The sequence below is a fragment of the Leptopilina boulardi genome, unplaced genomic scaffold (genome assembly GCF_019393585.1).
Source record: "Leptopilina boulardi isolate dan_hultmark-lab unplaced genomic scaffold, ZJU_Lbou_2.1 LbouV2_248, whole genome shotgun sequence".
NCBI lineage: Eukaryota > Metazoa > Arthropoda > Insecta > Hymenoptera > Figitidae > Leptopilina > Leptopilina boulardi.
The window spans coordinates 1,513,402-1,585,490 of record NW_026137805.1 but is presented as its reverse complement, the minus strand read 5'-3'; the positions used below and the strand labels follow the sequence as shown (position 1 = coordinate 1,585,490).

At 28.2% G+C, this 72,089-nt stretch overlaps 1 protein-coding gene across 5 annotated transcripts; it reads left to right on the top strand.

Annotated features, from left to right (window-relative positions):
- Nucleotides 1-13,016: 13,016 nt before the first annotated feature.
- On the top strand, nt 13,017-68,695 carry LOC127280460 (potassium voltage-gated channel subfamily KQT member 1-like). 5 transcript variants are annotated; one of them, XM_051303447.1, is made up of 15 exons: nt 13,017-15,547; nt 24,996-25,524; nt 33,124-33,214; nt 37,601-37,727; nt 39,464-39,639; nt 39,821-39,967; nt 42,339-42,449; nt 42,747-42,953; nt 47,581-47,601; nt 50,315-50,559; nt 52,079-52,171; nt 54,646-54,802; nt 57,572-57,694; nt 58,635-58,993; nt 60,227-68,695. In XM_051303447.1, the coding sequence occupies exons 1-14, from the start codon at nt 15,247-15,249 to the stop codon at nt 58,734-58,736; spliced, it is 2,430 nt and encodes an 809-aa protein (XP_051159404.1). In that variant the 5' UTR covers nt 13,017-15,246; the 3' UTR covers nt 58,737-58,993; nt 60,227-68,695. The 5 variants fall into 5 exon arrangements, with proteins under 5 accessions (XP_051159404.1, XP_051159403.1, XP_051159406.1 ...); XM_051303446.1 differs by having other exon boundaries at nt 50,300-50,559; XM_051303450.1 differs by having other exon boundaries at nt 15,411-15,547; nt 25,225-25,524; nt 50,300-50,559.
- The last annotated feature ends 3,394 nt before the right edge of the window (nt 68,696-72,089 follow it).

Below are 72,089 nucleotides of genomic sequence, written 5' to 3'. Positions count from 1 at the left end.
AAAGAAGCTATTAATCTTATTTTAAAATGAAAAAAAAAACACGAATACGAAAAATTTATTTTATTTTCTTTTAGGTCATCATGAGTTGCATTAGGAAAAAAAAAATAGTGACCGCGAAAAGGACAAGCAATGCATCAGTAATGAATCTCAAAGTAGGAGGATAGCGTGTTGAAAAAATTTAAATTACTCAAATTAGTTCTCAGACAATGTCTGTGCAATGTAAACCCCTCGCTCATCTCACGTAATTTGCATATTTTTACCTAGAGCTCATGTCTATGTTCTATCGGACTTTTCTAATAATGATAAGAGCCGCGCGCGCTCTCACTTATAAGAAACTAAATTTAGCTATATACTTAAAACTTGAAATCAGAGCATTTCAAAATTATATACCAAAAAGATTTTTTTTATGTGCCAAAGTGAAAATAAATTCATTTATCTCTCTATCTCTTTGTCTAGTTCTTCGTTGAAGAAGAATCTAATTTTAGCAACAAAAAAATAAAACTAATTATAAATTTAGATTTTGTTTCAATATAGAAATAAAATATTTTTCACATTTCCATTTATCAATTCAATATCTTTACTTATATATATATATATATATATATATATATACACACGAAAATGACAAAGATGTGAAATTTTTTTGTTGTTTGATGAAGTGAGATATCGCAAAAGGCCGATCTTTACTCTCATAGGGTATCAAATCAAGTGTATATATAGGTGTGTGTTAAGAGCCTCAGTGAGATTGAAGTTGACGATGCGCGTACACCTACCTCGTGGCAGCCCCAACGATACAACCTCTCAGCAATGCTTTCAACCTCTTGACACTTGAATCCACCAACACTTACAAATCTCTTCCCCAAAAAAAAACCTTCATTGCATAACACTTACCCCCATTTTTCACACATTTTCTTACAATAAAAAAAGACATTTTTTAAAAAATTCTTCAAATTTTCCATTTAATTTATGATTTATCATCATTTATATATAACCAATTTCAGAGCTAAACTTATATTATATATACATTATATCCCTTTTTGGAAAAGGCCACGAAGAGTCATTAATTGTAGAGCAAGTTTTCGAAATTTAAAAGTTAAGAGTCAGAGTATCTCGTCAAGTTAACAAAACTTATCAACTTAAAGGCGTTTCAAACTCAAGAAGCTTACAAATCTTGTGCTTTTCATGGCATTGCTTTTGTAAATGTGTAGTTTATGACTCGCTTTCGTCAAGTTAGCAATTTTAGTTATGAGACTTCTAACTTCAACGTTAAAAGCAAATTTCAATGTAAAATATCTTCCAATTATTTTAAATACACCCACACTCAATCTATTTACAAGTTTAAGTTATTTTAGATGCATTACTTTAAGTAAATACCCATTTATAGATTGATCCCTAGGAGAAAATTCCCATTATTAGGCGTGGTCTTCAAAATGTAACGCCCATTAGTGGGCGTGGCGTCCAAGGGTAACGCCCATTAGAAGGTGTGATCTAAAAAAGGCAACGCCCTTTAGTAATCTGTTCGTGAAAAGAAAACGCCCATTAGTGGGCGTGGTCCACTAAAGGCAACACCCACTACTGGGTATTGACTATCTATAAAGCAACGCTCAGTCTGATCTCTAAAAGAAAACGCCCATTAGTAGGCCTGGTGTCTAAAAGCCAACGCCCATTTTTATGTTGATATTTAAAGGGAAACGCCCATTAGAAGGCGTGGTCTATAAAAGACAACACCCTATAGTGGGACTGATCTAAAGAGGCAACGCCCTTTAGTAGTTTGATCTCGAAAATAAAACACCCATTAGTAGGCGTGGCTTACAAAAGGTAACGCCCATTTTAGACTGATATATAAAAGGAAACGCCCATTATAAGACGTGGTCTCTAAAAGGCAATGCCCTATAGAGGGCGTGATCTAAAAAAGTAACGCCCTTTAGTAATTTTATTAATAGGTAACGTTTTGTAGTCTTTCAATTGGTAAAATTTAGTTGTAGAATTAAATTTTAAATAAAAATGATCATGATTAAATATATGGCATTAAGAAATGACGTTTACATTCAGAACATTTCTTTTTTCTCAAAATACAATCAATTTACTATATTTTTTTAAAGGAAAACGAAAAATGGAGAAATTAGTTTAGCCAAATGGTTTTCTTTTGGAACATGTCATTTTTATCGTTTCTATAGTGAAACGAAAGATGGGTATTAAAAAGACAAATTCAATTTTTCAGATGGTAGACAGGGGTAGCTTTTAGGATCATGATACGAGGACCTCCCCCTTTTTATTCTGACATTCGTTGAATGTTTAGAGGTGTGGTTATCTTGGAGGGTCTTCAAACTGACATTTCTCTTTCCCCTGCCCTATTCAATTTCTAGAATAAATATAAAAGAAAACGGCGTATCTTTTGCGCTGTCACTAAATTCTTCTTTTTTTTGTTTGTTTGTCTGCTTACTAGCTTCTGCTGACCACAAAACTTATTTTCTGTGATTACGACCCAACCTATAAAAATTTTCTCGAGAACGACGACGACGACGACGATGATAATACGTATATGTTCACAAATTGCTGTACGAATTCACTGAAAAATAGACAGTGCGGTTTACGAGAACTTGCTACATTTTTTTACGAGACTTTCATATCTGTTTTTTTTCTTACTTCTTCGCACGAGACTTTATGACGTTTTTGATTTCACTATTCACTATATGGAATGCGTTTTAAATGGGTTTTTATCGTTCCTAAAATATCCACCACGAAATCCATATTTTTTTTTTTGAAATTCAAGTAAATGTCAGAGTTTTATTGGTCCTCTGCTCTCTTTGCAATCAACAATTTTCAAGAGAGAGAAAAGAGAAACGAAAAGCTTTTTCCAATGCTCGCATCTTGATTATTCTATTTCTGTGAATTGCACGACTGGGATAGAAAAATCTTTTACGTCCATCGAAATCTCCTGGTTTTTCAAAAAGTACTTTTCATTTCACGTACAAGAGATGAGTACTTTTGGGATTTAAAATCCGGCAATATTTTTCCCAAATCAAATCTTATAATAAATTTTAAAACATTACCTCATATACCATTAGTTTCAGTAAATGAATACTTTTTTTTATTTTCTATTGACCGCACTAATCATTATTTGTAAGACAGAAATTTAAAAATGTTTTCAGAAGGTGTGGTTCTAAAAAAAATTATTTATTATGTTGCGTGACATAATAAATCTTATTATCCATTAGTAGACATGACGCTTATTTCGTGAACACAACACAAAAAATAAATTACCAATTAGTACGTGAATCACAAAATGTTACACCTACAATAAATGTGAAGGTTGTTAAAAATAAAATACCACATTTATAGGAGTTTTCAAAATATGAAATTTCTATTTTTGGGCGGGGCTTTATAAAGTAACTGTCCATTAGAGGGCGTTTCATAATTTTAACCGCTTTTTGGTGGGCGGATATTAAAAAAGTAATTACCCAATAGTGGGCGGATCCCGACATGAACCGCCCCTTAGTGGGCTGTCCTTAAGAAAAAACAACCCAATTGTAGGCGTGGCCAAAAGTGAATTGCCTACTGGTAGGCATGTCATTAAAAATGAACTGTCCAAATTGTAGGCGTGGTAAAAAAATGAACCGCCTACCAGTAGGCGTGACATAAGAAAGGAACTGTCCATATTGTAGGCGTGGCCAAAAATGAACCGCCTACTGATATGCGTGACATTAAAAAGAAACTCTCCGTTTGGTAGGCGGGTATTAAAAAAAATCCGACAAATTGTGGGCGGATCCCGAGATGAACCACCCCTTAGTGGGAAGTTTTTAGAAGAGAACAGCCCAATCGTGAGGGAAAAATGAACTACCTATTAGTGGGCGTGGCATTTAAAAGTGAGTTGGGCTTAAAATAAACCACTTATTAATATATTTAATGGAAAAATTAATATTTTTTTTAAATTAAAAAATAATTTAATAACTAATGTTACATTAATTATTATTTAAAATGAAAATTGTAACAATGAAGAAAAAAAATTATTCTTCTATTCTCTACAAAACGACATTGAATAGTCCTTAAAATGAAAATGGTTTTGAAATTTCATTGTGGCTAAATATTCACGTAGCAAAACACAATAAAGCAATTTAATTCCCAAACGAACAATTTTCATTAACCACGGTATATAATATGGAACTTAAAACAGCATTTAACTCTCTTCTCATAATTCTTCAGTATCTTATGGTTAAATTAAAACTTTCATAAATTCTCAGTATTAAGTTTTAATATATATATAATAATAATATTAATAATAAACTTTTAAATTAAATAGGGAAATTCTCGTAACCATTTTGTAAATTGAAAAAGGACAATTTAAACTAAATGGAAAATTTTCTATAATAATATTGTGCTTATTTATTGTATAGAAGTTTTCATTGACTGACAGTATTTGAGAGGAATGAAATAAATAAATATAATAGTTTTCTTCTTTTGAAATGGGTAGATCTTTTTGCATTTATCGTCGAGTACCAATGGCATAAAACTTTTCGCGGTGTGATATTGAGTTTAACGACTTTGCGCGTAAAGACTGACTTCACAAACAGTGACTATTTACTTTAGCAGGTCTTCCTCGATAAAATTGAAATACGAGATTGCTTAGTTTATCGAAACAGCAATCTTTGCACGGTTAATTAAACTTTCCTGGTTACGTTCCTATTAACTACTTTGAAAACAGTGTTTTATTTAGAAAAATAAAATAAAAATTGTCTATTAACAATATTGGCAGAATTTTTAATTATTTTTGTAAAAAAAAAAATATTAATTAACAAAGTTATAAATAAATATTTCTTGAAAGTGTTCGACATGATAAAGTTGATTATATTTTTGAAGATTAAAATGTCAACGATCTTGTGAATTGTTTTTCTTTTCTACTTTTTTTTTTGTCAATTTTCCACGCCACGTGAATAACACGTGACAGGGGATGTAAGATAAAAGCTGTCAAGTTTTGTACGAGACATGTCCAAACACACGAAGGTGTAAAGTTCATGACCCATATATAACGTTCTCGCGAGTTCCGATTATAACGATACAAACAATAAATACGAGAAATCAAAACAAACGATTCGACAATATATTTAAAAAAGGGCTAAATTATAATATAAACAATGACAAGATTAAAATGCGTGTCATAAGTAAAGTGCATTAAAGTGAATATATATATATATATATGTAAGTAAAAAAATGAATTATTTAAAATGCTGCGTTAGGGTTGTGAGTGAATCAATATTTGTATAGGTCGATATCAGTGAGCAAGGCCGACCCACGAACCTTTTACATTATAAATGTCCAATGGACAAAGCACATATACATATATATCACATAATCTCTTTCTCGAGTTAACATTGACCACTGTTGATTTTTTTTATCTATAGTGGACCCTTTATTTTTTTTAACCCTTTTTCAAATTACAAGTTATTTTAATTTTTTTAAATTTTGAGGTTAGGTGTCTTTCATAAGAAAATATTAGGGAGAAGTGTTTTTTTTGCGATGAGGGGAGGGGCGTGGAGTTTGAACAAAGAGAACATGTTTTCTCATAGGGAGAGAAGTCAGGTAGACAAGAAGCATGTTGATACAGAATTATCCTTGTTGAAAGACGCGCCTCTTCGAATACAATAGGCATCTGCCTCGAAATCAGCGAGGTCAGCATTTCTAAGATGAAGTGCCGCAAGGCACTAAGCAAAGTGTGCGCTCGAGTGAACTCAAGTATACAAACAGGTCTCTAATAGGCCCTCCTCTATATATTTCTTTATTTCAGTGTTGCATTCTTGCCACATTACGTACTCACAATTTTTCTTTTTATCCTTTTGTTTCTTTTTTTTCCTTTCTTTTGAAAATCATTTTTTTTATAATCTTGACATGCAGAAACAATTGCTTGACGCAAAATAAAAAAAAATTACAATTTTCTAAAAAAAAATAATTCGAAAATTGTGCTAATTTAAATATTTATTATTATTAATTAATAATAATATAATAAATAATTTTATTATATTAACGTAAGTTAATAACCATCGAATATAAATCTATTTCATTAGGCATACGCCAAAAAATTTGCTGAAATCAGTTTCGGACTTAAACATTTAAATTCTAACCAGAAGAGCAGGTTGGTAAAAAAATTTATAAACTAAATTTTTCATTACAAATAAAATCATTGAAAATACATCTGCTTCATTAGGCATAAAAAAAATTTGCTGAAATCAGTTTCGGACTTAAACATTTAAATTCTAACCAGAAGAGCCGGTTGGTAAAATTTTATAAACTAAATTTTTCATTACAAATAAAATCATTGAAAATACATCTGCTTCATTAGGCATAAAAAAAATTTGCTGAAATCAGTTTCGGACTTAATGACTTAAATTCTAACCAGAAGAGTGCAGGTTGAATAAAAATTTTATAAACCAAATTTTTCATTACAAATAAAATCATTGGAAATACATCTGATTCATTAGGCGTAAGCCAAAAATTTGCTGAAATCAGTTTCGGACTTTCTATTCAAGCAATGCTTTTAAATTTATTATTATTATCAATAAGACTTTTTTTTCTTTTTATTTAAATGAATTAAATAAAATAATTCCATTCTCTCTCTCTCTCTTTGCAAATATCTACTCCCTTGCCAATTTAATTTAAAAGGCATTTTTTTATGTGGAAAAAATATATGTATTACTTGAGTGTTCTCTACAAAATTATTAAAAAAAATATTTACCTCATACTACATACAATATTTTGTTTAATTAAAAAAAATTGAATCGATTGAAGCAATAAAGTGTTTATAAAAGTAAAAATTTTTATTAATACAATTATTATTTGATTTACGCTCAGTGAATTACAAAAAAAAAATTGTTAACTACCAAACAGTGGAAATTATATGTTTTCAATTTATATTTTGCAAATATTGTTGATTTCACATTATATTTGATAAACAATTTTTTTCTCATTGTCGAAAATAAAAAAAAATTGGTACAATGTAGAATATGAAAAAAAATATATAGTAAAAGATAAATTGTTTTTGTATTTTTGTCTTGACAATTGTTATCAGGCTTTTATGAATATATTGAATTTAATTGCTATAGGAATTATTATTATTATTAATTATTATAAAGCTTATTAAATTTTAAGGGCTAATGTTACTTAACAATAACAATATAGACCTTTTGCAATTGCTATGCAAATTTCGTTGTAAATAACTGTGGTGTTCGATTACGGTATTGTAATTCGAGTTTCTCGAGCGAACATACTGTGTGTTTCCAGAATAATAGAGAGGAAAATACGTTTTGAAGATCAAAGTTCATTCGACAATGCATGAGTAAATGCTTTCTATTTTTCCCTTCTCCACCCATCGATATTTGGAAATTTCTCGGTTTTCTATTACAAAATTCACAATATCTAAAACATTTTAACTCAAAATTTAAAATAACGTCAAAAACCATATCTGACGAAAAAAATTTCTTTTATAATTTTCTATTATTCACAAATTGTATAAAAAATTGATAATAAAGTAAGAGAGAAAATATTTTTTTTCTCCTTAAGTAATATCACATGTTCCTAAATCGAAAAATTTCTATATTCTTTTGTTAAATGAATAAAAATACTTTTCTTTAGAAGAAGAAAAAAAAACAATTTCCTACATGATGAAAGAATAATATTAATTTTTAACGTAGAACAATCATTTCTCTAATTTATTTAATTTAAAAATTTATTTCTTATAAAATTAAAATAATTTTTATAAATATTTAAAAATAATTCTTTGAAATAATTTTTTATAAATAAATTTATAAGGATTAATTTTTTATTAATATAATTATAACATTTACATTATTGTCGTTGGAGTATTATAATTTTTATTGTAATATTTCAATAAATTAATTTTAATTCAGATCGATAACTATAATAACGATTCATATATACGTCTCTTTTATACGTGTTCACTGAATATGCAAATGTTTTATCTCATCAACATCATATCGAGAGAATAACTCGGTACGTGTCTTTTCTTCTCCTATCATACGCATTAAAATCGCTCTTTTCTCTCGCGTCGTCATATTATATGATCGATGAATTGCAATACAGAATCGTAAATTTTTCTATATATATATATATATATTATTGATTTTGCATTTTCATGTATGATTCTCGTTTAAAATACGTTTCAATACTTTTATTACTTTGACGCATACAATTACGTTGCAGGTAAAATTGCCCCTGTGTAGAAATAAAAAAAGATTTTCCAAATTATCAAATTACGATAGAAAAAAAAAATTTTTTATTAAAAACAATTTAAAGGAATTTTTACACCCATTTTTTATGAGTTTATTAAAAATATTTAATTTTATTGTTTTTAAATAGGGGGAAAAAATTGTCTTTTCAGATTTTCAAAAACCCTTTTTTTTACAATATATTATTTTGACAGTTTTATCCTTTAATGTTTTCTGCTATTTGAATCCGGGTATATGACCTAGAAAGGAAACTTAATGCACGAATTGGATCACAATCTTTGTATATATAATCGATACTGCTCTCTAATTGGTCGCGTTGATTCTGTCCCTCTACCGCACGAATGGCGCGCTTTTTATTTAAATTTGAATTTTCCATTTCTCAATATTTCCAAGATTATTTTTTTCTAAAATTCTCAAATCAAATAATTTTTTTCTAATTAATTAAAAAAATTATATATAAAAAAAATTCTTTTTTTTGCATAATTATAAAATTTGATTACTGGATTTAATGTCTTATTTTGTTGGAGCTAAACAAGAAAAAATAGAAAAGAATAGGATAGCGTCCGCGAGCTTAGTGAAAATGAAAATGTCAGAGTAATCTCTTGAATGAGAATGGGTAAAAGGACGGCAAAAAGGGGGGGTGTAAGAGGAGGGGAGGGGTGATGGGAAATCCTCAAGTCGGACAGTGGTAGACGAAGTGGCAGGATGAAATTGGTGCGGGCAGCGATGCATAAGAGGCGCATGATCGTCTATATAAACTGAGGCGGTCATCGATCGTTTCTTCCTATAAATAGAATGCGCACGGGACGTCTCGGTGATATTTAGAATTTTACGGCGAATTCTTTCCACGCCTCTCCCACTCTTACAATTGTTCTCATAAGTAGGCATCATTGGGGGGGAAACATCGTTCGCCGCAAAACAATTGTTTTACTGCATTTTACCCCCTTTCTCCTCATTCTTCTCTTTTACCTACCCATCAAACTCTTTTCTTTCTCTTCTACTATTTCACTACTACTAAAATGCTACAACTCCCTTTAAGCCATTAAAAATTATATTTCCATTTTATGTTACACTTTTAACAGATTTATTAATAGTAGGAAAAAATTTTTTTTGTGTTTCTGCAACGTTATACCTTCTTTTTAGTGCTAATCCACAAACATTGAAAATGTGATTTTTGCAAAAAAGTACGATTTTTGTGTCAGATGATACAGTACAGATTGAATTAGAAAAATTGTACAAACTTCGAAATCTAATAGAAAAATGGTTTTTAAACAATGGAGACTTATGTTAAATATATCAAAGTCTATTCATTTTAAAATCACAATTCGTGGAGTTTTGTTTAATAAAAACTGGTTTACAATTTCTTAATGGCAAAATTTATCTGAAATCGGTTTCGGACTTTATGATACAAATTCTGCTTATGACAGATTATGTCAAATATCTTTGAATATTACTTGATATACTATTTACCTGGTAAAAGCACATCTGGAATAAATGGAAGCAACTTGGATTGAAACTAACAAACTTCTACTAGATGCTGAGAAACAAGATCTACAACTTCCTTTTGAAAGTAAAGTAGTATTGTTCAAATTATTGCACAGTATACAAATATATTAGAATCAATCTAGACTTATGGAATTCAATTATGATGAACTATCAGCAATTCTAACGTCGAAAGTATTTAACGATTTCGCTATCATTAAGAATTCACTATATCAGGACATAGAAGAAATTGAAAAATTTGAAATTCTTTATTCAGGACATAAGGAAAAAATTTTGATCTTGCAAAAATTGGATAAGCACTTTTACAAGGGATGTGTTTGAATAGAAAAAGCAGATCAGAACCATGTGAACGACTTCAGGCAAGGGTGATCAGAAACGTTATTCTGGAATCGCAAAAGGAGAATTGAAGTCCTGCAGTTCAGACGCAACGAAAGGAATGTAAAATGAGAAAAAGAAACTTCCTTTTTTGAAGCGCTTTCAATAAAGCCGGGTCCCAAGGCAAAGGAAGTTTTTCAACCGACACGAGCTGAACAGAATGAGATGACGAGAGGAACCATATGCTGATCGAAATCACCGAAGGGACAACGTCCTAGCTAAACTTTGTAAGGAGGTAAAACCAAAACGTCAGCCACATGAAGGTGAGTGAGAACAAAACCCACTAAACAAGGAGACCTCCCGATAAGGTTTAGAGGTAACTCAAAGGATATTTCCATAGCAGATGTCACCAAAGCGGTTAGGAGTATTGAAAAAGTGCAGGTCGATAGATCGAGATTTGACATTTAAGATCCAAGACTCAGATTGCATTACCCAGAATCTTAAGAAGAAGAGGAAGAAGGAAAATAAATTTGAAGAAGAACTCTGGAAACCAGGTTAGTAAAAAGTTTTATAAGCCAAATTTTTCATTGCAAATAAAACCATAGAATATAAATCTATTTTATTAGGCATATGCCAAAAAATTTGCTGAAATCAGTTTCGGACTTATTGAAAATACATCTGATTCATTAGAGGTAAGCAAAAAATTTTCTGAAATCAGTTTCGGACTTTAATATTTAAATTCTACCCATAGTAGGATATAAGCACTGCAAATCCTTGTTGCCGGATTCCTAAAAACTTGTAAACAATAAAAGAGAAGTATTTTAAAAGTTAAAAAAATGCTAATCAATAAAAATAATTGATATTTTCACTGGTTATTAAAATCATTATTAAAAAAGTTAAAAATTTCTCTCATTCTTAAAATAAAATGTTTGAAATTCTTCTCTTTTAAATTCTAGTGTAAAAAATGCCAAGGAAAATTATTATTCCCCTCTTTTTTTGCTCTACAATAAAAATACATATAGAAGAACGATACAAATTAACTACATTGTCGTGATTTTCAAATAGAATGCGATTTCAATTATGAGAAAAATTCTTCCTTTAAATTCATGCGAAGTGGGAAAAAATAATTAAAAATACTTGGTGTTGAGCTAATGAAATTCTTATCACGCCTGGAAGCATGTGAAAATTAGCTTACAGAAATTCCATACATTAAATTCAGATCTAAATGTTCAATTTATGAAACCTTTTTTTTTGACAAAAATCGAGAAATAGATTTGTTGATATTTAAAATTTTTGTTCACCCTTGTAAGTAAAAATAGTCTTTTTTCTTTTAATATTATTCCAATGACATAAAATGCAGTAAAAGGAAATTTCACCCTCACTTTCTGAAAAAAACAACTCTAATTAAAATGTGTGTATATTACAAACAAAAGTTTTTGATAATGAAAATAATTTCAAATATCAACAATCTCCAAGTGCTGTAACAACTTTCAAAATCAACACTCAATTAAGTATAACTTTTCCCCTTTGGGATAACAATTTCCAAACAGCAATATATATATATATGTTTCTAAGGAGAATGTTTGAAGATGACATAAATTCGATGAAAAAAAGTAAAGCAAAATATTTTAAGGTATTAACGAGACACGATAAATATTTTATAAACATTATAATAATGACTCTTTAGAAATGGTACAAGAAATTAATAAAAGCAGATATAAAACAATTTTTAAAAAAATTTATGGCATGTCACTTAAAAAAAATTATTTAAAGGATAATAATTCTGAAATATGCGAATAGAAATTAAAAAAGAAACTCTTTTATATACATAGATATATATGTATATAGGCGTATAACAGTGACCCGTTGAACGCGGAGAATTGCCGCGGCTATTCTAAAAAGTTGGTCGTATCGATCGCCATAGACGTACTTGTTAATATATCCATCTTTCTCTTTCTATACCTATATATGAGCTTATAACTCGTTTATTACGAAAGTCTGAATGATAAGCCTAAAACAATGTAACGACTCTAAAAGCTGTTATCATTTCACAAAACTTGTGCCAGTAAATTACAAACTTAAAGATAATAATAATCAAGGAAGAAACTCAAAAATGAGGGAGAGACATTTATTCTAAATAAAAATTTCAATTAATCGTTTTAACAAATTTTTATTTAAATTATACCAAACTGCAGTCGGAGGCATACAAATAGAATTATACAATTAATAATATCCTTTGTCTAATTTTCGTACAATAACATTAAAAATTGCCTGGCACAAGAGATTAGAAAATTATTGACAGAATTGCAAATGTTTAAAGGGAATTTTTTTACCTTTCCTTTTAGAAAAAGATATTTTCGAAAATTTTTAAATCTAAAAATTAGGCTAAAAAATTTGCTGAAATCAGTTTCGGACTTAATGACTCAAATTTTGACTATGGTAACAGGTTGGTTTAAAATTCTATAAACAAAAATTTTCATTACAAATAAAATCATGGAACGTTAATTAAATTCATTAGACATAAGCCAAAAATTTGCTGAAATCAGTTTCGGACTTTATGATTCAAATTTTGACCATGGTAACAGGTTGGTTTAAAATTTTTATTACAAATAAAATCATGGAACGTTAATTAAATTCATTAGACATAAGCCAAAAAATTTTCTGGAATCAGTTTCGGACTTTATGATTCAAATTCTAAGAATATTAGCATTGACATAATTGTTTATTATTAAAAGGAATGTAAATTTAGTTTTCGTCAAAAAATTTTAAAACCGTGATTGTTAAATAGACGCTTGGAAAAGCGCACGAGTGTGGTGAAAAGTCGAACTAGCAATGGATGGCCAAGAGCTACAGTTGGTTGCGGGCTGTCGCTCAGTAAGGATTGTGCGACCTTCGCGCTTTATTCAAATTCCTTCCGATTGTGATTGTGTATATACACTCGTCTTCAAAAAAAAAAAATAAATAATAAATAAATAAATCGTGTCCACCTCAAGGGCAAAGCAACGAAATCGACTTTTTTTCTAGCTTCCAACTCGTCAATCGCGAATTTGTAAATGAAAATTGTTTATTTTTTTGGAATTTTAATTTTTTTTTGTGTGGAAAGTCGAATTTTTAATGTAGGCTCATTTTTAAGAATTTAATTAGTGATATTTTTGTACAATGAAAAGATATTTCGAATTTAAAATTGTTAATAAAAAAAATTATCAAATAATTTAGAAGAAGAAGGAGCAGCATTATGATAAAATCAAGAAAAAGTAGATGGTGCCAAAGAAATTTTTTTTGAATTTAATTAAATTTTACCATTTGAAAATAGTGAAAGGATTTTTAAATTAGCGAATTTTTTTAATGGAAAAAAAGTTAATTAAAAAGTTTTAGAATTTGACGAATCAACAAAATATTTACATACTTGAAGAAACTCAACAATTTTTAATTTTAGAAGCGTAAATGATTGCGAAGATTTTTAATTTAAAGAAGAAGAGAAAAAGATCCATTTGCACATTAAAGGAACCAAATTTTTCATTAATTAAAAAGAAAGAGAAGCATCAATAATTTATCTTTGGAAGAAGTTTAAAAAAATCAATTAAAGGATAATGAAGATGTTATTAAACTTTTCAAATTAAGAAAAATTATCAAAATTCGTAATTTAAAGGAATGCAGTCTTTTTTTTATAAATCTATACGAGATTTCCTCAAAGATGATCGATTTTCTGAACATTATATTTATAATTGATTGTTATTTTTGAAAAATTGAGTTTACAGATTCGAAAATTTTAAATCAAGATGGAAATTAGAATGATCAGAAAAACCGATTTGTAGATGAAATTATTGTATCCTTTGCATCGCGTCTCCTCGAGAATGCAATCGAGGTCGTTGAGATTGGCGCGAAAAACTGTGGGTTGTGATTTATTCAAGAAAATACTCAGGTGAGATTTGTGTTTAAATGTGGATGCTTTCCAGCAGGTTTTCGAAGATCTCGCGCATATTTATAGAATCATGTTCAGATTTTTAAGAAAGTCTAAAAATTTAAAAAAAACAAAGGACGCTAACAATTTAAAAGGGAAATAGGAATTCTAAGGAATGTTGAGAATTTAAAGAAAGAGGGAAGATTCAAAAGAAAATGAGAAGAAAAATATAAAGAAAAAGATGCTAAAGATTAAAGATGTTGAAAAATTACAAACAATGTCCGACAATAACTACAGAGATTCTTAAAATTTAATGTAAATGCATAGAGTACCAACATGAAAAGATATTGAATATTTCAATATGAAGAATAATGAAAATTTTTTGAAGTAGATGTTAAAAATTTCAAAAGGATGCTGAAAGTTTTCGAGGAATAAGATATGATCCTAAAGAAAGAATTGATAATTCTTTCTTGTAAATTATTCTTCTTTCTTTATAAAAGAAAAAAGAGTTGAAGAATAATTTGTGACTATGATCTGATTTGATTCACGAATTTTACAATAGACAAAACCTTTAGGGAAAAGTTTCTCCACAAATGAGGAAAAAGATTTAAAGAAATAGAAATTAGAATTCTATTACAGAATAAAATTCACATGAAAGAATGAATTTTGAAAAAAAAGAAGATCGTCTAAAGAATTTTCAAAATCATACCAAGGATTAAATCAACAATTCCCGAAGTTTCAGAAAAAAATTAAGAATCCAAATGTTTAGTACACTTTTTGAAATAGCATCTGAAAACATCCAAAGAATCACCATCAGAATCTCAAGAAGCATCTCATAGTAAATCCAAAAAAAATTATTCTCAAATTTTTCTAGAAACAAATCAAAAAAGGATTATTTCCTCTCGAGAAAAAAAATTGCTTCAACAAAAACTAATAATAATTTGGCAAGAATTCATTTTGTGAAAAAATGTTGAAAAAAGAAGTGAAAAAATTTTCTTATGAAGGAAAATTGTGAAAAGATTGGAACTATTTGTAAAGTGAAGGAGGAGGAAGAAGAAGAAGAAGAGCAGGAAGAGGAGAAGGAGAAGAATCGTGAGGGAAGTTTAAAAGTGATTCAATGCATATCCTTAGGGACTTGATGATAAAAATAAGTTGGTGGTTAAGATTTGTTAACAAAACCGAATGCACAACAATGGACATTCGGATTTTAGTTAACAGATCGCTTATTGTGATTATTGAGAACATTAATTTTATTGGCCTTAAAAAATTGGCCACGAGAAATAATTCGGAATGCTGCAGGCTGTTATGCTAGGTAGTGCTCCTGAACAAGGCAGACGAGAGTGGTATCCAAAATTTTATCTTCACAATCGTCGCCTCGATTTCAGGATGAATCGCGGTGAACAGGAGACCTTGTTTCGTCAAAGTCGACAATTAACGCGCATCGTTCCTTCACATGAAGATCTTGTGCTCAGTGTCCTTAAATCGCCAATTAATCAACAATCACAATATGGTCATCATCATCATCATTATTCCCAGGAGCATCATCTTAACTGCCAAGCACATCCCAATCACAAAAAGTGCCATCATCAAGGTATGCGATGCCTTTTAAGAAAATTAATTCCTCTTTCCTTTTTTTTATATCCATTGGCTCAAATTGTCCACATTATTATTAACAAAAAAATTGACAAAATTAATTTAAATTATTTTCATATAATTTTTTTTCTCAAAAAACCGTAACGTGTAAATTTAAACTAATTGTTGGATTAACGATTTAAAAAAAATGTTCTTGAAAAGTAATTATTAATTAATATAGTATCAGGTTAGTAAAAAAATTTTATAAACCAAATTTTTCATTACAAATAAAATCATTGAAAATATATCTGATTCATTAGGCGTAAGCCAAAAATTTGCTGAAATCAGTTTCGGACTTTATGATTGAAATTCTTCCCCAGGGTAAAATTTCAGAGCTAAAATTGTCAACATTATTATTAACAATTTTTTTTTAAACCGTAACGTGTAAATTGAAACTAATTGTTGGATTAACGATTTTAAAAAAATGTTCTTGAAAAGTAATTATTAATTAATTTAGTCCCAGTTGTAGAAAACAGTTTATATTTTGTTTGAGTTTTAAAGCACACTGGCGTTATAAAAACTTTGTTAAAAAAATTTTATTCCAAGTAATACCCTAGGTGCTAACCTCTCGCACTCGAAACATAATTTTCTTATTTATTTATTTTTTTTTTGTAACTTATTTTCTTTATTAATTGCATCGATTATTTATTATCAATTGATTATTTTTTCATTAGAGTAATTTTGAAATTAAGAATTTTTGTAATTAAAATTTTTTCTAATTAAAAATTTTTTCAATTAAAAAGTATTAAAATGGATTAATATTATTAATTACTTTTTTTAGTTGGGTATTAATTAATAATTATAATTGGGCCAATAATTGAAAAATAAAAAAGTCGTAGTAAATTTTGTTTGATTAGAGAAAAAATTTGATAAAATATTAGTTTTTAGAATATTTTTTTAATCAACGTTAACAACGACCGTATCATTTTTCTCAGTGTTATTAAAAAATTTTTTTATGAACAAAAAATTCTGAATAAAATATCCATTGTTATAGTGAATAAAATCACTATTTTGTGATTTTATTTTTTTCAGTATTTTTTTTATGTGAAATTTTTTGAAAATGAAAAATTTTATAATTAATTGTAATAAAAATAAAAAAAAATTACTTTTTTCTATTTACCAATTTCAAATATCACCGCACTATGTATAAAGTTGTCCACTCGTAGAATTTTAATTTGGACGATAGATGGCGCACTCCTTCTTTCTCACAATCAAGATACCACTTTTGTTTTTTGTTAAATAATTAATTTCGAATAGAAAAATAAATTACTTTTATCTTTATCTATTATTTATTTATATTTTATTTTATTTAAAAAAAGTTTTATTTTATCATTTTTCTTTTATATTATTATTATTATTCATATTTAAAATTTTAATATTATATAACTTCTTTAAATAAAAATAATAAACACTTGTAACTATGTAGGAAGGTCATTTTTCTTCAATAAAAAACTATTTAAAAATAAAACACGTTCCATATGACATTCTGTTTATGTTTTCTTTTTTTTTAATCTCTGATCTGATTGAAGGAAAAATAACTGTTTTACCCCTTAGTCGTTATGTTGATATTTATCTTGTTTACTTTTTAACCATCAAAAACTATGCGGTAATGTGAATATAGAGAAATAATATTTTTATCAACATTTATTTCTTTTAATCTTTTTAATAATGAAATTGATTTATAAAAATAATGGCCATTATGATTTTTTTCAAATTTTGTATTTAAGTTATAATAATAATTTAAAAATATTTACAAAGAGAGGAAAATTTTTTTTTTGTTTCGTTAAAAATAAAATTTCTTTTTTTTAAATTTAATTCTGTTTTGTTCGAGAGAAATGGGAAAAAAAAATTTTTAATTACATTAAATAAAAATATGTATATGTAAAGTTTAATTTTACACTCTTATAAAGAGAGAAAAAAAAATAAAAATGAGAAATCTTAATTTGTGAGATATTGAGCCAATGGGTATATTAAAGTGACCTACGAGGCACGCATCGTCAGATCTCAAAGGAACTTCCTTTGAGAAGGATTTCCAAGGACTTACATATATATATATATGTTCTGAAAAAAATTGTTTAAGCTATTATTATTATTATTATTAATTAAACAATAATTGTCAATTCTCATTTATTTTTAATTTTTCTTTAGAAATATCTAAATCAAAATGAAAAAATTTAAAAAAAAAACAGTTTTTAAAGTTTATTAAACAATTATATTAAATTATACTGTAAATAATAATAATTATTATTATGATCTGTAAAAATAATTATTTAAAAAATAAATTATTGAATAATTTATTAATTTAAACAATTTTATTTTTGAATGTATATAAATATGTATTTCTTTTTGTCAAATTGTTCATTGTTGAGAAAATTTATTTTCTACCACTTAAAAAAGCACATTTTCAGTTTCATTTTCACAAATATCTAATAGGGATAATTTGTTAAAAATTATTTTTGATATTAAAATTATATATCGATTTTGGAATATCAATCTATCGAATAGTTATCGATTTCGAATTTTCGATATATCGATTTAAAATGATCGATCTTTATTTACGATATATCGAATCGAAAGTACCAAAAACAAATATCGATATTTATTTATGATATATCGATTCGAAAGAGCGAACAATAAATATCGATATATCGATTTAAAAGTATCGATATTTATTTACGATATATCGAATCGAAAGTACGAAAATTAAATATCGATATATCGATTTAAAAGTATTGATATTTATTAACGATATATCGATTCCAAATACTGAAAACAAATATCTATTTAAAAGCTAGCGATATTAGAATTCAAAAAAGAAGAATATCAAAATTTTTCAAATATCCCTTAAGATTAATGGGTGGATTCTTTCTTCTCAAAGTGCATGTATGGAATTGATTTTCATGCGTTCTTTTTTTTTTTTTTGATAGCTTCATATATTGCAAAAGTTGAAAAGTTTTACTAGAAAAATAATACGTCTTTCACATGTGCTTTTATATATGAATATGCAGAAAAAAGGCCATTACTAAGAGAAGTTTCAGTTAGAGAAAAACTGTTATGTTGAGGCCTGACCTCGTGTTGGACTTTAACGAGACACAATAAACTTTCTTGTTATTTTTCTTATCTATACTTTCATATTTTTGTTCGCTAATGAGCCGATTAAAAATTTTCAAAAAAAAAAATTCTTTCTCGTCGTTAAAAACATTTAAAGGTGACAACAAATTTTGTTTTTTGTAATTTTAATAATTCATTTAAAATGCCATTGTTGTCGTTGCTGAAGAAAAGTGGCAAAAAAAAAAGAAGAGTGGAGAAAAATGTAAATGAATTGTAAAAATACAATTATTATTATTATCATATACACATTTTGCTTTCATATTAATAAAGGTTGGTTTAATTTTATATATGTTATAAAATATAATTTGAAACTAAAATCTGGGTTAAACGAAGCAGAATAAAGATAATTGAAATTATTCATTTCGACGATTCTCAGAGGTGAAATAAATAATTTAATTATTGGTATGAAAAAAAAAATTGTTTTTAAAGAATACATAAAAGTGGTGTCAATGACTTCGAAAGATAATTTTATTTTTAATTAAAAAACGATGAAAAAATTTATGTTATTGGATTAAAATTATTAGGTTATTAAATTTTATATTGAATAATTTTATTAGTTGTCTGTTCGTGAACGTGAAATATGAGTTAGAAAAGGACAGATATATATATATGTCCTTTTCTATCTCATGCATCTCGTTCACAAATCTATTGTGCGTTGTCCCTAAATAACGCCAGGAACTAAAAAAATTATTATAGATGTATCACGATTTTTCAACCGGAAGGTAAATAACGTAAATTACGTAAAACATATAAATTCGTACTAAAAACTCGCAACAGAGTGCGTGCAAAACAAAATATAGAAAGCTTGATTTTTCTCTCCCTGTATTATATTGTCAAAGAAACAGAGATCGCGTGACTCAAACCACGTGACACTCACCATATAGTCTTGACACAGACATAGAAAATAAGACCTTCGCCTCATTTCAGGGGGTATTTTCAATATCGATTATTTTCCACTAGTGCCATGTAGTTGAACTAATCCCCCCCCCCTTATAAATATGAGGTGAAACATGCCATAAATTATAATTATAATAAATGACTTTTAATTTCTTTTCACATAATATTTTTTTTATGTAACGTTACATTTTGATGGGGGGGGGGGAAATTACCGATCAAAACAATTTAATTTATTTTTCCAATTAGAACATTTCAAATTCTTTTAAACAAATCAAATTTGTATATATTTTCTTCAGTGTGAATTCACCCTAGTCCCAAACGCTGCCCACTTCTTTTAGGTTATGTTCCTTTCTTCCATTACTTTTGGACATAAATATGAATATTTCATCTTTAGAAAATGTGTATCACGTGTATAAAAGAAAGAATTCGATAATAAAATGAAACTTATAAATATAGGCAAAAACTTTATGTGGAAATTGATAAATATTTAAATCCAAAAGTTAAGGAAGTTCATGAGGGTTAGAACTAAAACCAAACACAAGGGGAATTAATTTACATTAAGAAATGATGTTTAAAAAAAAAGCAAGTTAGATTTCGTGAAAGATATGGAATCATAGGGACATGTAGTACCAAAGTACACGTACAGAGAAAAGGGAGACAGACAGAGCTGAGAATAGTCGATATTTTCTCGGGGGTTGAATTGTAATACGACTACACTCAGTGGCAAGGATGTGGTTTATGGTCGAATCCAAATCTACTATTCGATATTATACGTGTCACGTTTCCAACTACTGATTAACCAATATTTGTCGTTGTGTATATATATATATATATACCTCAACATCCTGTATTAAGGCTTCAGAAATCATAATGAAAATGTCTATTTCACCTGTCACCTATAAAATCCGTCGTGGATATTTATATCTTGTTATAGGCATATGTATATATATATATATATATATATATATATATATATATTATATCTAACTAAATAGTAAAACCTATAAACAGACACATGAGAATAAGAATATTTCTCATAACCTTGAAGTATTGTCCACAGCACACTGCACTACGTCTCAGTCGTTTACATATATTGTCTATAAGGTTAATCGACCCACAACCACATTAAGTAGTTATATTTGGCTATTTCTTTAAAAACTGAATCTCTATTTTCATGTGGACAAACCTTTAAAACGACGCAAGCGCATTATCAGCCAATCAAAAACCAGTACACTGCTCACTGTGAACAGACCTTTAAAGGTCAAGATGTTTACGAAAATCGTTCTCTTCTATCTCGTATCACATTTCGGATATTCTACTGAACATTAAAGATTTAATCACATGACTTTGATTTTAATTGGCAAAGTTTTCCAAAATTATCCAACAGATATGAAAGGTGAAATCACATAAAAGCGGTATGTGCGAAAAAGACAATTGATTTTTAAAATTCATTTTCCCTTACGTATAATTACAATTATGGTAATAAACTTGTGAAACCAAAAACTCGGATTTAAAAAAATAATAATTTTACCTTCATATTACGACGCGAAGTCTCGTAAAGAGAATCTATAATAATTGAGGGATTGTGCGCTGAATGTAGTGAGGCATGACGTTGCTCAATGACGTCACACACAATGACGTAATATAACACGGGTTCTAATGTCCTTCCGGTGTAGTAAAATGTTGAGTTTCCTTCACGAGGATGATAAATTTTGAATTATTATTATTATTATTATTATTATTATAATTATTTCATATACACAATAACCAACTGCATAATAATGCTGTCCTTCCGTTTTGACAGCATTTTGAAAAGTCGTGACATTTCTATAATAATTTTATTAATTTATGGTTTATATATTCGCCACGAACTAATAAAATTATTATAGAAGTATCACGACTTTTCCAAATGTTCCTTTTTTGTCAGTAACTTACCTGCAATTTTTCGTTATTTTTGTGACACGAATATTGTTTCGCTGACACTTTATCACATTTAGTTTACGGTAGAAACACTACTGCGACAGAAAATTTGACTTGTCCTACTTTGCGCTATCACTCTCAATTTTTATAATTTTATTTACTTTTTGATAAAATTATTATACAAATATTATTTTGCAAAAGAAAGAAAAAATTCTTCTTCTTTTGTGATACATTCGTTTCTTTTCGCCATGAACCAACAAAAACAGATAGTCAACTCTATAGAAACTGTCACATTTTAGATCATCAATAAAAAAAAAAAAAAAGTAACTGTGAAAGTAAATTTCCGTATCCCTATGGGAATTGACACATCAATATAGTAACGAAGTTGTTTTCAAAAGTGTGTGGCAGAAATAAAAATAAAACGTTCGATTACTAGAAATTGTCGGTGAAGCTCAAGTTCTCAAAAGAGGATGAGTCACAGTTCACCAATAACATTAAAACTTGTCTAGACAATGAAAAGTTAGACAAAGTTGGTCGCACTTTCAAGTAGACTGTTTGTTGTGAAGTTTAATATACTCATGAAGCAATTGTCGACATAAAGCGTCAACTATCTTCTTGGTTTTCAGTACAAAAGAATTTCATAACCTCTCTTTCTCTCTCTCTCTCTTTCATTCACAATGGAAATTAAATATAGAATCAATTTTATTAATTACTAAACGACATGCAATTAGAAAAATTAATTAGGAAATAATTCCTTCTTCGATTAGTTCTTTCCGGAAATATTACGAATTAGAAACATATAGAAAAATTTTCAATGAAGTAACCCAACCCTGCCTGCTGATCAAGTAGCAAACTAACCTCAAAAATATGCGGCTTGGCAGTTAAAGCTTCTAAGCACAAAAAGTTTGCAATGGAATAGGATAGAGATATACTTTTGTTCTTTTCTATCTCATACAGTTGTGCTTAGGGCTTAATAGTTATTATAGAAAATTGAAAAGACAAAAATTGAAAATTTTATATGAAAGAATAGAAACAGGATAAATACAAAAATTTTTTTTTTTTTTAAATAAATCTGAAAACTTTGTGTACAGTATATTATAATAGAAATCATAAATTTAAAAATCCTCTATATAATATGGTGAGCGTAATCGATAAATAAAAAACATGATTTTTTTAACCCTAAGGGGGGAAAAAAGTTATGAAAATTTATAGCGAGGGTTGGGCTAGATCCATGCATCATAAATCTCATCATGGGGTTTGGCAAAGTGACAGCTTATTTAATATTTGTATTTATTTTATCACTACTGTTACTTTAATAAGATTTTTTTCAATTTTATTAATTTATTTATTAAGAGCTTATTTCGTTTAATAATAATAATATATTCGGAGGAATTTAAAATGATTTTAATAATAATTAATTAAATTCTTGTCTTAATTTTTTTTAATTTTAAAATTAGAATTCGAATTTTTAAATAGAAATCGTTTAAATTTTGATATTTATTAAAATTAAAGAAAAAATTGAATGTGGTTATAAACGGTTGAATATGAGACTGAAATCTATAATAATCCAACATTTATGATCATATTAACAAGGTTCATAATAATCTCTAGAGAATCCCCTTTAGAAGAATTGCTCTTCTCTTGTGCGTGTGGTCTGAAAACTCTTCAAGCATGAAGAGGTTCGTTAAAGGAATTATGGCTTATCGTTTAAATTAAAACGATATTTCTTAAAAACATTTGAATTAAATTTTAAGTTAATTTACTTACTTTTTAACATAATAAGCGTATGAAAAAAATATATAATTATACTTATTTATTTATTAAATTACCAATTATATGCGGTTGATTAAATTTTTTTTTAAGTAATTAGTAATTTAATATTTATTAGTTAATTTTTTGAAATTCATTTATTAACCGGTTGATTAGTATGTATATCGATTAAGTAATAAATGTTTAATTTTTCTAAAACATAATAAATAATAGTAAAAATAATATTGAAAAGAATACAAAAATGGAAAAGTAAATTAAATTCTAAGAAATATTTCTATTAGTCTCTTTTAAAATTCATAATGTTTTAACTTTTATATATTCATTTCTCTTCCTATTATTGTTTTCTCTTTCTCTAAAATAAACTGAAACTCCACTTACTTAGTGGACTTACAACGTTATTTCAACTCTTGAAATATTAAAAGATTAATAACGTAATGCATTTTATAATTAAGTTGAAATTCGTACACCACTTTTATATCCAATAACATAAATTAAATTTTTACTTTAATTATAAAAATTGACAATTCCAAAAAAAACATATGTTTACCGTCCAAGAAAGAATAATTTAAATTTTATTCTCTTATTTCAATTTAATATTTTAAAATAAGGTAATTAAAAAAGAAATTTTATAAAAGAGCGCATGAAAATAATTTTCAACAATTCCACGAGAAGAAAGAATCATTTAAAAAGAAAGAAAGATTTAAATGTCAGTTGCCTAGTTAGAATTTCAGCATTGGTCTTTGCTTTTATCTAAAAACAAAAAATCGTCTTCTCAGAAAATATATTTCTAAAATATTAATTTAAATTAATTTTCTCTGAGTGTTTTTACTTCAATTTTTTTTTTGATAAGACGATTTTGAGTGTAAAAAAAACACTATCACGCAAAAAATGTAAACGCTTGTAAATTTCACGCTTTTGGAAACAATTATAAAGACACAATTTTATTATTATTTTCTTTTATTAGGATACATTTTCAAAAGTTCTTTCCGACTTGGAAAGACTTTCGGCTTGACGACATTTTCAAAAGTCGTGACACTTCTATAATAATTTTATTAGTTTGTGACGAATGGAAAGTTATCACTGTCGCCACTCGTCATAATTTTCGTCAACTACCTCACCCTGTTCTAGTGAAAATTTAGTAACTTTACAATTAAAATCAAAAGTTACTACAAAATCACTAAATTTTCACAATTATAAAAAATTTCACTAGAGCAGGGTGCGGTAGTTGATGAGAATTATGACAAATGGCCATTCGCCACAAACTAATAAAATTATTATAGATGTGTCACAACTTTTCAAAAATGTCGTCAAACCTGAAGGACAGTATTTATGTAATTAGAATGTATTATTTGTACTTCTTCCCACCCAACTTCCTTCTACTTATGTATTCCTAAATTAGGCCTAAGCAGAATAAAATCTCTAATCGTAAATCTTAAGCTTTTACATGAGAGAGAAAAGGATAGAAATATCTTTTGTCCTTTTCTCTCTCATGTAAAAGCTTAAGATTTACGATTAAAAATTTCATTTTGTGTTGTCTCATTTCAGTTTACAAAATCTTTTGCTTCTTCTTCTGTCACTATTTTTCAACGTCACTTCACACACACTTTTCTCTGCATACTATTAAACGTGAAAAAAAATTATTATTTTTTTAAAATCTCCCAAACAAAAAAACATAAATTCTCCATTTTTCGAATCCTGGAAATTACCAGGTCGCGCGTACAACGACAGTCTTCCACAAAGCAAGGACCAATGCTCTAGGCTGACAGAAAAGCGATACAGCGCCGCGGCCGCCTACGCTGCCCTACAAGGCAGCGAAGACGAGCTCGTCGCTGGCGAATCAGAGGATGTGGCACTGAAAACACCCGGTAGTGAAACTGAGGATACCGATAATGGAACGCCAATGGATGAACCCCCGCGGAAGTTCACTTTCCTGCGTAGATTTCGTTCGCCGCGTTTTAGCGAGACTCATCATAAACGTGTCCCAACACCAATGAGGCGAAAGCATCGTCGACGACGAAATAAGGACGACAACAATGACAATGGACAGGAGGAAGAGCCACCGAGTCCGGATCAGGTTGGCGTTCCCGATCCCTATTATCCAATTTATCTTCCCATCGATCAGGCATTCAAGGCCAAATATGTGTTCCATCATAAAAAAGGGAAAACCTTCCAGGAAAGGCTTTATGTTTTTCTCGAACATCCGGGTGGTTGGCTGTGCTTCATCTATCACTTCACTGTGTGAGTATAACATTTGTTTTCATTTTTTTTTCTTTTTGAAATTCTTAACAAGTTACCATTTATCGTTTATAAAAATCCGCAAAGCTTTCTTCAACGTCCGTTATAATATAAATTGTCCAGGGCACGGACGATGAAGAAAGAACCCCCACGCGCTACTAACGTCCCTAACGAAATGTGCGCAGGCGCATCCCCTCCCTACTCCCGCGCGATCTACAGACTGACGTATAAAAGAAGCTCGCACTAGCTACGAGCGCTCATTCTCGAGTCAGACTCAATCGAAATCATTACTACTAATTAGAATTAGTAATCCAGAAAATATGTCTGCTTACGGTAGAAAGTGTAAATAAATTATTTATTTAAAAATATATTAAATATCTTTTTTTTTTAGTTAAAATATTAAAATATATTTAATAAACATTTTTTGTAATCTAATTTAAAATTTCTATTACATAAAAATTTACAATTATTTAATCATGATTTGTTTTTTGCCAGTAAAACTTGCTTGGGATTTAATATATAAATATTTGTGTTTGTCAATATTTGCTCGAATCAAACAGGTTTGAAATCAAATAAATCCTCGTAAAGAGTATAAATCGTTAAATCCGTCAGAGAGTGTAATCGTTTTTCTCCTATTTGATATGGAGAAAAGTATAAATTATCAAGGCCATGGACATAATATATATATATATATATATATTGTATTTGAAAAATTACATGTTTTCAATGTAAATGAAAAGTTATTACTTTGCATAAACCTATTCACTGTAGCTCGTTGACTTTTTTATGCAAAGTTTTAAAAATAGCTTTTATGAAATTCTATATTTAAACTTTATTTTTTTTTCCTTTCAATCGCTTTTTTTATTTTCATGTGTCTCCTATTTTTACTATCTACACTAAAACGTCAATCGAGAACAGACGAATGTGCAGTGCTGTTCTCGATTGACGCGATTTTTATCGCTCGAAAATAAAAACACTCAGGGCCGTATGAAGGGCCTTACGCAACAATGTGAATTCTATCTAGGGGATTTTCACTAGTGGGGCACTGAATCCACCTTAAATTTAAAAATCACAAGTACGACTTTGGCGTCAGTCATAACCTAAATTCTACCCGCTTCTCCACTTCCCTTCAAGTGTTCCCTTGCTCTGTTCTCGACTGACGTGTTCTCGATTGACGTTCTAGTGTATTTGCATTTTTCAAATTTAAAATTGCTTTTTATTTAAACTGCAATTTAGTTTTTGTATTTTAGATGAATTTTTTTTAGTATTTTATTTCTATTTATTGATTTGATTTTATGATTGTTTTGAAAATTCTCGAAAAATTAATTTATTAATCGGAGATGATTTGCTTCAAAATTTATTTCACTTTTATTAAATTAATAACCAGATAGAGATTTTTTAAACGAAAAACGTGTTTTTTGTATGTGATGCAATTCAACGATAGGTCACATCGTCGAGCATTCTTTTTTCACAATAAGGCTTCAAAAAAAACGTTATATATTTTTGAACAGACACTACCGGAAATCAAACTCCCACATAAATGAAAGTTTGAGTATATTGCCACATCCCTTTTCCACGGTCCAGTTATTCTAAAAAAAAATTTCCCTTTTAAATTAAATTGATAAACAAATACATAAACTTTAACATTGGTTTTGATTTCAAAATTTTTTAAATAATTTTTTTATTCTATTTATTTTTTTAAAAATTAGTTAATCAGAATGTCATCAGTCGTCGATCTACTTGTACCGAATAAACATTAAAAATTTTTTTTATATTATTTTAAATTTCTTTTTTTAACATAAGGAAAAAAATGTTTCATGCTATGATGATGAATAATATTGAAAATAAAATTAATTTCATTTGACATAAAGAGAAATTAATTTTATATTATGAAGATGAATAGTTAATGAAAATATAAGCTGACAAAAAGTAGTATTAAAACAAAGGGAAAATTATTTTCATTATTAAAAAATTAATAGTAAATTTAATGTAAATATTAATTTTTAAATAAAATAAATTATAATTTAAAAAAAACATTTAATTCGAAAATGTTGATAAAATGAAGTACGATTTTATAGAAAATGTAGTGATTCGTTTTTTTTTCAATAAATCCTGAAAATTCTAACACGAAATAGAATTTGTCATTGCAATTCAATTTTTCTATATGAAAATTCAAAAGCATTCTCGTGAATGTCGGAATATTTGTTGCAAAAAAAAAATGCATGCATTTATATAATAGATGAATGTGTGGGATTTTTCGAAAAGAAATTTGACGACATCTATGGGGGGCGAGCATATAATCTGATAGACAGGTATCGATAAATCGACGCTCTTGTATACACATTTCACTCTTTTATATATATATGTATTTACACTTTTTGCATTCATATCATTCAAGTGTCTTATTCATTGACATTTATCATATATATATATATATATATATATATATATTCACTGCGAAAACATTTTCGTTTTTTTTTATTTTCTATGAGAAAAATGATTGAAATAACTTTTTTTAGTAAAAATATTCTTTAAAATAATGAAATTATAATTATTATTTTAAAAAATTAATTATTTACGCGTGTAAATTATATAAATATAATTAATAGAAAGAAAAAAAAATTTATATATATACACTGGACTTATATTTCAACATTGGTGGGTTTAATTATCTTAACCTCATTAGAGGTTGTGCAAAAAGGAGCCGGTAGACAAATAATAGCACCATGGGGTTAGATCTTTTGACGTGAAAGCTTTGAACGTTAATTACTTTAAATGTAAAGCTTTGGATAAAAGCATTAATTAACAAAGCGTCACATTTAATTTTGCCGGGTAACATTCACTCTTTTTATATACAGAGAATTAACTTGAAATCTCTATATATATATAAATATATTCTTTACACCCCTCGTCTCACTTTTTGTTTATTATTCATTGTTTCTTATCCTCGACAGTCATTTTTCTTCATAAAGAATGCTTTCATTTCATAAATAGAAGGCAAAAAAAAAATAAAAAAATTACAAAAAAAAGATATTCATTTTTCATTATTTTATTCTTATTTTACACGGGGAAAATTATTTATAGAAATTTTTTTTATTGCTACTCTTTTATTAAAAAATTTTAACACATTTCATAGGATCATATTTTTTTAAATAGTAATTATTCATCATCTAGTATGAAAAATTTTTGTCTATTTTATTTTTATTTTATCATATCATTGAAAATATATTTATTGTTGATTTACTTTTTTGAAAATTTTTAAAAAATTAATTGTAAATATTTTTTAAAAAGTGTAGTGTAAAAATGTATGTTTTTTTAAATATTGAATCGTTTTTTAAAAAAACACAAAAGTTTTAACATCAATAAATTTTATTTTGAATTTTTTTTTTATGTTGCTTTTCACATATTTTGTACTACTGACAGAAGATATGTAGAATAATTTCAACCACACATATGAAACTTTTTTTCTATTTATTTTTTTTTGCATTTTTTGACTTCGTTTTCATTAATTGGAACAATTTTTTGGGGAGAATTTATTAAAATGAATATTTGTTCTCGTGATATTGAAATATATATATATATATATATATATATATGATGAATTGATCTCAAGAAATTTTTGTGGAATGAGAATTAAATGTTGAATTCACAGTCAACAAGTTTCTAATGGTGAAATTTTAATCAAATAAATCAAGTTCTAAATGTCAATAACAATAATGCTTATTTCAAAAATAATGTGTAAAACATATTTTTATATTTTATTTATATAATATATAATTTATTAAAAATTTTTTTTTAAATTTAGAATATATATTTTTTTTATAAAATAATAATAATAATAATAATAATAATAATATTTTACTGAAAACAATAGTTTTTTTCTGGTCTAATAATAGACACTTTATCTTCAATATCATCATTGTTGTCATGTTTATAATATTCTGTATTGTCACCTTGTCTTCTTCAATATTTGCCATGGGGTATTACTAGTACGTATTGAAAACGAGTGAATTTCGTGATTTGGATGCCCGAACGAGTGAATGTCTAACGGATTTTGTGGTAAACCCTCAGGATATTGGTTTTCGTGATAAAATAAAATATGCAAAATCGCATTTAAGAGTTTGACTTTATTTTAAATTGAAAAAAAACTTATTTTCATTTTCTCGAAATATTTTTACAAAACATTATTTTGCTTTTTTTTTAAATTATTCATTAACCTAGTATGAAAACCTTTTTTTTAAAAAATTATTCATCAACCCAGTATAAAAAACCTTTTCTTTCAAAATTATTCATCAATCCAGTATGAAACATTTTTTTTTTCACTTCACAATAAACCAAAAATTTATATTTGAACAAAGATAAATTGATCAGAAATTTAACTATAAATGCAAAACATTTTGAAATGACCAGGTGCAATATATTATTTCACATTGATTAATTATCAGTGAATATAGAATTAGAGAACAGTTAGGAAAATACTCCCCGCGGGACAATGTCAATGATTATTATTATTATTATTATTAGTCACGTATATTACATACTCTTCACTCATGTGTGAATAATAATGATAAAATTAAACCTCATATTACTGTTTATATAATACATAAAATACTGTAGAATTTTTTACAGCGCATAATATTCATATACTCTTGCAAATAATCGTAAAATATACTTTATAATTTACGATAATAACTTTATTCATTAAATTCAAAAGCATTTTATACTTTTTGTTACAATTTTTTTTTTTCATGACATTTTTACCATTAATATTTTTTTTGTTTGATTTATTTTTTTGTATTGAAAACAAAAAAAAAATTTCAACTACTAAAGTATGCAAAGCTTTTTTTTTTTTTTTTTTTTTTGAAAATCCATTTTATGAAATTATTATATTGACAATATAAATGTTTTTGCTGGCGCGGAAATTTCGGAAATTAGCCCTGAGGTTCTTGTGCAATTTCCATTTTGTGGATAGAAAAACGAGAGGGAAATTTTTTTTTTTGTGTAGAAAAAAACAATTCCGCTTGTTACAAACCGCAATGTTTCGAGAGGAGGGTTTAGAATTTCACTGAGGGCGAAATACCTCAAGGATAACAGGAAATAGAATATGTTTTGCGAATGGGTATATATATTCTACTTCAATTGTCAAATTTCATACACGACTTGACACGATTACAAAATAATAATAATAATAATAAAATAACCATTCAATCAGAAAAAGAAGAATTGATTTCTATAATCATATTGGAAATATATTTTCAAAGAAAATTCACTTTTTTTGTTGGGCAAAACAAAATTTCACATTACAAATGTAAATTGAGGTATTTTGAGAAGCTAGATATATAGACGACTCTTTTTAGGGCGTGTAAAGATTTTTGATCCTTTTTTTCGGAGCATCAGTTAAGTATATTATCATTTCGTATCAAAGATTGTACCAACCGAAAATGAAGTAAGTTTATAGAAGAATGAAGACAATTATCCATTTAGTAGGTCGATGAAGGTGACCCAAGTTGTGGTTCCTTGGATGAAAATTATAGTCTTCCAACACGCCATCATTATAGTTTCTAAAAAGAGGTAGCAAATCCTAAGTGACTTTGTTAATTTCACGATTGCGCAATGACCTTTTCTAAAAAGGAAAAAACCGAAAGCTTATTATCACAAAATCCTTTCGTTATTAATATTTAGCGAGGAATTTGGAAAATTTGTGTTTATATCATCAAAATTGTTGCGTTGTTGGTTTGATCAACGTTTGTCACCAACGTTGGTCATGAAACCAACGGATGATTAATTTGAGTTAACTGAACGAAATAAAGCGCTTTTCGAGCGAACATATTGAGCTATGTGCTCATTATTCACTATTGCATGAGCCTTTGATACTGAAAGACCGCATACCTCGGAACAGAGAATTTAGCTTCAGTGTGCATTCATGCAAATATGTTTAGATACGGATTTCATTGCAGCAAGAAACATCTTAGTTTTAGGTTATATGGTTTATGGAAAGTTCTCTTCACTTTTGAAATATATATTTCAATTAACAGTAATTTTTAATAATAAAAACGATTTGTTGGAAAAAAATTTTCTAAATTTAATATACAAAATTCTATAAAACAATTTTAGAGAAAATTTTCCAACAATAATTCTCTTTTGTAAATCGTAAAAAAACAAACATAAATGTTCTTTTTTGCCTTTGCAATTTCGATGAAATTTAACAATCATTGCACAATTGAATTGAATAAACTTTTAAAAATATAGAATAGAAGTAATTGGTCAATCGAATTCTTTTTTTCTCCTAACTTCTTCTAAAACGACTATAGAACAGGTAATCGTATTTTTTTATCTTGTTGGACGAAAAAAAAAGCTGTCGGAGTTGTAGAAAAACGTTTTTTTTTTTTTTTTTTTATTAAAGAAAGGTCGGTGCATTCAGTTCCATGAGCAGAGAAATTTGCCAGCGGGTTGTGAAAATGCGAATAAAATGAAAACCTGAGAGTTTGCAAATGCCGTATTAAGAGTTTGAGAGATATATAGCAGAATAATTGAGATTTTAGGGGGTAATTTAATTTATCTAAACTTCGAAAGAAAAAAAAATTAAAATAAAATTTTTTATATTACTATTTTGAATTATATATTTATTACTAAAATTTTATGAATGAAAATTTATTTCCCCTTGTTAATTTTTATAATATTTATTAAACAATTGATACTATTTTTAAATTTAGTGAATGGAGAAGTTCCATTAGTACAATTACTCACGTCAAACTTTCGTGTTTGGAATATGAAATCGAAATTCGACCCTTACGCACAATTTTATTCGAAATAAATTGCGGTCAATAATAGGATCATTTCCAAAACTTAAGACCCACTCATGTTGCTATATTAGGACCTCTAATACCCAACAAAACCCAAACCCATTAAATCATCAAAACGTGCTTCATAAGAATTTCTTTAATAATTAAAAAAATATTCTATAAGTAAAAAAAAAATTAAAATTTTTTTTTATATATGTAATAATTATTCATCATCATAGCATAAAACATTTTTTTTCCTCCTTCCACAATAACACTAATTTCACATTAGAAGGTATTTTCCAAAAAAAAAATTTCCCACCTTGGAAAAATGATATATAAAACTAAATACTCCGCGCTATGAATTGAAATTTAACTCTAGTTTACAAGCGTGTAAATGAATGAGATAAAAGTGTTGACGTTAAACTCTAACACTTCCGGCGCTATTGAAGATAGCAGGCTGACTTCAATGTGTAATCTCTGCTTCCGAGCTTAGAATAGTTACCGCCTGCGGTATTATGTCGCGTTGGATAATAGATATAGCGGATGCTCCTCCAACTCCCGTTTACTTATTCATCTATATAGAGGACTTCAGGGGGGATATATTTATGAGACATGAAAAAAAATCCCTCCATTACTGATGGAAAGAATCTGCAAAAAAAAAAGAAAAATATTTTTAAATTTTTGAGAAGGACTATTTTCACTTGAGAAAATTTCTAGAACAAATTTCCCAAAGTGCCACTATATACGATCACTTTACTTTTTTTTTTTTTTTGGCTACAACTCTAATTGCACCTACTGTTTGTGCTTTATTTTTTTTCAGGTTCATGGTGGTATTGGTGTGCCTCATTTTCAGCGTTCTCTCAACAATAGAGCAGTACAGTAATTTCGCAAACGAAACCTTGTTTTGGATGGTGAGTGTCTTTTTTTTTGCCTCGCAACAATTGCAATTTAAAACTGAACTTCTATTTTCTTTAGTTTACTTTTTGCGGGTGCCTCTCTAAAATCAATATTTGATAAATTTTCGTTAGTGATGATCATGCTTTTGAGTGAGTGTCAGAAAATAATTTATGAAAGGTGAGACGGAAATTTACGTATCTGCGGGCATATAAATTCCTTATCACTAGGTATCTTGCTCTCTCTACTATCTCAACTTTCAAATATCGATGAACGCTTTCAAGCGACGTTTTACGACAGAGGTCACTGTTTATTTTCGCATTCGCCTATCAAATGTCAGCCTTTCCATTTAGCTTTTTTTTTCACGCCCTACCAAACATTCGGTAATGATAAAATAATCTTTTTCAATTTCACGCTGCAAACACGAATTTAAATTTTTCTTTGCTAGAATAAAATTGAGACAATCTATTTTGCCGATGAATGAAAAAAAAATCTAAAATCCTTCGAGACGATGAATATAAAATGGAAGTAATGAGGTCAGTTTTTTTTTTTTTTTTTTTTTTGACAACGAAGATAGATACAGGTCACTAATTAATCAAGTCTTTCTTCTCTGTCGCTTTTTCTTGATTCTTTATTCCCTCACTTTCAAGGTAGTAGTTTACAGCAGATTCGTGGCATCTTATTGGTCTCGTAATCTCGACCTGCATCGAGACTCGTACATCGCGGAAATGTTCCGCCCTCGCGTCAGACGAGATTAATTTTAACTTGGCAACGCTAAGTATGTTCCCTATCGCGCGCTATTTGTAATTGAGAAGAAGAAGAAGAAGAAATGGAGAAAACGAATTAATGGCTTCCGTGATGCAACCACTTGAGAAAAGAAATACCTTTCTATTAACAACTTCCATCCCTTTTGGTAAACAAGTTTAATCATTTTGAAAATGGATCTCAAATTAACCTTCAACAAAAGTAATTTATTTTCCATACAAGTTTTTTTTTTGTTTTTTATATCCACCAACTTTATGCCCGGGAAAAACAAACTCCCCCTAATTTCCTCGTTCATCAAAAAGATTATTTTTTTTCAATTTTCTCTTCTATATACCTCCTTATCTTTCTAATATCGTTTTTCTCAAGTGTATTCTTGAAAAGCATTACAAGCATTTATTGTTATTATATGAGAATAGAAAGGTTTTATATGGAAAAAAGGTTTGTTTTATATTAATGATGAATAATAATAATTGAATCCTAAATTTTTAGGATATATAAAAAAATAAATATACAATAATATGGAATAAGAGATAAGAGATGTTGTATAAGATTAGTAATTGAAGGATTGTGGTGTATGGAATTAGTATTTCTTTCAGTCACCATATTTGTTTTACTGTTAGGGGTGAACTCGTATGCAACATATGCTGACACTTAGCAAGACATGCTTTAACCATCGTAAGCTTTCCGTAATGGAGCATGAAACTTGAGGGAGGGTGGCTTCTAATGTCGCAAAGGTCGATTCTACTGTCGAGAAGCTTAGAACTTAATGGCCCTTCAAAACGACTGGTATATCTCTCCTTCCTTCTTTCTCTCTCTCATTCACTTTCCTTCTTTCTGCTCCATCCACCTACTTTCATGTCCCAACTTCTTCCCTTTTCTCCTCTTAGCATAATGAGCAGACAATTTTTCTTAAGTTCACTTGCACGCGATCCTTAAATACATTACCATTTCCTATTCAAGTTGTCTTCCTGATACTATATTTATAAAAAAAATCCCCCGAGAAGTGGTTAACAACTCCTGACGTCAGAATGTCCTGACGACCCGCAATCTAAAAAAGGAAAATTTCCTTTAAAAAAAATGATCCTGATTTTGCAGAAAAAAAAAATTAGAACACAAAAAAAGGGTGTTTTTTATATTAATGATGAATAATAATTATCCCATAACAAACTAAATTAAAATATTTTTCTCCTAAAACTTTGCTACTTATTTTTCAATACTTACTTTTCTCAAAGAGTGCTATTCTAATTTTCCATTTTTTTTCTACAAGTATAGATTAAAATTAGTAAAAAGTTTTGTAGCTTGATAAAGGTTCTCTTTTATATTAATAATAATGAGCATATCTACTTCATCGATCAATTCATTATTTTTTCAAAAAAAGAAGAAACTTTCACAAAAAAAAAATTCTTAAAACTTTTCCCTTTCTTTTTTTTTGTTTCCATATAACAATATCAAATATGAAAACCCGTTATAAAAAGAAGTTTTTAAATCTCGCTTTTTCTGACATGAAGTTTAATCAATTTTAGGTTATATAAAATTTCCGTTATTCAAAAGGGCTTTTGTCAATTCAACATTTTTCTTTTTTTTTTTCCTCCAGGAATATGATATCTTTCTCTACAACAATTTTTTATTTTCTCTATTTCCCATAAATTCTCCAATCATCTGTAAAATGAAACAAGTCTTGAACTGAAATATTAAGTAAAGATTTAAGAACCAACCCCATCTTTTCCAGTGTTCTTAAATGGTTTGTATTTGTGTTATTGATTGAGAAAGAGAGAGAGAGAAAGAGTAGGAATGAGATGGGGGAGAGGGTGGGACTTCCGGGTGTAAGAAATACCGATGATGTGGTCTCTATTATAGTCAAGAGACTGGTAGAAGGAAATAGAGTCAACTTTCATAATAAGAGGAAGATTAATTGTCGGCTGTCAAACACCAGAACGATCAATTTCTTCACTTGGATAAAATCATTTGTGCAGTCGCATTTATAACATGACAACATAATTTTCCAGGCCTTGAGAAAAATTACTTCGTGACTTTGCAAATTAATGTTGCGAATAATTGACTACCGTTCTAATAAAGAAGGCACTTTTTTATAATCGATGTATTTTTTTAATTCTATATAACAATTTTTATAAAAATAATTTTTATTGTTCCTTTTTTTCTAAAGACGAGAAATATTTGCCAAAACGGTTATGAATATTTATTCAGTTTTCATTTTCAAGGCTAATAATAATTTTTCTTACTTTTCTTCACCTAATTTATATAGTGAGTTTCCTAACTGTCGTCTCCATTAGTTAAGGTCGATAAAACAGACAGCGTATTTTAGGCGGGAAATTTAAATTCATAAAATAAAAATTCAATTTATTTAAATAAATAAAATTATTATTTTAAAAAATGACAAATAAAAAAAATAAAATATTTATAATTAAAATTCTTTTTTTGGAATAAAAATTATGTCAAATAAAAAATTTTTAATCAAAGACAATTGAATGTGGCTATATGACCGGAAACTAATAATATGATTAGTAAAAATATTTTTATACGAATATTCAATAAACTATAATAATTGTGAACTAGATTTAATAATAGAATCGCTAATGAAACTATTATAAATTTAATGGCACATCGTTAGTATACACGATATTTTGAAGCTGAATATATATATTTAAAAAATCACGAAACCCTCAATTTCGACGAAATTAAAAATTTATAGTTAAATGTGTTTTAATTTTAGATGCCGAAAAATAATGTTTCCATTTTTAATAAATAAATAAACTGATGAATTTGCAAACAATTAACTTCAGTAAAATTGTTAAAAATTGTAACAACAATTTTTTATAGTTTTTTTTTTTTTGTAATTAATTTGCAAATTTAAAGAAAATAATGATACAATTGCAAATAATAATTAAACACAAATCTAAATCTCAGTTATAATAGTAACATTCTAGGGCAAACATAATTTTATGTTCATATGCATGGGCTTTATATATATATATAATGGCGTCAGTTAAGTTAAATAAACTTCAACTTTTATTGTCCATTACTGTCACTTTGTGTCGACGACTTTAACGTTTAATAAACTCTTTTTTATTACATTGGGAAAATTTCATCAACAGGCTTTAGTCAGGCAGGTCGCACAAATTAAATTCATCTGACAAAAAAAATCCGTGTGAAACAAGTAAAACTATTTTACGCGACTACACGCGATTCACAGAACACGCGATTTATAACACTCGGCAATTCTCAAGTTTTTATGAGAAAACTTTTTTTTCTCTTTTCTTTACGTGTGTGTGAAAATTCGTCATTGACTTAATTTTAACACATCATACAACCTGAAAGATGTATATATGTAAAATTCAAATTATAAAAATAATGTCTATTATTTTCAAAATTACTTTTTTTCTCATTACTTAAAAGAAAATGAACTTTACTTTTTCGTGTTATTCTAAATTAAAAAAAAAAAGAATTTACATTTAAATTTACCGCCTTAAATGCAATCTGTTTTACCGACCTATAAATAGATTGGAAACTTGAGTGCTAAATATATTTATTTTTTTATGGAAAGTTACTTATTACCAAACTAACATTAAATTAATTTTATTTTAACACACCAGAATATAAAAAAAATCTTTTTATTTCAGGAAATATGTTTAGTGGTATTTTTTGGTGTCGAGTATTTGGTACGACTATGGAGCGCAGGTTGCCGATCGAAGTATATGGGATGCTGCGGGCGACTGAGGTTTATAAGAAAACCGATATGTATTATAGGTGAGTGATATCCTAACGTACATAATAATAAATAAAGTTATTCAAAAAAAAAAAAGGATACTAAATTATTCAGTAGCTAAAATATCTTTCATTTACATAATTTTCTATTTGAGCTATATTAATGTTATATTACTTTAACATACAAAAATTCCAGCATAAATTTGAAACATTCATTAAAGCTTTTCATCGCGTCGAATATGATATACGATGAATTTATGAAATATTAACGAATTTCAAAGTGTATCTATATAATTGCCAACTAATTAGTTTTTGAAAGTTCTTTTTTTTTTAAAAAAATCAATAACAAAACAGCACACAAAAGATTTATTCGTCTAATTTATTAAAAGTCATTTTTAATACATATTCCAATAATTAACTATTTCACTTGAAATAATATATAACTTTATTTATTTTGTGGAAAATAATTAAATTAGTATTTTGTGAAGCGTATATACACGATATAATTTATTGTTCAAACAACAGAGGAGAAGAAAAATTATTTCTATCGAGAGAAGTCGTTTTTTAAAAACACACACACATATATCGACATAGCACGAATGAGGTAGCGAGGGATATCGAAATACAGTAAAACGCTTTTCTGTAAGGATTTGATTTCACAAGGGATTTTATGAGATGCTTATCTTTAGTTTTCCGAAGGCGAGAGAAAACTCATGGGCAGTGTAAAACTGTCTCTGAAACGGAACTACTTTTCCCCCTGGTGAAGATTCCCAATGGAACAGGATATTTCACTACATTTCCGAGTCTTTTTTTTTTTTTTTTTGCATACACTGCTCTTTTTCCAAAATAAAAAAAAAAAAATTCGTCCCTTCTAGACAGAAAATCGAAGACTTCGCTTTTATTGTTATGACCCGTAACGACAAATCCTACTATTATATAAAACACTCGTGCTGCAAGCAACTTAATATTTATTTAACGATAAAAAACGATACGAGTGTATACCGTTCGACATTTATTTTTCTACTTTTACGATCGACACTTTAGTGTCTTCAACGAAACTTTAAATACGTATCAATGAAAATTACCCCTTTTTATATGTATATATTCTCAATTTAATATCATTCGAAGTTTTATTGATGGAGCAAAAAAATATTGACTTCTAATACTGTTTCTAATTTATGTAATATTAGTTAGATAAAATACAAATTGTTTCAAATGAAAATGTTATTTTTTTACTTTAATTTTTGTAATAAACGAAAATTTGATTTAAAAAAAAAACTTTACTTTTTCATTGAAATTATTCTTAATCATAAAAAGAAACAATTTTTAGCGTTATATTTTTCTTTTTTACTTTTTCTAACTGTTGAATGATATTTTTTGAAAAATTTTAACTTAAATAATAATTATTCATCATCTAGTATGAAACACTTTTTTTTCTTCTTCATAGTGACCACAGTCCCTAATATCTTCTTTTTTGGTTTTAATACAATCTCACTAGAAATTATATTTTGCTAATTGGATTATATTTTCGGTAATAATAATTATTCATCATCATAGCATGAAACATTTTTTTTTCTTTAGCTTGGTAACAACAGCCCTTAATATCTTCTTTGATTAAAATAACATCTCATTATAGAAACGGTTCTTGCCATTGTGACCATATTAACAAACTGACGAATTATCTGAAACAGAAAAATATAAATTACTATTGTTAACAAAATATTAATATTCGAAACAAAAAATTTATATACTAAAAAATTTATACCTTAAAATTTTAGACTTAATTGTGGTGGTAGCGTCAATGGTGGTGCTATCAGTAGGAAGCAACGGACAAGTTTTCGCCACTTCAGCCATTCGAGGTATAAGATTTTTACAAATTCTTCGAATGCTTCATGTCGATCGACAAGGTGGCACTTGGAGGCTTCTTGGTTCCGTTGTCTTCATTCATCGTCAGGTATTTTCTTAATACAAAAATTCATTTCCCTCAATTTTTTTTTCTTCTAATTTCCCTTTATTCTATGAAGTCTATTATAATAATAATTTGTTGAAAAGAATTTACATTCACTTTTTCTTCTTTATTCTCAGATATAAAAAAAATGTTTCACAATTTATAAATTATATTTTCCTTTTTACAGGAACTTATTACGACTTTGTACATAGGATTCTTGGGGCTCATTTTCAGCAGTTACTTTGTATATTTGGCAGAAAAAGATGCGGTTGGACCAAATGGAGAGCAAAAAACGGATTTCGCGAGTTACGCTGATGCACTTTGGTGGGGAGTGGTAAGTTTTAATTCCATCATAAACATACATACACATTCTTTTATTTTAGACAAAAAAAAAAATAAAACTTCCCTCAGTTATTTTTAATCTAGCAGGGAAAAAGTTAGTAAAATATTTTAGTTTATTTCTCTCTTTTATATACCCTTTTACATAGACTAATTAGAGTTTTACATATTTGATACTTAAAAAAATTTAATTTAAAAAAAAATTTTCTTTTCATATTTTACAAAAATGTATACATATATATATATTCATTACTATTATCAGAAATGCATTGTTCGGTGAAAATTTTGTTCTATTATTATGAAACAGCGACTCTAATTAGAGAAAGTTACTGTCGATTAAAATATGCATTCAGCGCATAAAGCAAAGCAACTGAACTTTTGATTTCTTTATTTACGGATATGCAGATTTTAGCAGGAAAAATTGACCTATATATAGAGATCAAATCAATTTAGAATCCCTCGATTGACCCATTTTCATCAAAAAAAACTGAATGGGTTATTGAATTAATTAATAGAAAAGTGCGTTTATTGATAAAAAAAAAATATTCTCTCTATACATATTTTTAAAAAAATTTCGAATTTTAGTAAAAAAAAAAACAAAGTACATTAGGTACATTTAGTCCAACATGAATAAACAGTGAGAATTATTGCTTTAGATTTGAATGAGTCAGGTGAGTATTTATAAACGATTCCTTGAACATTTTACAAGAAAGCAGACATAGACTCGTCAAATCTTTAGTTTGCTATTAGTTATGGATTGAAAAATTTATGTATTGCTTCATACTGTTTTTAGTTACTTCTGGTTATAGAATCTCATCAGCATTATATAATAAATCATATATAGTCAGACAGTAGTCACTAACCTTGTACGAGTTTTTGCTACGTTTCATTTTTTTTTTTTTTTTTGTATAATTAGATTTATATTTAACAAATAAACTAACTAAAATTATCGATATGTTATTTTTACTAACTTTCTTCTAAAGGACACGGACACTGATTTACAGTAATTGTTTGATTAGATAATTGAAATAACTTACAATTGTTGTTTTCTTCAATGGAGAATTGACCAAATGATTAACTTCTTTGTGTTTCCTCTGCTCTGTAGTCAATTTTCTGGGTTTATGAATACCTTGGAAGATTATCTGTAAATGATCAGAAAACGAAGGTTTATTAAATATTTTCTTAATCTTTGGAATAGAAGTTGGTTTGATTAAAAACTCAACAATGATTTTGAAATCGTTAGGGTCAAATAAAATCAGCTTTCCCCAAACTCTCTCTCTCTCTCGTGGATTAGATGCATGTTTACATTCTAGTCATGTCCCTCATCAACACTGAAGAAGCGTCTGTACATGTTAATCTGTATTAGAGTGAGCTTACAGACAATAATTATGGTTTGATATCAATTCACAACACTTTACCAAAACCACACACCTGGCAACCCAGAACGTTATTCATCCGAAATCATAGAACGATCTGTAATTAAAGCAATACCCAAAAGCAGACTTGATTTCTTTATATAAATAACTATATATAAACCGTGACATTTTAAAATAACAAAGACAAGTAAAAATACAAAACTAGTGCAATTGCAACCAAAATATAAATAGCTGAATCCATATTTATATATATATATAGAGAGAGAGAATTGTGAATAATTAATTTATGGTGGATGATGCTTTGGGTAGGACAGGAGAATTCTCAATAAATCTTCTCTCTCTCTCTCTCTCTCTCTCTCTCTCTCTCTCTCTCTCTCTCTCTCTCTCTCTCTCTCTCTCTCTCTCTCTCTCTCTCTCTCTCTCTCTCTCTCTCTCTCTCTCTCTCTCTATGTCTCCTTCTCTTTCTTCATTGAGCAACGTCTGAACGTCAAGAGTTCTCCACAGATTCGCACACACACATATGCTCCAAGTGATATATAATGCAATGGCCTTTATGCTCTAATAGTAAGATAGGTGGCGTTGATTATTATGACAATGAAGCGTCGTCGAACAATTTCATCGAGATAATTACAGCCCAGTTGTTCTTGTTCTCTGTTACAGTAATCGATCATTACCTTTATACCTATACTATGTACCTCACTTCGAAAATGAAGAGGAACACTGATCATTCACTTAAACATCCTCACTTTCCTTATGACTGAGCTTTGATATATTTACACCATAACTTTATGCATATTATCGATTTTCTCCAAATTTCTCACTCCAACAGCTCTTATCAAAACCTTTTACTCTCTTATTATTATTATTATAATTATTATTATAATATATAGTCAATTAACAACCCCTTAAACTATTAGTATAGTTTCTATAGGGTACCGCACAACATAATAATTTAAAAAAAAAGTAAGTTATTTATTATTATTTTTCCAGATCACTGTCACGACAATTGGTTATGGTGACACGGTACCACAAACATGGATGGGAAAAATTGTCGCCTCGTGCTTTAGTGTCTTTGCAATTTCATTTTTTGCACTTCCAGCTGTAAGTTATCTCTAATTCTAACATAACCTCAAAATTTAATTTTGTTTCTACCTAAATTCTTGTTATTATTTGATGCATAAATTTTTTATTTTTTAATATTTTTGATTGTGACAAACTAGGCTAAATGCCACAGCTATTTTTTTTATGTCAAAAATCATAAAATTAATTAGATTTCTATATTATCGACAGTTTTCTCTGTCGGTAAATAAAAACTATTGTTTTTAGCACGCCTAAAAAAAAAAAAGAAAAAAACCAAACACGAAATCTTAAAATTAGAAAGTTCATAATTTTGTGCAGGGTATTCTTGGTTCGGGTTTTGCATTGAAAGTGCAACAAAAGCAAAGGCAGAAACACTTTAACCGTCAAATTCCAGCGGCTGCAATGTTAATACAATGTTTATGGAGGTGTTACGCGGCAGATAAGGCCATCAACAGTGTTGCTACGTGGAATATTTACATAAAGGATCCAACGCCAGCCGGGCAACCATCAACACCATTGGGAAAGGTGAGCCTGCTTATGAATAATATTTTTTTTTCTAAAAAAAAAAAAAAAAAAACTTCTGTGAAGTAGAACACTGCTGCATCTGATTGTCGGTGTTTTGTTTTTTTTTATTTAGCTGCTTCGGATGTTCCTATATAGACGTTTCATTGACAAAAAAAAATATTGTTGTTTTTATTATATTTATAGAAATTGTCATGAGATTGTTGGAACCTCTTCCTTCCTATCCATGTTTTAATTTTTTTTTTTTTAATCAATTTTTGATGAAAATAAACCTATTTTGTAAAATCTTTAAAAACATATTTAATTTAAAAAGAAAAATAAAACACAATTTTGTTATATTTTCTGTGGATGAATTTCCATTGTCAGATCAAAATACTCATTCAATTTCTCCTTTTTTTCATATTTTTCTATTTCATTTTAAATTCCTTTTTTAAATGGGGATTTTTCAAAAATACACCTCTGTCCAGAATAGATTTAATTTAAAAAACCTCTATATGGGCTTAAATTACATCAAATTTAGTCTATTTTTTGATGCCGTATGGCCCTTTTGTAAATATTAAACATGGGGATATAAAAAATTACCGACATAGAAATCTACATTACCAAACTGATGGTAAAAACAAAAAATAACGATATAAAAAAATTACCGACACAGAAATCTACATTACCGACTGATGGTAAAGTAGATTTCTATGTCGGCAATTTTTTATATTTTCATTTTCCAATTTTTGCCATCAGTCAGTAATGTAGATTTCTGTGTCGATAATTTTTTAATATTTTCATTTTACTGTTTTACCATCAGTTGATAATGTAGATTTCTGTGTTGGTAATTTTTTATATCCCCATGTTCAATATTTAAAAAGTGCCATATGGCATCAAAAAATAGACAAAATTTCCTGTAATTTAAGCCCATACAGAGCTTTTTTTAAATTAAATCTATTCTAGGCAGAGGGGCTGTCTTTTGACAAAAAAAAATTTTCCATATTTATTTTTTTAATGTAATAATAGTAAAAATAATAATCTAACAAAAGATATTTAAAAATTATTATCTATATCAATGCAAAAATATTTTTCCTAGCTTATAAATATTTTTTTTCATTTATCATTGTTTCTGTATTGCATTTTAAACTTGCTTTTCGTCTAATAAGTTTCCTATTATTAAAATAATTATTAATTATCGAATAAATAAAAAAAATTTACATCACTCATTATTTCTTCTCTACATATTGCATTTTCAAGCACTTATTGTGTTTTATTTTTTATTTTCGTAGCTTATTATTGAAATCATTAAAATTTACTAGGTCAAAAAAAACAGTAAAAAAATAGGGGAATAATTGTAAAAAGTGCACTGAAATGAAAATGAGTTTCGCTTGGGAGAATTTTTCTTTTTTTTTTTACTAGACACTGATGACTGACTATTTAACAAGATGTACACGTCAAGACATAAATGCGAGAGGATACAAAAGAGAAACTTCCTAAAAGCCTTACGCATTATTATTCTCTTTGTATGTACTATTTCATAGAATAATAATAATCTAACAGAAAATATGACGAAATTTTTCTTTTTTTTTTGAGAATTTAATTTTCTCTTCACTTTACTTAACGTATCATTAATTTAAATAAAAAAATATATATATATTCATCTTGCATCAAAAATTTATAATATTGACATAATAGGAAAAAAAATATCACAAATATATAAGTAGTTGTAATTTTTATATCCAGATTCATAAATTTTCATAAAATAGAATTTTTTTTTGTAAGTATTTTTTATTTTTCTATTCTTTTTTTCTGGATTGTTATTTAAATGTTAGTACAAAGACAAGCGTTTTTTTTTATATATAAATGATGCACGTTTTTTTGCACACTTTTTCTTGTATTTTGACGAGTGTTAATGTTTTTGATGTTTCCCGCATTAAATAAATATTTTTTAAAAAAATGATAGAGAAAATTTAAAAAAAAAAAAAAATTTATATTATAAACACAAAATTTTTGATATATATAAAAAATGTATAAATAAACACATACAGTGTGTTCAAAATAAAAATAAAATTTGTTTTAGTAAATTAATGACAAAAGCAACATAGATTTGAAATTACTACAATAATTTTAGATGGTTTACGTAATGTCCCCTTTTATGGATGATAACTGGGGGGGAAAATATTATTTTGTATCGGATTTCGTGGCAAATCGATTCAAGTTTAACGACCCGACTCGATATTTTCAATTTACGTTTAACGCTCGTTATTGTAATAAATGCTAATTTAATTAGCATTGTTAAATTGCACTCTGAGCTTTACAATTGCATTTGTATAGCTTCTCTCCATCTCTGTTTGCATTGAAAAATTATATTTTATCTATAAATAAACTCAAAAATAAAAAATGGGGGCTTTTTATTTTCCTTTTTTTTATTATTAGTTTATTCCATTAAAAAAGAAATATTTAATTTTTATATTTTTAATATTCCTACTCACAATTGAAAGTAAATAATTTATAGTAACGTCCACTGTGGGCGTGGTTTATAAAATTTTTTACCTGTAATTGATACGCCCACTAAGGGGCGTATCTTGTAATTATCCAGACTACAGGCAGCTTTGAATAATACACGATCCGCCTATTTAGGGCGTGATTTAGATTTTCACGCCTACAAATCTGAACCACGCTCTAAATAGACGTTTCCTGTATTATCACGCCCATTAGAAGGTAGAAGAATTACAAAGATACGCCCTAAGTTGACGTCGTAAATAAAATAAACTATAGTGGGCGTAACTAAAATTATTGTAGGCGGGAACATTGTTAGTAACGCCCACTGTGGGCGTGGCTTATAAATTTTTTACCTGTAATTGATACGCCCACTAAGGGGCGTATCTTGTAATTATCCAGACTACAGGAAGCTTTGAACAATACACGATCCGCCTATTTAGGGCGTGATTTAGATTTTCACGCCCACAAATCTGAACCACGCCCTAAATAGACGTTTCCTGTATTACCACGCCCATTAGTAGGTAGAAGAATTACAAAGATACGCCCTAAGTTGAAGTCGTAAATAAAATAAACTATAGTGGGCGTAACTAAAATTATTGTAGGCGGGAACATTGTTAGTAACGCCCACTGTGGGCGTGGCTTATAAAATTTTTTACCTGTAATTGATACGCCCACTAATGGGCGTATCTTGTAATTATCCAGACTACAGGCAGCTTTGGACAATACACGATCCGCCTATTTAGGGCGTGATTTAGATTTTCACGCCTACAAATCTGAAGCACGCCCTAAATAGACGTTTCCTGTGTTACCACGCCCATTAGTAGATAGAAGAATTTCAAAGATACGCCCTAAGTTGACGTCGAAAATAAAATAAACTATTGTGGGCGTAACTAAAATTATTGTGGGCGGGAACATTGTTAGTAACGCCCACTGTGAGCGTGGTTTTTTTATTCTTTTCAATATTATTTATTTTTTTACTGATTTCATAAATTATAACTAATGAAAAAAAATTTAATTAATGAAAAAAATCCAAAATTTATTTAAATGCTATTGTAAAGAGAAAAGAGAAGTGTTCTTTGACTAATTTTTTTTTAACGTAAAAGTGGAATGTAAGGGTAGAGAAATTTGCGAGGGTAATGTTATTAGACGTAAATTAATTCTCAATTATGGACTTAGGGCTTTGCTGGACCTTGCGTTTCGCTGTTTTGGATTAAGTCGTAAATCGTCAGAAAACTTCGTTTTTAGAGAGTGAAAATTTTGCTTCAACATCAGCAGAAAGTTAACATCAAGTTTGCTAAGATTATTATTATTTTTTTTTTTACTTTTTAATTCACATTAAGCTCATTTTAAAAATCATTTTATTTTATATCAATGTGAATTTTTGTATTAAATTAATAAATTAATTAATAAAATTAATTTAATTAATTCTAAAAATGAATTTATTGAGAAAATTTAATTTAAATTGATGTTTATTTTGTAAAATTTTTTGTTTATTAAAATGGAAATTGATTTTTTTCAAACTCGTAATCGTTATATTGAAATATTTATAGAAATAAATGAAAATAAATTCATTAGTTGATTACTTGGACTAATTAATACTTGTGGAAATATTAACGAAAACATATATCAAAGGAGGTGTTTAATCTTTCACCCGGGAAATTGGCTTATCCTGTAAGGGAATTTATGATTTGCGCGCATGCTCCGATGGGAAAATTTATAGATTAATTATTAGCTTCGTTAACGACAAGACCCTTTTATAAAGTAAATGTATGTGTGTGTGTATGAGTGTATTTATATATATATATATATATATATATATATATATATATATATATATATATGAGAAACGAGCCTTAAATTACAAGAAAATTTTCGAGTCAAGAACCGCTCGTCAAAATTATGAAAGAAATACCAAAGAAAAAATATAATTTCATAATTAGCTCTATGTAGAGTTGATATTCCATTTATATCTTTTTTCACTACTTTTTTTTTTAAATACAATTTTTAGTTATTAAAATTTAAGAATTGTTTTTTTCTTCACTTAATATATATGTAAAGCAAAAAAAAAAAAAAAGAAATTATGAAATTAAGCAGCGTTGACTTTTATGAATTAAAAAAATTGATAAACGACCCTGGTATATTTCAGTTGATTTGTGTAAAGAAGATGGTATGTAAATGGTTTACGATTTATTTCAATTTTTACTATTTTGCATGTTTCATTTTTTATTCTCCAAATATTTTGTCACTTTTCTTTACACTTTTAATATTATAAACGAGCCATATTTATCTCAATTTTTTAATATTTATGTCGATATCACTGAACTACATAAATGACCTTTTAATCGAATTTATTTATTTTCTTGAAAAAATAAACAAACAAAAAAAAATATTTGTTATTTTTAAATTAAAAATTTTTTGAAAAATTTCAATTTACAGGAATCTGTACCGACAAGTTATCGACACTTGACATGCGCATGCGCATGCGCAATGAACAAGGCAATTTTTATAAAGACATTTATCATAACCTAAAAATATGTTGGTACAGATTTTAGTAAATAGAACAGAAATTTATTTTCTTTTGAATATTTTTTTTGTATTTATTTTAAAAAAAATCAGTTATAAGATTTCAGATGTTTGAATAATTAAACAATACGAATTCCCCGAGATGAAAGATTTTTATTATTATTATTATTTTTTTTTTGACAGAGACTTGAAAATGAAATCGACAAATTAATTTTAAAAAAATAAATGGCTTTTTGAAAAACGAAAAATTAACTTTCCTCAACTTTTTAATATCTTTAAATTTAGATTATTTTTCTTTTTTTCTTTGCAATTTAATTTATAACGAATGTAATACAGCTTTTTTGTATTATCTTTAAATTATCATCTTTCTAATTTCTTTTTAATATTGAAATTTATATTTACTATATTACTATTATAGGTATTTATATTTTTATATATTTTTATATAGTTAAATAAATATTTTTTTTATTTATCATCTAGAAAGTACACGCTTTTATTATTATTCTTTTTTTTTGTTCTTAATGTAAAAAAAAATATCTTAGTTTAATTTAGTTAATCTTTCGTTTCGGTTGAATCAAAACTAATTTATCCATTCAAGTATCTCTTGACAGATAGAATTATTGTTTTTTGGCTATCGCGAATTTTATCATAGCACGCAAGTGCTTTTGGAATCGCTCTCGTTTACATTTTGCCTCTTTTGAAACATATCTCTTTCTCTCTCTTTCTCCTGTCGTGTAGACTATATAAAAGCCAAAACACTAAATCGTTTTTACGATATATGACTCCTATATAGTTATTATCTTTTAATCGACATCGATTTGCAAGTTGCACGACAATACAAGTCCACGCTGAATTACTTTCATCGCAAGAAAAAAAGAAATAAAAAAATAATTATTAAATAATGTAAACATCGAAAAAACTTACTTTTGAAATTATATTTTAATTCATTTAGCCGAAAAAAATAGAAAATTGTAAATTTTTTTTTTTTAAATTAAATTTAAATATAAGTGTTACGTCTAAAATAATATTTTAACTAGTCAAAAATTGTCTCTTACAATTCAAACTGAATATTTAAATATATCATGAATGTAGAATATCATCAAAAGGAGTTTTTTCATTACAGAACTTAAAAAAAGAACTTATTAGATTATAGAGCTTTTATGCATGAGCTTAAATTTTTTCGCGCGCAAAAAAAAATTTGTAAATAATGCACGCATCAAAGTATTAAATACGTATATATATTCAATTTTTTTTAAATATATAAATATATATATATTATGTTCACTTACACAGAACAATTTTTTTTTGGAATCAATCCAAGAGGAAATTGTACCTTGTGTTGAACTTTAATACTACTGAGAGAGGTTGGAAATTCACGTTCGCCTTCTAATTTCACAGATACATATATATATATATATCTGTGGATATAATATTTACGAACACATATGTAATCTGGTAATCGAAGATTCTGTGAACTTTTGGAATATTGAAAGATAAAAATTTATATTGACATTGATGACTTGATAATATTTTTTTATTTAATAGTTCTAGTGGTTTTTGTAATCCCGAAAACCCCCGAGTAGTTATTTTTATAAGCTTAGCTGAAACTTTCTAATTTTTTTTATCTGACATTTTGGATCCGCCATTTTGAATTTTGAAAAACTAACATCGGATTCGTAATCAGCGACCCCAAAAACCCCCGAGTAGTCAATTTTATAAGCTCAGATTGAATTTTTGGTTTTTTATTCGCCATTTTGGATCCGCCCTTTTGAATTTCGAAAAACTAACATCAGATTCGTAATCAGCGACCCCGAAAACCCCCGAGTAATCATTATTATTAACTTAGCTTGACTTTTTAATTTTTTAATCGTCCATTTTGGATCCGCCATTTTGAATTTTGAAAAACTAACATCGAATTCGTAATCAGCGACCTCAAAAACCCCCGAGTAGTCAATTTTATGAGCTTAGCTCGACTTTTTAATTTTTATCCGCCATCTTGGAACCGCCATTTTTATTTTTCGAAAATCATACCAATTCAAAATTATCGATTCCCTAGAACCCACAACTTACATGGATTACAAAAATTACTAGACTTAAAAATTGATCTTTAAAGAATTATACAATAAATTATCCAAATCAAATCAAAAATTCCAAAAATTAACAAAATTAAAAAAATATTATTTAATTAGACGAGCTTGAATTTCCAAAACAAAAAAACAACACAAAACAATATGGGAAACGGATTACCATGACATTTTACAAAAAAAAAAAAAAAAGTCGTGGTGGTTTTAGTGCATGCTGTGTGTTTTATGTGTTGTAACGGGAGGGCACCGGGGGTTCAGTCTCTGATGATCCAGGTGGCCAAAAAGGCGAGTGTCCTGAAGAGGCGAAAATCCCGTAATCGAATGGACGTACAACAAAGTCAACAACAACAACAACAGCAACAACAACAACAGGCATTGCCGCCGGTAACGATATCCGGTGGTGGCACAACTGCAGGGCAAAATGGCTCACAACAACGAATGGAGAACGAGAACGATGTAGTCTTCTACATGGAGGAGCCAAAAGCAAGCACGCCTAATAGAGCGAGAAGAGACAATCGGTAAGTGACAAGTTGACAGGCTTCTATCTCCCTCTCTCTCTCTCTTGAAAACCGCCTCATCTCCTAACCAACGTACATTGCACCTGACAGCAACCATCCCCATTCCTCAATGTTGAACGTAAATCCTCAAATTTCCCTTAGGGAACATTATCTCAGGAAAATTCTAATACTTTATTGTATGTCTGTATTCCACCCTTCATGCTTTCATTTCCTTTTGAAGTCACAGAAATACATTTCCCGCCCGCCCCCCCCCCCCTTCTTATTTCAATTCTGATAGATATTTACTTTGAGAAATGTATTTCCTACAAAAAAAAAAAAATAATAATTTCCATACAGTAAACTTTAATAATAATTTTTCCAGAAACTTTTCAAGATTGTTTCACTTCAACTATAAACGATTTCAGCTTGCCATTAAAAGTTCTACGCTCTTAACTTTTTGTTAATTACTCAACATTCTTTACTTTCTTCATCTTCTTTTATTTTACCTGTTACCTTAAATAGCCTTTGTTGTTCAAAAGCAAACTGATTTCCTTTTCGTAAATTTCATTGTTTTTAAAAAGACTATCATAACTTTAAAACAATTAATTTCGTTTGCATTTTTTCTAGGGCTAATCATTAGCACAAAATCCCCCTTATATTTTGAAAGTTTTTGCACCACTCCCCCCAGAGCGTGAAATATAGTTTTCCACCTTGTGGAAGTGGCTTGGAATTTCAACGTCTACTAAAGACATTGTAACGCCTACTGAGGGTATAAATTTTAATTTGCAAACTTTATTGGCGTGGATAAAAATTTCATCACCTACAAACAGTTAAAAAAAATTTTTAAGTAACCTCTACGTAGGGTGTGGCTTATAGTTGCACCTCCTACGAAAATTTTTAGATACGCCTACTTTGTGTGTGGCTTACAATTTATCCGCCTACGGAATGATTCGACAATTTTTATAACGCCTACTTAGGGCGTGGTTTATAATTGCCCCTCCTACGAAAAGTTTAGATACTTATTACCACGCCTACTTTGGATGTGGCTTACAATTGACCCGCCTACTTTGTGGGAGTGGCTTTTAATTTATCCGCCTACTAAAGGCGTGGCTTATTATTTCTCCACCTATAAAAGATATACTTTTCTCGCTTTGTAGGTGTGGCTTAAAATGTCTACGCCTACTAAATATTTTACACGCCTATAGAAGGCGTGGCTTATAGTTTCTTGAATATTTTTATAATTGTTTTAAAGCAATGACAACTTTTCTTTAAGAACTTCTTTTCTTCTTGACTATCCTCTTCCTTTTGGTCTCCGATTTTTTTTTATGACATAAATTTTATGATCAAAATGTTAAATTTTTTTTTATATAAATAGTTGAATTTCTTTTTTGTCACCTTTTTTAAATAAATAATTGCATTAACGATTAATGCCAAACTATAGTTGACTAATTAAAAAGCACTCTCTGTTGGAGAAGAGAGTGCTTGCCTAGAAAACATGGTTTGTGCATGTTAGTGTGAATAGTGTGTTTCCAATCTGTAGGGGAAGCCTCTTCACTTCGCAAACGAGCTCTGTGACGGAGGCTGCCAGCGACGAAATTGACATTGACATCGAGGAGCCCCAAAGAGTTACCACGTAAGCACACAAGCTTTGAGTCAATGTATATATTATATATATATTAAACATAAGATGAGAAAATATAAAGTAAAATTACAATTTTAAAATGACGTTTATTATTATTTCAGTCATTAAAAGAAAAAATAAATATTTAAAAAAAAAATATATATATATAAAAACTTATTAAAAAATTAACAGAATTACAATTTAAGGTATAAAAAAATATAATCACCAAAAGAAGTTATTGTGAAAATCTGGAAAATTTTGATCTGTAGTTGACATAAAAATGATATCGAAATGAGCAATGCCCGAGGCAACTTTTCCACGAATTGAGATGATACTTTACATCACGTCAAGTTTCATTCACGGATATATTTCCATTTTTATAGCTGGAAGGATTTTTTTTTCTTTTTTTTTTTTTGAAAACAGATTTTCCCCACACGCAATAAAGTTATAACCTTGTGCAGCAAGCTTACTGTTGAAAAACCTTCTTTGTTTAAAGTGAAACATAAATGCTCTCTAGTACTACATTACTTCACGTAACGACCTACATTTTCATCTAACTCCAACTGGAAAATCGACCATCTTCAAACTTTGCTTTTTTTCATTTTTAGACATTTATATTACTCAAGTTTTTTTCTTTTTTTTTAATTTATATACGTTTGCGCTATTATTCCCTTGTAACAAAAAAAAAAAAATTTCCCACAGTTTCTACTATAATTAAAAGTATAAATAAATTAAAGAGCTTTTTCCTGAAGCTGTTGAAAAAGAGAAATATTGTATATTATAATAATAATAATAATTGATCTACGAAAGCTATCGATCATCTTCAATATTGATTCAATTTTCAAATGTAAAGTTTTTCCAACCACAAAAGCAAAAAAAAAAAAAGAATAATCTTATCGATTTGTCTATATTCTCGGTTTCAAGTTCCTTTTTCATCTGACATCTCAGACTCCATATTAAACCCATTGTGAGTAGACTACTCGAGTGAATAAAGCTTGGTGGATTTCAAGCCGAAGTACCATTCCACAGAAACAGCATTCGCTTCCGAACAATAGAATATCTGGCACTTCTTATTATTATCACATTAATATATTCCACAATGACAGTTTTGTAATGATAATTTACAAGTTCTTCCATTGATAATTTATTTTTTACAATAGACATTGTAAGTTAAATTTTCAACATTAAAAAATATCATGAATTTTGTAAAAGATGTTTTATTCATTAAAATATATAATTTAAAAACAAATTTTTATATCATTAGACATCATTTAAGTTTAATGAAGGCGTGGCTTAAAAATTTTTCGCCTACATAAAGTTTTTGTCACGCCTACTTAGGTGTGGTTTATACTTTTGCCTGCCTTGTGGGCGTGGTTAAAATTTTTGCCACCTACAAAAGATTTTAATATTTATTCACCACGCCTATTTAGGGTGTGGTTTATAATTTATCCGCCTGAGTGGGCGTGGCTTAGAATTTCCCCTCCTATGAAAAATTTATCTACTCCACGCCCACAGGGCGTGGTTTACAATTTTCCCTCCTACGAGAAAAATTTTTCTATTTATTACCACGCCTACTTTGGGTGTGGCTTGTAATTTACTACCCTTGGGGGCGTGGCTTAGAATTTATGTTCCTACAAAAGGTTTTTATAGTTTTCGCCACGCCTACTTAGGGCGTGAATAACGTCACGCCTAGATAGTAGGCGTGGCTTGCAATTTTTAGTCTTAAACGTGTTTCGATAGTTTCTGTAACTGCTATTTAGGATGTATCTTACGATTTTTGTTGTAGGAGTGGTTTTAAAAAGGGCGTGGTTTATATTTGACACGCCTAAAAAATGTTTTTTTTGGTTTTTTTAGACGCCTGCAAAAAAAACAGGCTACCTGCAAAAGTATTTTCATAATAACTTCTTGTAATTATAATTGAAAAATAGAAAATGAATGTAAGTGTAAATTATAATTTAATTCTCTATATAGTATTTGAGCGGCATTCATTTGAGATTGTAAAGGGAAATGAAGCCTTTGATAGTATGAAGCTTAAACATATTTAAAACGAAAACAATGCGCTATAAGATTAATTTTGAAATCTGTAATTAGAGTTTCACTCTCTCAGTGTATATATATAGCGCTCTCTCTTTCTTTACGTTTGAGAAGTTTCTTAAGTAAATTTATCTTCAAAGATTATTGACTTAATGAAACTTTATAATGTCTCTTGAATCTACATAATCCCACATAAGTTGTATAAAATTAACATTTCAAAAAAAAAAAAAAATTATTTTAATATTCGAAATGTTGAAAAAAATTGGTTTAATTAATTTTTCTTTATATTGAGTATTAATTTTTATTTTTAGTTTGACAATTTTTTTTAAACGAAAATAATTTTTTTTTTTTGAAAATAATTTTACCGTTTTTCTCATCTGATACGAATTAAATGATATATTGGGGTAAAAAACACGTGACTAGCTCTTTGATGTGGAATATTTCGCTTTCAGGTTAACGGAGGCACATCGAAATGCCATCAGAGCAATCAGAAAGATCAAATACTTCGTGGCCCGTAGAAAGTTCCAACAAGCTCGCAAGCCCTACGATGTGCGGGATGTAATCGAGCAGTACAGCCAAGGACACCTCAACATGATGGTGCGAATAAAGGTGGGCACATTGTTCTCTTTATCAGTTAAATCGCACACATATCTATTTATTGATCCTAATATTTCTATATTCGATAGAGAGAGAAAAAAAAGAAAAACTATGAGAACTAAACATCACTATTTATTTTATTTTTATTTTATTCCCTATATATTCACTTCCTGAATTTAATTTTCACTCATATTTTCACTTTCACCCAAAAAAGATTATAATTTTCTCCCACATTTTCATATTCACTTCTAGTGGTTAAAAATTATTAAAATTGAGAGTGAAAATTAGAATCAGTGAAAGTGAAATTACATAATCGATCCCCTGATGTCAGATTTTTTATTCTACGACCCCTCCCTCCCCCCCAAAAAAAACCCCAATTACTTTCTTTCATCAAAATCATAAAAAAAAATCAATTTTTTTTAAAGATGCATTCCTTTTAAATGTCAAAGGCACAAATTACGATTTATGGGACGTGAAAAAGTGTGATGTGAGAAAAGTTGCGCAATCGATCACCGCAGCTTTGACATTTATAATGAATATACTTAATTTTTTTATTTATTTTTCTCAAAAAAGAAAAAAATTGAAAAATAATATTAATCCTGACGTGAGTTTTTTTTACGATATACATATATTAAAAATTCCATTTTAATTAATATTATGGTAATAATATTACGCGAATATTGATTTTTAGCGTAGTTCAGTCAAAAAAAAAAAAAAAAAAAAACAATATTCAATAATAATGAGTTTGATATGTGAAAAATATTCACACGATTGACAGTCTAATTGATAGAATTATTCATTTCCTTTTAAATTCACTTGTCTCAAAGGATTTTAATTTTTTTTTTTATTCTGTCAAACACAATATTCTAAAACAATGTGATAATAAAAAGTGCAGTTCCCCTTTTTCGTTGGCATTTTAATTAAAACCACTATACTCGTTTCAATTTGAATTTTTTTTTTTCACCTTCAAAGACTAAATTCGAGGAAATACTGTAGGTGAATAAACACTACTGATTTTAGAGAATTTGCCTCTATTGCTGTATTGATGATCAGTTATATGGTTTTTCTATTTTTTTCGCAACCCATTCACCATTTATAGAATATTCGAAATTATTTAAACAATTTCTATTAACAAAGTATAAATGGTTATTTAAGAAATATCAAATAGTTATTTCAATTTTGATAGAAAGAATTGGTAATATAGGTTAAACAATTTTTATTATTCTATTTAACAAGATTCAGTCAGCTTTTACTCTCCTTAGGGGCGTGGATAAAAATTTCTCCGCCTACAGTTTTTAGATTTTTTAAATAACGCCTACTTAGGGCGTGGCTTATAGTTTCTCCTCCTACAAAAAGTTTAAGTACTTATTACCACGCCTATTTTGGGTGTGACTTACCATTTTTCCGCCTAAAAAAGGCGTCAACAACTTTTTTCAACGCCTTAGAAGGGCGTGGCTTATATTTTCCCCGCCTACAAAAGGCTTTACTGGCTCTTGTGACGCCTATTAAAGGCGTGATTTATAATATCCCCACCTCCGAACTCTTATTGCCACGCCCACTTCGGGTGTGGCTTACAATTACTCCGCCTACAGAAGGCGTCAACAATTTTTGCAACGCCTAATTAGGGCGTGGCTTATAATTGACATATTTTATTGTAGGCGGAAATATTATTTGTGAGGCCTACGTAGGGCGTGACTTATATTTCTGCGGCCTATAGTAGAATTTGTTATTATTTATGAGTTTTGAAATTAATTTTTTGTAGTTCGTTATTTGTTGTAAAACATTATTTAATTTTAATTTTAAAAATAACAGTTTAGTTTTCATTAATGTGGTTTAAATTACAAAGAGATTTGTTTTTTCTTCTGGCTTTGAAAATTCTCTGTCATGTTTCAATTTTACCACTGAAAGTTGCCTTTGGCAACGATCGATATCTATTGTTACAAAGTTGTAACTATTTTCCAGTGTTTGTGTGTGAGTGCGTTTTCGAAACAGTCGTGCAATAAAATTCAAAGGAACAATGGACTTGTCAAAGTGCCACCCGTTTGAATAACAAAATGGCTAATCAAACCTATGGGCACTTATATCGTGTATGTATGTGTGTATAAAAAAATTAAATCATTAATCGGGTTGAAAAAATTCTGGTAAAATTTTTAATCTACGTACTAGTAACAGTTTAGCTTTTATGGAGTTTTCTTTTTTTTCTCTTTCTCTTTCTCCTTTTTTTTTTTTTTGATTAAAATATTCGATGAATCGTATTTCTTGGTGATATTACAATATCAGTGAAGCAAAATGAGCAATATATATATATATTGATTTTTAATTCTGTTTGACCGTAATATTTAATTACAAAAAGCATTATTAATTTTCGAAATTATTATGTTAATTGGAGACTTGTGTGCTTGTGAGCAATAATTATATTTGACTAATTATAAACGTAAATTATGCTTACGAGTTTCAAATAACTTTATCCATTATTAAAATAACTCGACGGTAATTGTTATTTGAATTTTGGTAAAGTTCATTAATTAGTGCCGAGGATAATAATGGATGTTTTATTTAAAAAAAAAACAAACAAACAAAGCACGAGATTTTGAAGATTAGTGATTTTTTTCTTCGACCTAGTGTATTTCTATCATCTCTATGTTTAATTCAATGGTACTTTTCTATATCTATATATATATATATATAGATGTATGTGTATGTGTGTGAACACTCCTCTAGATTAAATATTTCAATAAATGATTTGGATAATGTGAAAATCAATGCTTGGGATTTTCGCAGGAGTTGCAGAGGAGGTTGGATCAAACCCTGGGTAAACCAGGAAGCTACCTGGCAGGCATCGACCGCGCAGGCAACGTAAAGCCCATGACGATTGGCGCACGTCTTTACCGCGTGGAGCAGCAGGTAAAAAATTTTTTTTATTCTCATATCAATATAAATTTTTTTTTTTCCTTTTTTTCACCTTCACATCCCGATGAAAATGGTAAAATAATAAAAAAAAAAAAACTACGTTGAGGAAATAATGCAAAATCCATTAGCAACTGAAATTACTTACCAGGAAATAGATGTATTAAATTGAAAAACCATTTTAAAATTCTGAACAGATTGATTGTATTTATTTATTTTTTTTCACCCTTAAGCGTTAAAATTTTTGTAAAGTTAAATAGATATATATATATATATTTAAAACAATCGTCAAAAACAATGTTTTTTATTTTAAAATTCAAAATCGTGGATCCAATATAACGACTATATTTTTTGTATAATTATTTAATTTTGTAATTTGAAATATAATTTTTTTTTAAATTGATTTTTTTATTATTATTATTATTATTATTATGTCACTTTTGAATACTTTGATATATGTATTTCGCGGTTGCAATGTTGTATTTTCCTGGAAAAGAGCTTCAAATAATATATCAATTTTCCATTTCCAAAAGACTCACGAATACTCGATTAAGTTGGTAATCCTGACGCGCGGTTTTCTCTCGGTTGACATTAAATTTCCTGTATCCTATTCAACATTCATATATTGTCGTAAAAGTTTTGTCTTTCCTTGACGTCGACCTTATATATATATATATACGGATCAAGAACTTGACTGATCGGCTTAAAGCTTTGCAGAAAATGCGAGTCAAAAGAGAATTATTCCAAGAAGGTCTTATTTCACTATTCCAATCTACTCGCGCGCTAATCTAAGAAAATTAATTATCCATATAAAAACAAATATAGATATATACATCACATGTCTAGGTATAATAATAATAATAATATTTAAATAATAAATAAAAAAAAATACTTGGAAAATTAAAAAAAAAAAATTCTGTTTTTTTTTCAATTTCAGTTGGCGGTGATGGACAAAAAACTTGATCAACTTGTCCACGTGGTAAATGCACTGGCACAGAAATTACAAATTCCCTTGAGAAGCGTCGAGGATGATGTGTAACAAATAGCCCCCGCCGATTTTACGCTATCACCAAAACTTATTAAATGCTTTATTCCTTAATTAAAATAAGCGTAAACCAAAAAAAAAAAAATAAATAAGCAAAATATAAAAAGTGTTCAGCGGAAATCGGTGAAAATTCCACTTTTTTGAAGATCGAATTTGATTTTTCCATCTTCATATATCTACCCATATTCTTCTCCATTGATGACAAGACGAATGGATTTGCGATTAAAAATTCTCAAAATCGTAAACACAAGGTAAAAACATTTTTACATTCACTGAAAGAAAAAAAATATTTCAATTTCTCTCAATGAAATAATAAGTAAAATAAAATTAAAAAATATAAACTAAATATTACAGTATAACTTGCAAAAAAAGAATAAAAATAAATATACAAATATTTTTCTACGTAATTAACATTTTTAATGAAGAGAGGTTTAAAGTTTCGCAACTAAATAGAAGTAGCTAGATATTTTCTGACCTACAAAAATTTTTAATAACTTTCTTAACGTCTACTAAAGGCATGGCTTATGATTTTCCCTCCTACAAAAAGATTTACATCGTTTTTCTAACGCCTACTAAGGGTTTGAATCATAATTCACCGTCTTGTGGGCGTGGCTTACAATATCCCCCGCGCACATACGGCTTTAATAATATTTAACGCTTACTTTAGGCGTGGCTTATAATTTATCCTTTTACAAAAATTTATTACCACGCCTATTTTTGGTGTGGCTTGCAATTGCCCCGCTTATAGAAGGCGTTAACAATTTTTACCACGCCTACTGAGGGCGTGGCTTATAATTTCTCCGCCCACAAAAAGTTTAGATGGTTATTATCACACCCTGTTCGGGTGTGACTTATAATGTGCTATCCTTGTAGGCGTGGCTTACAATTTACCCGCCTACTTCGTGGGAGTGACCTTTAATTTATCCGCCTACTGTGGGAGTGGCTTATTATTACACCACCTACAGTAGGCGTTAACAATTTTTGCAACGCCTACTAAGGGCGTGGATTATAATTTCCCCACCTAAGAAAACTTATTACCACGCCCAGTTTGGGTGTGGCTTACAATTATCCCTCCTACAGAAGGCGTCAACAATTTTTGTAACGCCTACTAAGGGCGTGGCTTATAATTTCCCCGCCTACAAAATGCTTTACCAGCTTTTGCAACGTCTATTAAGGACGTGGTTTATATTTTCCCCGCCTACTGATTGTGTAAAATTTCCTATTCTACGTTCCTAACAAAAGTAGGCAGAGTTTTTTCTACATTATAATCTTTTTTTTTTTACTCGTGACAAAACTTTAAATCTCTTTTACGAAAAAACTATTTGTTCTCTATTTTATTTATTTTACTAGCTATTACTTTTAATAAATTACAATGTAATTTAATGAAATATAGACTAAAAAAATTTTCGAGAAGAATAAAATCTCTTGGGGTAAATTTTATCTGTATTCAATTGTGTGTGTCTCTGTCTCTCTAACTCATTTAGGAAAGTGGCCTTCACCCGATTACTGTTGAATATCATACAGTGCTATGCGGAAAGAGGATGAAAATGTGAGAGTTTATGCATCGATTGAGCGGCGTAGTGCGACGACGGCAACTTTTCAAAGGAACGAGGCAAATTTCTTCGAATAAATTCGCGACCAATGCAAGTAACTGAGACAATTTTTCCGTTATAGATGAAGAGAGTTATCTTCTTAAACAAAAAAAAAACTCGTAAAATTATTATTATTATTATTGATGCTATTAAATTATTCAGTGAATTTTTTTTTACTAATATGAAATGAGTAATTTGACGAAAGTATAATATATATATATATATATATATATATATATGTTTTATTTGAGATCGTGGAATAATTTAATAATATCATTATAATGATATTGTGATTAGTGAAAGTGGCTCAAAATATGTTTGCAATTGAGTTTTGTTGAGGGGGGTGGGATTGGGGTAGGTGGGCTATAATGTTAATGAAATCCGACAAAGATAGAAGAAACGAAAAAAAAAATAACTTCTTCAGCTCATTGTCCTTACAAAACTGATATTGATAAGACATATCTTCGATTTAAGTATCGTTTCTTATACGAAATAGGTAAATATCGGATACAAGCGGATTAACAAAGTTCATATATCTATTTTTTTCTAATTAAGACGCCTGTCAAACAAAAAAAAAATAAACAGGTAACGAAGCTATACGCACAGAAAAGTCACAAAATGACGCAAAGATAAAGATTTCACGAAATTCTTAAAATTAAAAAAAAAGATACATTGACAATTTTTTTATTTCTAATTTTAATTTTTATCCTTTTCTTTTTTTTGTGTAAAAAGAAAAAAATAAAATTATAAAATAAAAATATATTAAAAAAATTGTTAATGAAAAATTTGTGAAATCTGTGTATAAATGATCTTTGCGTCATCTGCACAAAAAAACAGAAAAAAAAAAATTTTTAATGGATCAGATTCACAGCTTCGTAAGTTTGCACCAATAAAATAATTTCACCTCGTGTTCGTTCCAAGAAGAATCGAGTCGAAAAAAAATTTATCACCGAATGAATCAATGAAGGATATAAAAAAAATGAGTCAATCGTATTAAGTAAATGATCGGTTTAGCGTTGTGCAAAAAATATTAATTAAAAAAAAATACGTCACGTTAACGCTAGTCCGGTCTTCTAAATTTATACTTACTAATAAAAAAAAAAATATTAATTAATCTTAATTCTAGATGTAAATTTATCTCGCTATAAGTATCGTAAAATTAGTCTTCGATACACCAAAGAATCGCAGTAATAAATTATGATAATTATAAGAATTTTAGTATAATATAAAGTCACACTGTAAATATTAATTATAAAATTATATTAATTGAAAATAAGCAAAACCAAAAAAAAAAAACAAAACAAAACGTTAATTCGAAATAAGCACCGATTATCGCTCGATCTTATAAATACACTATATACATATTAATATATGTATAATATATAAATATATATATTTTATACTAAAAAAAAAAAATAAGTATGAAAAACGTCGCCGATACGATATTATTTTCTCCGAATCGATTGCACGCAATTTTTATATAAATAAAAAAAATAAATAAATACGAACTTAATTTATCCGGATTATGCTTTAAAAAATTTTCGATCGATATAATTGAAAAAAAAATTTTTCCTAATTAATAATTATTCTCCCAAAAAATTAATAATTATATTTTGATTTGATCGATTATTTATCATTTTAAGAGGTAATAATTTTAGAATATATTTTGTTTTTTTACATTTGTCATAAAAAAATTAGTGAACAAAACAATTTTTTATTTATTTAATTGACATTTTGAAAAATTCCTAGAAAAAAAATGTAAATATTAGTATAGAAAGGCGCAATAATTAATTAATTTAATTAATCAATCAATTAATTTAATTCATCAAACATTTATGAATTAAAGTATTAATTAATTAATTACGTTACTAATTAATTATTTATAAGGTTGGTTAATTAATGACAATGCCAATAAATGAATTCTAATTAATAATATCGTTAATTAATTAAACCGCCTAATCAATTAATTCAATTCGCTAATTAATATACTAGTCGATTAAATTATCTCTCCTTCGTTTAAAAAAAAATCTCTTAATGGTATTTTTAATATTACCCAATAATAAAAATAATAATAATAATAATAGGAATAATAATTAATCAAATATTTATTGCAAATAAGAGTAGGGTCCAATGTAATTGCAAACCGGATTAAAGAGATCTAAAGTTTTTGATGATTCCGCACTTTTCTTGAAAAATTAAAAAAAAAAAAAACTATTTCACCCGTAGTTTTTGAATTAATTTTTTTTTTCAAATCTTTACTAATTTCAATAAAAATAATTTGAATTTTTTTCATTAATTTATCTTTAAAAGAAATATTAAACCGTTTAACGAAGATATTGAATGTTTATTTATTTTTTTATTAGAAAAAGAAAATGTGCGTTTATATAGAACAATAGAACATGCATTAGTGCCTGTTACCCTCGTTATTATGTCTCATGTCTAATGACTTAACGATAATAGGAAGTAAAGTCATGATATAATCAATATCATCAATTAGAGCAGTGCCAGCTTATAACAAAGGAAGCGACATTAATGATGCCTTTTAGTGCATTTGATAACACCGTTTATATTATAGATTCAATTTGCGCGCTTTTTTGATTCAAAAAAAAGTTCTTTAATTACTTATTAATCATTTCTTTGTTTAAAATTTTTTATTAAAAATTGCTTATTTTTAAAATTTTTTACTTTATACGATAGAAATTGGGCGGAGCTTCTTCTATATTGTAACATTAGAGGAGTAGTTACCTTGTAGTGGGTGGAGCTAATTATATATTGCAACAAAGTGGGAGGAGTTTCCTTTTAGTGGGTGGAACCTCTTTTATAATACAAAAATGTGGAAGGGGTTTCATTACAGTGGGAGGAGCCTATTCTATACTGCAACAATATGGGAGGAGTTTTCCTCAGTGGGTGGAGCTTCTTCTATATTGTAACAGTAGGGGAGGAGTTTTACACTCAATGGGCGGAGCATCTTCTATATTGCAACAATATGGGAGGAATTTCTCCCTCAGTGGGCGGAGCGTCTTCTATATTGTAACAGTAGGGGAGGAGTCATCTTATAGTGGGTGGAGCTAATTCTATATTGTAACAAAGTGGGAGAAGTTTACTTTTAGTGGGCGGAACCTCTTTTATATTACAACAATGTGGGAGTGGTTTCATTACAGTTGTTGTATATTTCAACAATATGGGAGGAGTTTTCCTCAGTGGGCGGAGCTTCTTCTATATTGTAACAGTAGGGGAGGAGTTTTACTCTCAATGGGCGGAGCTTTTTCTATATTGCAACAGGGGAGGAATTTCTTTTTAGTAAGCGGTGTTTTCAATCTATAAATTAGAAAATGAAGGCGGAACTTCCTGTTTTATTTTTCAATTGTTATATTTCCGAAATTTTATACACTGAACAAATTGACAATCATGGTTAAAAATTAGTAATCAACAATATTGTTATTCTAATAATAATAATCATTAAAGTGGAACTAGTGAGCTATTCTAAATCCTTATTATTAAATGCTTGAATGAAGAATGTTGCGCGCATGACACGCAAAGAGTGGGGATAGCGTGCGAGGACCAATCAGAGAGCTTTATTCACATAGTGCGCGCGCAACAAAAGTCGAGCGGGGTGGGAAAGTTAAAAAAAAAACAATCCACTAACACTAGTTCAGCCTCTACTAATCATTCTACTGACCATTCCAAATGTGCTTTTACCAAAAAAAAACAACAATCTCTTATTTGTATGAAGATTTTTATAAACAAAAAAAAATTATGAACTCTAATTTTGACAATTACTATAATAAAAAATAATAATTTTACTGCAAAATAGTGACAATTTAAACATCGTTAATAATAATAATAATAACAACAACGTAACCAAGGGACGAAGTTAAAAAATAGAAAACAAGAAGCGTATAGAAAAAAATGTACTAAAAATTTCAATAATTAAATTATTAGTGCTTCAGGTAGTAAATATAATTTTTTTTTTAAAATATAATCTAAAGTTATTATTTTAATTAAATAATAATTTATTATAATTTCTAACGGGGAGGAAAAAAAATCAATTTCTTTTTTTAACACACTAGAAAAGATATTGTGTGGAATCGTTAGACGTAAATTTTTTGATCAGAATGATCTCAAAAAATAAAAGAAACAAGATCTCAGAGCAAGTAGTGTTCGCGAATCGGCCGAAAATGTGCATAATACAAATTTCTATCATTCTAGAAATAATGATAAAAATTCAATTGATTATACACACGCTTAATTAAATATGTATACTTTTTACATATATATTATACATATATAGAAAGTAGGCATCGCTGTATATTTACCAAAATAAAAAAAATAAATAGATTTTAGCTCATGTACATTGCTTCGAATTAGTATATTTAAAAAATTTAAATAAACAAAAAAAAATATATTAAATCGTTAGCGAATGATTTTTAAAAAATTCAATATAAATATATACATATAATAACGTGAAAAAGAATTGAAAAAAAAAATTAATAAAATATAAAACTAGACAAAACGAATCTTTTTAGACTTTACGAGTTAATCTTATTGCCATCCATGGCTTAGAATGTGATATTATCACGTGACCTAAATTTGCAGACAAAGGTCAATAATAAAACTTTATATATCTATTGGTCTAAAAAAAAATCACATGATTGCCTCTCGCATGAATTTTTAAAACAATTTTTCCACCTTATTATAATTTGGTAGAAATTTCGTCGATTTAGTATACTCATCTTTCGCTGAAATATAAATCTTTTTCATCAAACACATTTTCTACCTCCAGAGTCAATCCTCTCAAAGTTTTTTTTTTTTTTCATAGTAAATAATCAAATTTTTCGCCTCTTTTCTGCTGAATTTTTTTTTTTTTTTTATTTAGATTGTCAATTTTTCCAACATAAACGACCAAAGGCAGCATTTCTTCCGTCAATAAACTTTTAACTACAAAAATAATATACAAATTTCGAATTTTCAAAAAAAAATAAAATAAATGGGTCCAAAACTCGTAAAAATTTTAACCAAATTATTTCGATGAAATTTTTGAAAAACAAGAAACAGCATAAAAAAATTAATTACATATATATAAATATCAAGTAAGGTACTGCATTGATTTTCAATAATGAAGCGTTGAGATTTTCTTGAAATTGTTAATTTTCCAACTAAAGTTGATTAGGAAGTTATCGGCTAAATCGACTCACACACTGATTGAATCAATAATTTCTTGATTTACAAATACCCGAGGCATTTATTATTATCTATCAGTTTCATTTGATAGCTCTTCAAATATCACGTTTAATTTCAATTTCCTGATTTTAATTTTGATTTTTTTTTCTTTTTTTATGTGATAAATTTCATAAATTGACATAAATACAAAAAAAAATGAACACCAAAATAATTTAGAACTCATTTTTTCTGAAAAACAAAATTTTAAAAATTTATAAATTCGAGAACAATTTTTTATTATTATAAATCCATAATGGTCCGAATATAGAGTTTTTCATGTTTTTTTTACGATTTAAACGAAACTCTATGTTTTTTTCATATAATGGACGGAGCATCTCCCTCCGTGTGGGTGGAGCTTTCCCCTCCCATTCTGTAATTTGAATAAAGTGGGCGGAGCTTCTTCATGTCCAGAAAGCAGTGGGTGGAATTGTCCTTCCTTTTTGTACAAAATGGGCGGAGTTTTCCATCCCACTCTATGATATAGATAAAAAAGGGGCGGAGCTTATTTCCATGTTCAAAACAGAGTGGGCGGAGACTGCCCCTTTCAGTCTATATTTACAATAATATGGGAGGATCTTCTGCCTCTTTGTTCAAAACAGTGGGCGGAGTCTAAAGTGGGAGGAGCTTCCCGTCCTTAGAGATTAAAAAGGGGCGGAGCTTGTCCCATTTGGGCGGAGTTTCTCCTCCTACTATATACTAAAATTAATGTGGGCGGTGCTTATATTCATGTTTAGAAAAAGGGGGTGGAGCTTTTCTCTTACAATGGTAATTTCGCATAATGTGGGCGGAGTTTCATCTCACATTCTATACTTATGTGGGCGGAGCATCCGCCTACATGGGCAAAAAGTGGGATGAATTCCCCTCTCATTTTAATAATAGTGGGAGAAGCTTTTAGTTTAGAACGCAAGTGGGAGGGGTTTCTCCTCCTAATCTTTCCCTTTTCTTTCTGCATGAATCTTTTTCTGCATTTTTCGGACGTGATCAAATTATTATTAATCTTTATAAAAAAAAATGGTTTTTTCTAATTTACCTTGAATTGTAAAACAATGAGGGATGACTATCACATTAGAACGCTTTATAAATTTACTGTTATTTATATCTGGAAATAAATTTTTCCACGCTACTTCGCTCGTACCTTTTTACTTACAATTAGTTGTTATTTATAATTAAACAAAGGAACCAAAATTTCTGTTGCAAATTCTCTAACTCCGATTAAAAAAAAAAAAAAAAAATTCTTTTTTTTTGCAAATTTATTCGGACCAATTATATTGTTCAAGAAAGACAAGTTTATATTTAAAATAATTAAAAATTCTCGAAACAATAATCAATGCTTATTGTGGTAATAAAAAATTTCTACGTAGAAATTAAACTTTTTGACAAAAAAAAATACTTTACTATATACATACAATTTTCCCGCGTCTATTGAAAGAAAAATTAAATATGTTTTTATTTTCTTTTTTTGAATTTTTCAATGAATAAAAACAAAAATAAAATGACATATTAAAACCCTAACAATTTAATCATATCACCGTAGATGCCTAAAAACTATATAGTTATCTTCTAATAAGCAGAAAAATACTGTCAACGTTAATTTTCTGATGACTTTGAAAGTATTCATGTTTCTTTTTATCACACTGACAAAGTCATCATGAATCCAAAACTATCTCTGTTTTCTCATTAACTATTATATATATATATTATACACTGTACATTATCAACTTTAATTATAGGATCGACTATTAAAGCTATATTATTATATTAATAATTCTATTTATGACGATACTCTATTTGTAAAAAAAAAAATAATAATAATAATGAAAAAGAGATTGTAATAACACTATTTCGCTGATTATTCAGAATCATTGCCAATAATGAAATTTCGTTTATAAAAAAAATTTTATTGACTAAATATTATAAAAAAAAAAATATCACAATAATTGTTTATCATATCAATTTTTGAAACTGAGTATTTATAATATTTCGCTGTAAAATTAATTTGATTACAATTAATTAAATAAATAAAAAAAATATAAATTAAAATTAAATGAAAAATTAATAATTTTGACAATGATTCTGTATATGACAACAAAAATATATTAGGCACTACCACGAACTATATAGAAAATGAAGATGTGAATGATTTGCGAGGTATAAAAAAAATTATATAAAAGAAATTTGAATGTATGTGTGATTTTTAGAATTTTAATAGCTCCCAATATGCGATCATCCGTTGCCTCTAAAAACGTTTCTCAAACTTTCACATTTGTAAAATTCACATCGATAATAAAAAAAAATAATATAATGAAAAAAAAAAGATCTGACAAAAAAAACCCATTCACAAAAAAGTTTGCGCAGAAAAATTTTAACTTCGACCTAACCTATAAATTAAAATTTTCCCGCGCAAAAATTGATTTTAACGCTTTTGTCAGCTCTATACTAACTACTATTACTATAATAATAATAATAAAAAAAAATTCTCCAAGGCAAAGATTGTTTGCAAGTGTCCTTCCAATCATATATATATATATTATACAATTAATGTGGTAGTGCTCCCTCGATGATGGGTTTACGACACTTTTATTAATTAATTATTATAGACAATTAGTAATTTAAATCGCATAGCCAAACTGGGAGCATCACTTTCTTTTTGTGGTCCATCCACCTTTGCCGAAACGGTACAAAAACAAAAAAAATATTTATATATATACACTCACAATCAGCCACAATCTTATATTATGTCCTTAAACGAAAAAGAAAACAAGCAACAAAAAAAAAATAAACATTTTTTAAAGAGACTTATTTGTAGTCTCTGGATCGAGGATGGACCAAAGCATATATAATATTTATTGTGATGATGCGAGAAATAGTATCATTTAAACTATGAGAGAGAGAGTGTGTGTGTGTGTGTGTGTGTGTGTGTGTGTGTGTGTGTGTGTGTGATAGCGCGCGCGAGTGAAAGAGAAGCATGTGCATCTTATACAAAATGCATCCTGTCAAATATTGTACATTCGTGACTCGTTCTTTTATCATAAATGCTATATTATAAATATATACAGAAATACTATTATGAGATATTATATATATATATATAGTTAAAGATTAAAAAAAAATTAAATATACCACATCTGCTATTCTCTGGAAGGTGGTTTTATTCTACCCATGCATTCTTTATTTTTTTATTTAAAATTTAAGCATAATTTTTAATTAAAAAAAAAATAAATACAATTTTATATTTAAGATTAAAAAAAAAAATTTAAGTTAAAAATAGAAAAATGTAGAAAATTCTACATTATTTAAAAAAAAGTTAAAACATTTTTATTTTGTATATAAAAATTAAAATTATTTAACTGTGAAATGTCACTTATAAATAAAAAATTAAAAAGTATTTCAAAAAAAATAAAAATTACAATAATTGAGATTTAAACTAAAAATTATGCTTTCCGTTAGAAAAAAATTTTAGTTTCGAATTATTATGGGATCGAGAAAATTATTCATCACAATAGCATGAAAACCTTTTTAATTTGGAAACCCTTTTAGTTTCCTTCGAAATTTATAATTTCGAATTATTATGAGATCAATGTAAAAACTTATTCATCATCATAGCATGAAATTAATTTTAATTTGGTCCCTTCTGCTTTATTATTCTCCGCTCGATCTGAAACACAAGAAATTGAAATTTAAAATAAAAAATTGGTCAGGTACGAATTACACTCGCTTACCTAGGGTTCACGATTATTTAAATTTGAATATTTAAATATAATATTTCAAAAGGGTTAGCTATATTTTTCGAGCAATTTTCAAAAAAATTCAATTTTTCTTAGGCAGACTATTTTATTGCAATTTCTTGCACAAAATACACCTAAAAGTGTAGAAAAAAATTGACAGCCCGATCCGAGTAGAGGAACACCAATTTTATGACCATTAAAGCGATTTTCGTCAAAAAAAAATTTTCAAAAAAATTCAATTTTTCTTAGGCACACTATTTTATTGCAATTTCTTGCACAAAATACACCTAAAAGTGTAGAAAAAAATTGACAGCCCGATCCGAGTAGAGGAACACCAATTTTATGACCATTAAAGCGATTTTCGTCAAAAAAAAATTTTCAAAAAAATTCAATTTTTCTTAGGCACACTATTTTATTGCAATTTCTTGCACAAAATACACCTAAAAGTGTAGAAAAAAATTGACAGCCCGATCCGAGTAGAGGAACACCAATTTTATGACCATTAAAGCGATTTTCGTCAAAAAAAAATTTTCAAAAAAATTCAATTTTTCTTAGGCACACTATTTTATTGCAATTTCTTGCACAAAATACACCTAAAAGTGTAGAAAAAAATTGACAGCCTGATCCGAGTAGAGGAACTCCAATTTTATGACCATTAAAGCGATTTTCGTCAAAAAAAAATTTTCAAAAAAATTCAATTTTTCTTAGGCACACTATTTTATTGCAATTTCTTGCACAAAATACACCTAAAAGTGTAGAAAAAAATTGACAGCCCGATGCGAGTAGAGGAACACCAATTTTATGACCATTAAAGCGATCTTCGTCAAAAAAAAATTTTCAAAAAAATTCAATTTTTCTTAGGCACACTATTTTATTGCAATTTCTTGCACAAAATACACCTAAAAGTGTAGAAAAAAATTGACAGCCCGATCCGAGTAGAGGAACACCAATTTTATGACCATTAAAGCGATTTTCGTCAAAAAAAAATTTTCAAAAAAATTCAATTTTTCTTAGGCACACTATTTTATTGCAATTTCTTGCACAAAATACACCTGAAAGTGTAGAAAAAAATTGACAGCCCGATCCGAGTAGAGGAACACCAATTTTATGACCATTAAAGCGATTTTCGTCAAAAAAAAATTTTCAAAAAAATTCAATTTTTCTTAGGCACACTATTTTATTGCAATTTCTTGCACAAAATACACCTAAAAGTGTAGAAAAAAATTGACAGCCCGATCCGAGTAGAGGAACACCAATTTTATGACCATTAAAGCGATTTTCGTCAAAAAAAAATTTTCAAAAAAATTCAATTTTTCTTAGGCACACTATTTTATTGCAATTTCTTGCACAAAATACACCTAAAAGTGTAGAAAAAAATTGACAGCCCGATCCGAGTAGAGGAAGACACCTATTACCAACATTTAAGCGCTATTCGTCAAAAAAAATTTTTCAAAAAAATTCAATTTTTCTTAGGCACACTATTTTATTGCAATTTCTTGCACAAAATACACCTAAAAGTGTAGAAAAAAATTGACAGCCTGATCCGAGTAGAGGAACTCCAATTTTATGACCATTAAAGCGATTTTCGTCAAAAAAAAATTTTCAAAAAAATTCAATTTTTCTTAGGCACACTATTTTATTGCAATTTCTTGCACAAAATACACCTAAAAGTGTAGAAAAAAATTGACAGCCTGATCCGAGTAGAGGAACTCCAATTTTATGACCATTAAAGCGATTTTCGTCAAAAAAAAATTTTCAAAAAAATTCAATTTTTCTTAGGCACACTATTTTATTGCAATTTCTTGCACAAAATACACCTAAAAGTGTAGAAAAAAATTGACAGCCCGATCCGAGTAGAGGAACACCAATTTTATGACCATTAAAGCGATTTTCGTCAAAAAAAAATTTTCAAAAAAATTCAATTTTTCTTAGGCACACTATTTTATTGCAATTTCTTGCACAAAATACACCTAAAAGTGTAGAAAAAAATTGACAGCCCGATCCGAGTAGAGGAAGACACCTATTACCAACATTTAAGCGCTATTCGTCAAAAAAAATTTTTCAAAAAAATTCAATTTTTCTTAGGCACACTATTTTATTGCAATTTCTTGCACAAAATACACCTAAAAGTGTAGAAAAAAATTGACAGCCTGATCCGAGTAGAGGAACTCCAATTTTATGACCATTAAAGCGATTTTCGTCAAAAAAAAATTTTCAAAAAAATTCAATTTTTCTTAGGCACACTATTTTATTGCAATTTCTTGCACAAAATACACCTAAAAGTGTAGAAAAAAATTGACAGCCCGATCCGAGTAGAGGAACACCAATTTTATGACCATTAAAGCGATTTTCGTCAAAAAAAAATTTTCAAAAAAATTCAATTTTTCTTAGGCACACTATTTTATTGCAATTTCTTGCACAAAATACACCTGAAAGTGTAGAAAAAAATTGACAGCCCGATCCGAGTAGAGGAACACCAATTTTATGACCATTAAAGCGATTTTCGTCAAAAAAAAATTTTCAAAAAAATTCAATTTTTCTTAGGCACACTGTTTTATTGCAATTTCTTGCACAAAATACACCTAAAAGTGTAGAAAAAAATTGACAGCCTGATCCGAGTAGAGGAACTCCAATTTTATGACCATTAAAGCGATTTTCGTCAAAAAAAAATTTTCAAAAAAATTCAATTTTTCTTAGGCTCACTGTTTTATTGCAATTTCTTGCACAAAATACACCTAAAAGTGTAGAAAAAAATTGACAGCCCGATCCGAGTAGAGGAACACCAATTTTATGACCATTAAAGCGATTTT

Excerpts from the sequence above, each read along its gene's own strand:
- LOC127280460 (XM_051303446.1), top strand. The coding sequence starts at position 15,247 with ATGCTGCAGGCTGTTATGCTAGGTAGTGCTCCTGAACAAGGCAGACGA. Across the intron at positions 37,728-39,463 it reads AAAACCGATATGTATTATAG|ACTTAATTGTGGTGGTAGCG; the intron begins GTGAGTGATATC and ends TTAAAATTTTAG. Across the intron at positions 39,968-42,338 it reads ATGCACTTTGGTGGGGAGTG|ATCACTGTCACGACAATTGG; the intron begins GTAAGTTTTAAT and ends TTATTTTTCCAG.